Genomic DNA, 72,089 nt, shown 5'->3' on the forward strand with positions numbered 1-72,089 from the left:
GTCTTCCTGGCATTAAGTCCTTAACCCTACACTGGTTGTTTCTTATTTTTGTTAAATCCAAAGTTGGTCTACTTTTGGGAGCACTCCCGCAGATCAATCACTGAGAGATGGAGTAGTACAACTTCATGCATACAGAGCATTAATGACGAAGATGATGAAGACGACGACTACTGCTAAAATCCCTACATAATGTGTTGCACGTTTGCATCCCGGCCCCAACAATTAAAGTTTCAGTCACAGATAACTGCATACAGGCAATATGTTTTTAAATAAATGATAAAAAAAATTATGATAAATTAATGACATTTCGTATCATTGTTTTATAATTTATTTTATCTTTTTAAGGAGCTCCTAATAACTAATTACAATAGAGATGTAAAATAAATTATTAAAATAGTTGTATATTAATCCTCAGTCGGATGAAAATACCACTAAACTACTGCTGTAGTACTACTCCAATTCTTGAATGGTGTTACTAATCCCCAAAGTACCAAACTCTGAATCTATTAGCAATATGTACAAAATCATTGCTAATAGATTGAAAAGAGTGTTGCCTGAAGTAATTTTTTGAAATCAAAGTGCATTTGTATCTGAGAAGCTAATTTCTGATAACATAATCGTAATCTATGGTTGTGTTTGAATAGTAAGGAGTGTTGTGAATAGTAATGAATAGAGATTGAGTGGGTTAGTAGGTCCCATTAAGAATAGTTTGAAGTGTTTAGATGTATAAAGTATGTTGAGTTTTTTACTTTTGAATAGAAAGTTAGAAAGGTTGTGGGTCCTATCAATAATTGATTTTATTAGTAATGATGGTTAAATAATGATTTTATTTATATGTTGTAATAATAAACATAATTATTGTGAGAAATAATTTCCAACACTTTTAAAAATGAATTTTGTACATTATTTTTTTCAACAAAATTTATTTAATTTAAAATTGGTAAAATTGTAAATGGCTAACAAATATTCCTTCAATATTCTCGTACCCCTATTTTGTTCCAAACTTTAGGTATATATTATGATGACAACAGACAAGTTGAGTTATAATGAATTTCACATATTTTTCACTCAAAAATTTATTTAATTCATAATTTCTAATTTATAATAAATATTTTAAATTATAAAAACAAGTGTGCTCTTTTAAAATTCTTGAGAAACGAAACTACATATTTTCAATAGAGTTTTGCTACGTATAAGTACAGTCGCGCATTAATTTGTATACCAATACTGATTTATTCATACTTAAAATTTAAATTAATACTGTTTTCAATGAAATTTACTTTTTGACCAATTACATTATAGTAGTGTACAAATTAATATATAATTATGCTTGCAATTATATTTTTCCTTTTCAATAACAAGACATGTATTGCTAGTGTGGAGAATTAAAAATAAATAAATTTTCTCATGCTCTCCCATTATCAAGAATTGTACCGCAAACCAGAGGGAGAAAGAAGGTTGTTGGGCGGCAGTGATGGATAGGTGGGTCCCATAAATAGTTCAAATTCAAATGAGGGAATTGAGATGAGTTTATGTGAAAAGAGTCTGAGGTGTTTGGGTGTGAAAAAAGTCTTATCCGTACGAAGTCATCTGAGAACACTTGAAATGACTCAACACTCAAATCCAGCCTTACACTCAATAAAATTAAAAAAAGTTGGAAAAGAATAGAGTATGACCATCAAGTTAGATATTTCAAAAGCATATAATAGAGTAGAATGGTTATATTTGGAAAGAGTCCTACAAAAGTCGGGAAGTTGGTGACCTTAAACATATATCATGTATCTTCAGTGAGGTATTCAATGTTAGTGAATAACTAATTAAGTGAAATAATTTGTCCTACAAGCTTGAGATTCGGACAAAGAGATTTATTGTCTCCTTATCTTTTTTCTCTCATGCGTAGAGAGGTTTAGGCTTCTTGCAGGACAAATTATGTCAACTATTAAAAAGTTTAGGAATTATGTCAACTATGTAGGAAAAAAAAATTTAGTCGAGTAGATTTAAAATTATCACGAATGACCAATATTAGGATTAGTAACTTAGAATAAAATTCACAAATAGAATAAGCAATGATAATGGAATGCATGTTGAAAGCTGGTGGCCAGACACAGACAAGTTGATCCCCAATAGATTATTATGATTTTGCTTTCTTCTTTTTCAAGAAAACATCAGGCCAGAATGTATATATACATATTACTCTACTGAGATGATTTCATGAAAATTAATATTTTTTTTGATAAATACTATTTTCCATCTTAACTATCAATATCTCTAATTATATTTATTATATGTCGCATTTTAAGTAATTTCCATTTAAGTATTTGCTAAATAAAATTATTTAAAATTATGTATCGCATTAAAAAAAAATATGATTAAAATGAAAAGTATTATTAATTTTTAAGTATATATATAACTAAACTAGTTTCAGGTTTTAACAACATACGGTCATGCAGGTTCTGGTCTTGGTCTTTTGATGCAATTTTATAATTAAAAAAGATTTGGGAGTCTGTAAATAGGAAGTCAGGGTCAAAAAAGATGTGCATGCATTATTAATATTTATCCCTATATTTGATTTTGGACAAACATTAATAACAAACATGAAAAATGAGATCACGATGAAATTGACCGAGAAAGAGAGCAGCAGTACTCTTCCACTAAACCCTATATTAATGGTTGTTCTTATTTTTGTTAAATCCAAAGTTGGTTTCCTTTTGGGAGCATTCGCACAGATCAATCACTGTGAGATGGAGAAGTACAACTGCATGCATTATGCATATATGCAGAGCAGTGACAAAGATGATGAATGTTAGATTATATTACTTCAAAAGGGTTTTTAAAATAAATATACTTATTTTCTTTATATATATATCGTATCTTGCATATATGTTGATGGAGTGTCAACTCATTGAAATTGGAATTATATGAAGAAGGAAATATTAGTCCTATATTGATCAAATAAAGTGAAAACAATTAATTTATATTGAATTCTTCTCATTAATTATAGTATTGTACATCTTAAATTAAAGGAGAAGAGAGAGCTACATAAGTATTGAATCCTTCTCATTACAGTATTGTGCGTCCTGAATTGAAGGCGAAAAGAGAGCTAAAATGATATTGAATTCTTCTCATTACAATAATATTGTACGTCTTAAATTGAAGGAGAAGAGAGAGCTACATAAGCCACCTGCAACACGCGGGCAAGGGCAATGGACGGGCTTAGCATGTACGCATCATCGCAATGAGCTCTACATTTATTTTGAAAATATATATTGAGCGTCATCTACACCTATTGCATGATAGAAAACTAGCCATTTTTTAAGTAGGTTATTATTATCAGTAATAATATACAAATTACTTATAATTATCAGTATTAATGATGCAAATTATTATTAGTAATAAGTGGATTATTTGATAACCATTATGAATGATTTGTTAATACACAAAGATTTTCAATCAAAGTTGCATCACTTCCAATTGCCATCCAGAGCTTGTAAGAAAATAAGTAATGAACTTGCATATTTCTCTACATAATTAACTTTTTGTAACATATATAGCATGGTCAGTAACGATGCTAGGATTGAAATTTAGGAATGCATATAATATACTACCAATCAAATTAGTGAAATGCATAAAATAGTACGTAAAAGTAGCTACACATAGAATTTTTTTAAAAGTATTTAACTTGGCCTCCTAAATTTCAATCCTAGCACCATTACTAACCGGAATGGATGACAACCTTTTGTTCTTGAACAAAAAATTATATAATTTATGGCAACAGCTGTGAAAGTCATATATATGGACTCATTTACTGATTCAATTTTTGGAAATATATATCAAGCAAAAATGTGAAACTTTCCTGTATATATGAATTATACTTATTTTGCAGTATGCTAGAGAATTATAACAATTGTAACAGTATGCTAGAGAATCCACCATAAATGGAAAAGAACACTCTGATCTTCGAGGGATCAGGAACCTCCAAAAGAATTCTTATTAGCTTTTTCAATGAATCTGTACAAATGAAGGCTTTCAGTATTTATAGACAATCCCGTCTGTTAATGGCAGTTGAATATTAAGGGTATTATAGTAATCTTCTATGAGTAAGTGAGGATACAATAGTACATCTAACCCTTAAGTAACGCGTGACTAATACATGATCAATTTACAGTCACCAACTCCCCTGCAATACACTCGATATCCTCCTTTCCAGAATCTGCATTCATCCTTCTTCTATCTGCTGAATTCACCATAACATTAGTTTTTTTTTAGGGTTCTTTGATGGGATGAACACTTTGGAAATACTGTGCAGGAGATGCGAAGTATGCTCATTGGGGTGCATTTGAGAAGGCATCCGAAAAAGACTATTTAAGGCAGACTTGTTGGATTAGAACTGACTCGCTCCAAAACGAGTAGTATAAAGACTATCTTAAGTACAAGAGAATATCGTGTAATAATTAGAAATAAATTCTTAAATTGTCTCCTCATGAAAAGTGCTTAGAAATTAAACTCATGTAAAATGTAAAAATATTTACAATGAGAAAATAAAAATCAAAAGTGGTTGTATGTACGATAAATGAGATGAAGATTTTTAAAGTAGCGTAATACAACTAAAATGATAATATAAAAAGATATGAAAAAATGATTAAGGTTTCAAGAATCCATATAATAATTTAGAATATTATCTCCGATCAATCTACTTCAATTAGACTAGAAAGTCAATTCTGTCTAACTGGAAAATTTAACAGTTAAGACCAATAAAATTATTCACTAAAGATTACACATGAACAATTGATGGTTAGAATATTTACAATCCCATTCAAAAATCACAGAGTTTTTTAAGCATTCAATATATTCAAAAATCACAATAAATTAAGATAAATATATAGATAATCAAAGTATCTAATAATAAATTATTCAATCGATTAAGCTCATAATATAAACTCTATTGTTGATCCGAAATAATGTCTAAATCATTAGATTTCAACTCTAATCTTAGTATAATGCAAAAAAAGTAAATAGTATCAAATTAAACAAACATAAATTTAAATGCAATAAAAGTAAATGATATCAATTAAACATACAGAAATTTAAATAAAAACTTAAAATTGTAAGAAAAATAAATAACATCAAATTAAATAAAAATTGAAATTAAAATAATCTGAAAAGAAAGAATAAGGCGGAGGAGGAAGACAGGCAGCAACAGTTAGAAACCGCGCTGCCCAGCTCGCTCTCCCACCTGTGTTCTCTCCAGAACTAAAACTAATAATACTAAAATCAACACAAAAAAATATCTCTCAAAAACTGCAACAATGGCTGCCCCACCTCCAAAAGTGAGGTCTGGGTTCGATCCTCTCCCCAAATTTTTATATAAAAAAAAAACTTTAATAATAATAATAATAATAATAATAATACTCAGAGCAAAAAAAAAAAATCCTCCCACAAAGGTGTAACACCTCTCTTTTTTACAACCATTTCGTGCGTGCATCGGGTAAAAAAGCAAGAAAATAAAAACGTGGGTCCTAGAGCTCTCTAGGCGTGCTTTCCCCTGATGTGTTGTTGTCCTTTGCCTTGCTGTTCTTCCGTCTGGTGCTCTGCAGCTAGGCAACATGTTGCGCTGCCCAAATCTACAGCAAGGCGTGCTCAAAACCAAAGGATCATGCTTCGGCTACCACTTCCAGCTAGGGGTGGGCAGCGGGGCCCCGTTACCCGCTGCCCCGCCCCGCCCCCGCATAGGGCGGGGCGGGGCATCCGCACCGTCAGGGCCGGGGCGGGGCCCCCCGGCCCGTATGGTGTAACCCCAGCGGAGGCGGGGGACGGGGACGGACCCCCCCCAGTCCGTTTTTCCCCCGCCCCGTTCTTCTGGTTCTACCTCTCGATCCTCTCCTTTCTCCTTACGCCACGGACTCGTCCAGCGATGAGGACGATGATTTCTTGGGCCGGCGACCGTCGAGGAGATCAACGCTTGCAAGGTGGCTCCGTCGACGCTTTCGAGATCTTGGCTCTGCTGGAGAGGCCACGGCCAACCGGAGGCCACTGAAGGTGGCTCCGTCGACGCTTTAACGCAGCCATGAAGAACACCGGGGGGCCGGACGGATTGCCCCCCCACCCCGTACCCCGTCATGCGGGACGGGGTATCCCGCCCCCGCACACTGGGGGCGGGGGACGGAGGGGATTTTCCCCATCCGCCCCATGCGGGGGCGGGGGGCGGGGGGGGCTACCCCGCACCGTATGGTGTGGGTAGCACCCTTACTTCCAGCTTTCGCTGGAGCCATCGTTAGTGTAAAATAAGTTTTTTTTTTTTTAGATATATTTTTTTAATACTATTAAATATATTAAAAAAACTCATAATATTATTTAAAAAATACTTTTTTAATCATTAAATAAAAAAATAAAAAATATATATATATATATTTTTTGCGGCGGTGGTCCCGCTGGGAGCTGTACGCATAGCATTTTTCCAAAACATAAAAAAGAATAAAATTCCTGTGCGTGTTAACCTTCTGTCCAAAAGCAGTGCCAGTCAACCTTTACTTCACAGGTCCCAAAGCAATGGAAGGATTTTCTTTATTTCATTCTTGGTGGTCCTTGTATTTTTGTCCCTTGTGAAAAGAATTGTTTGTATCGGTTTCATGCCCATTCAATTCATTCTTTTATTTCTCTTATACTCTCGTGAGAATGATCCCATGATCCCGTCAGCTTAGGGGATGCACCTAAAAATACTCAATTACAAGCAGGAGCTCATTGAGAGATCGGCTCTTATTTAAAAGTAAGGGAAAATATAGTTATAAATATAATTATGTATTAATCTGTATATTAATATAATGTGATTGATTAAAAAATAGATTTTATTAAAAATAATATTAATTTAAATTTTAAGTATAAATAAATCAGTATTGATATACAGATTAGTGCGTGATTGTGCTTGTATGTAGCAAAACTTTAAAAATAATAAAAACAAGGAAGAAAAAAATAACATAAAAAAATAAAAAACTAAAAATAAATTAAAAAGTAAAGTTAAAAAATCAAAAACGGGTTGTGTATGAAATATTATTAAATCACAAGTATTAAAATCAAGCATAAATTATGCTATTAATTAATTCTATTAATTAATTTAAATCACAACTTAGATTTATACCTTTCAATCAATTTTTATATCTAAAATCAATAATAAAACAATTAAAAATATATTAGTTTTAAATATATAAAGTATGCAATAATGCAGCCCAATCAACGACTCTATAAATTCAGCAGTTGAAGGGTGTGTGGGAGTATTCTATGTTGCAAGTCCAGTTCCTTCATCTGTAGACACAGTACTAAACCCCGAGGCAAGAATAAGCAGTAATTGTGATTTTTTCCCTTCTAATAAATGATTTTGCATTAGTTAGTACAAAACTATTAAGAAATCATCGACCATAATAATACAATTATTACAAATAATTATATAATATTTACATATTTACGACTGTAAATATTATTTGTAAATATCATATCTTTAAGCATCAAAACAATTTTTCATCTCAAGAAAAAGAATTCCTTCTCTCACCAATTTTGAGAATAGAGAAATTAGCATCCAAAAGTCCAATTTTACTTTAGTACTCCTGATATTATGAAACATTCTAGAGAAAATTTGGACATAAGTCCAATTAAGCATTCGCACCTACCAACCTTTTCTTATTCTATCTGCAGAAGCTAGCGAAAAATAATAATTACGAGAATCACAACACACCGAACGGGACCTGCTTGATCATCATTAAAGTTTGATTTTTGTATTATGACAAGGCTAGTACTTAAGCTATACAATTAGGGCATGTTTAGAATTACGATAGGAGGTTTAAAAAGCTTAATAGAACAGTTTAAAGTGTTTAAGTGAGAAAATTTATCTTTTTAATAATTTTACATCAAAATATTTCTAAATTAAGAAAAAATAGAAAACTGCATTTCAACAAAAATAATGCTTTTTATCAAAATTACTTTAAAAAAAGTAATCTCTATTTTACCGTGCTATGTATTTTAGAAAATGACTCATTATTTTAACATAATAACAAAATGATGACCCTCAAAACTACTAAAAGTACATTTTTAATTTATTTTCAAATAAATTTAATATGTTTAAATGTATTTTAGATATACGAATATCAAACAGTAAATAACTTTATAATAATAAAACTTATTGCGTTAAACTTTAAGCTTTAAATCTTAAATTAAAAATAATATTTTCCACCACAAGTACAACTAGGCCTGTGCAAAATACCCGTTAGGCCGCTCAACCCGCACAACCCGGTTGGGTCGAACCCGCAAAAATTGGATTGGGTACATGTTGGTTTCGACAACCCTCCAATCTGACTAATATCGGGCGAATTTTGAACCCGACTGAAAGCTGATTTCGAGAAGAGCGTATGTGAGTTGTGACTGGTTTTGCTTAAACTCTTCACAATCCTCCATCTAGGTTTCTCGCATTTTAATCGATTCTTTGCTTAAGCTCTCACCGCCCTCCAAACTTCATATCCAGCTTCAACTGGGTCTTTCAAGCCTGAGCTAGTTGAATCCGTCATCAAGCCCATGCTTGATCAAACCGGCTCGTACTATGGGCGAATTGCAAACGACCTGCCCACACAATCAAAAGTGGTGCAACTTATGAAATCACAGGGCCTCACCCGGGTCAAGCTCTACGACACCAACTCGGAAGTGCTCACTGCGCTTGCTAACTCCGGAATAAGCATCACCGTTGCACTCCCCAACGAGCTCCTCTCCTCTATTGCAACAGACTAGTCCTACGCCGATAAATGGGTCCAAGCAAACATCTCTCAGTACTATCCTGCAAAAAACGAAGCCATTGCCGTGGGAAACAAGGTATTTGTTGACCCAAATAACACGACCAAGTTCCTTGTACCCACCATGAAAAACATCCATGCCTCTTTTGCCAAGTGCAACCTTGATTCTGCTATCAAAGTCTCATCCCCTGTAGCTCTCACCGCCCTCCAAACTTTATATCCAGCTTCGGCTGGGTCGTTCAAGCCCGAGCTAGTTGAATCCCTCATCAAGCCCATCCTTGATCTTCAGCGTCAAACTAGCTCGTACTGCCCATTAAGAACTGCTTGGGTTTTCTCAGATCTCAGTTGTGGGAAAGGACGCAAGTAGGTAGGATTAAGATAAGGGATTGGGTTTTGGAACTCTGCAAATGAGCGTATCGAAAGCAGAGTAAAGACGGGTTCGACCCGACCCGTAAGTTTTTTATCGGGTCAATCCGCGTTTGTGAGCCTTTTCCTGTGGGTCGGGTCAGGTCGGGCCAAAATCTGGACGGTTCGGATTGCTGTGCAGGCCTAAGTACAACCATGCGCTTAGCTAATTTCTTCCTAAACCCGACATCAAGCATGATGGAATGCATGTTGAAAGGTGGCCACACACGTACGGACACGTTGATCCCGGCCATTCATATTAATTATATATTATTCCTCCAATAATTAATGATTTTATTTTCTTCTTTTTCAAGAAAATATATGGAATGTATATACACACATATTACTCTATTGATCGGGATGATTTTATGAAAATTGATATATATTTTTATTTCCATCGTAAATTAATTTGGTATCCCTAATTATATATATATATATATATATGTATGTATGTATGTATGTATGTATGTATGTATATGTATATAACAAATTAAAGTAGTTTCAGGTAGGTTTGTTCAAACTTCAAACCCACAGAGTTTTCAGGTCCGTCCTTGACACATTATACGGTCCTAGTCGTGGTCGTTTCATGCATGCAACTTTACTTGACTTAATTAGAAAAGATTTGAGTCAGTAAATGGGAACCATAGACAAAAAGGCTGCGCGCATGCATTCATTTTTATCCTTGAATTATATGGTTGGACAAGCAATAGCAAAGCAAGAAACTAAAACGACGCGGGCCGGGGTTGAAAGAGACTCAGAAAGAAACAAGTTTTCCTTGCCTTAACCACTTAACCCTATACTGGTTGTTCTTATTTTTGTTAGTTGGTCTACTTTTGGGAGCACTCGCACAGATCAATCACTGTGAGATGGAGAAGTACAACTGCCTGCATACAGAGCAACGACGAAGATGATAAAGACGATCGAGTAATACTCCCGCTAAAATCCCAACATAATGTGTTGCACGTTCACATCCCGGCCCCAACAATAAAAGTTTCAATCACAGAGATAACTGCATGTAATTAATATGTTTTTAAATAGAAAAATTCTATACGTACATCACACCACTAGTATCTCATTTTTATTTCACTATATAAGATATGATATATTTATTACCATTAAATTACCTTTTATTAAATGATTCTTTATTATTTAATAGTGATAAATATGTCACATCTTATATAATAGGATGAAAGTGAGATGGTGATATGGTGTATATATAGCATTATTCTTTTAAATAAATAATAAAAAATAATGATTAATTAATGACATTATGTATAATTGTTTTATAATTTATTTTATCGTTTAAGGTGCTCCCAATAATTAATTACAATAGAGAAGATGTAAAATAAATTATTAAAATAGTTGAATTTTTATCCTCTATCGGATAAAAATATCACTAAACTACTACTGTACTCCAATTCTTGAATGGTGTTGCTACTTTGTCCTCCACCATTAATTCTACTTATATTGCTCTAAATTCCAAAGTACCAAACCCTAAATTTGCTAGTGAATTTAATTAGGCCTATAAGTTGTCAAAAGCTTTTGGCATGATAGGCATAATCAACAAGCCTCTAAAATAGAGGTCTTGGATTTGAAACCCCCCTCTTCAAATGTATCAGAAAAAACAATAAAATTGGCATATAAGTTTGTATGATGTTATGTATAAAATCATTGCTAAAAGATTGAAAAGAGTGATGTCCGAAATACGAAAGTGCATTTATATCTAAGAGGCTAATTTTTTATAACATTATCGTAGCCTATAAAGCTTTACACCCAATGAAATTTACAAAAGTAGGGAAAGAATGGAGTATGGCCATCAAGTTAGAAATCTCAAAAGCATATGATAGAGTATTTGAAAAGAGTCCTAATAAATTGGGGTTTAGACAGAAGTTGGTAAGCTTAACCATGTAGTGTGTATCTCGAGTGAGATATTATGTGTTAGTGAATGACCAACTAGGTGAAATAATTTGTCCTACAAGGCTGGGACTCAGACAATGAGACTTATTGTCTCCTTATCTTTTTCTCTCATGTGCAGAGGGGTTCAGTTTTCTTGTAAGACAAATTATGTCGACTATTAAATAATTTAGGAATTATGTCAACCATGTAGGAACAAAAAAATTTAGTTGAGTAGATTTAAAAATATTATCACAAATGACCATTAGGATGTGCATGAATTGTTGGGGATCACGATATTGAGCAAAAAGTTGTACATCAGCAGTACATGCGAATTGTTGTTAACTTGTTATGCAACATTAACTGAACCCAAAGATTTGTAACTTAGAATAACCTTCACAAATAGAATAAGTAAACATAATGGAATTAATGCATGTTGAAAGCTGGTGCCCACACACAGACAAGTTGATCCCCAATAGATTATTATGATTTTGTTTTCTTCTTTTTCAAGAAAACATCAGGAATGTATATATACATATTACTCTACCGAGATGATTTCATGAAAATTGATATTTTTTTCGATAAATACTATTTTCCATCGTAACTATCAATATCTCTAATTATATTTATTATATGTCCCATTTTAAGTAATATTCCATTTAAGTATTTGCTAAATAAAATTATTTAAAATTATGTATCGCATTAAAAAAAAAAAAAGATCAAGAACGACAAGATTTGCTACGTTTAGATATTGAGCTGAGCTGAAATGAGTTGAGTTCTTTATGAATAGTAGTGAGCTGAGATAGTGAAGTAATTTTTGTAAGGCCCACTCAAGATGAGTTTAGATGTGTTTGGATGTTAAGATCATAAGTTCATATTTGTTTATGAAAAATTGAAAAAGGTTATGAATCCCGTGTATAAAAATGTGTTAAGTTGAAAAAAGTTATGAGTTCCATGTATAAGAAATTTTGAATTGAAATGAGTTTAGTAATTTGAGAGTCATTTGTTTGAATGTTAGACTTAATTTATAATTAGACTGAATTGAGTTGATCTTAGTACACTTCAACAACTAAACTAATCATGTTGAAAAGTATTATTGAGTTAAATTAGTTTCTAGTTTTAACAAATATAAACAACATGAGTTTTCACACATATGGTCATGCAGGTTATGATCTTGGTCGTTTCATGCAATTTTATAATTAAAAAAGATTTGGGAGTCTGTAAATAGGAAGTCAGGGTCAAAAGAGATGTGCATGCATTATTAATATTTATCCCTATATTTGATTTTGGACAAACATTAATAACAAACATGAAAAATGAGATCACGATGAAATTGACTGAGGAAGAGAGCAGCAGTCTTCCACTATGATGAAGTTTCAAGAAATATTCACAGAGATTTCTTATTGCTATATTTGAAAACTTTCCTCACACACTTTCGATTGATTTGAATCAGAGATATATACAAGTATTTACAATCTGTTTTAGGAAAGAAGCTAAAATTGAGCCTAACATTTGTAAGGCAATTACATAGGATTTTTCCAGCTATAACAGACAGAATTTTAGCCTAGAAATCAGGTAGAATCATCTTGAGCTTGATTGGAGGAGTCTTCCCTTATATGCCCCCGCAAGATGGAGCTGCCATCGGCTAAGCCAATCTTGTTTTTGAGAATATCCAGGCGTTGGCGTGACAGGGGTTTGGTAAGTAAGTCAGCGAGCTGATCTTGAGTGTTTACGTGTTGAACTTTTAGAATACCCCTTTGGACCATGTCACGAACAAAATGTAGATCGATCTGGATATGTTTCATCTGGGAGTGCTGAACAGGGTTGAAACTAAGATGTGTTGCACCCAAGTTATCACATAACAGTTTTGGTGAACCACATAGTGTTAACCCCAATTCTTTGAAGAGAGATAATAACCACATAGATTCAGAGGCTGCATTGGCAAGGGATCGATATTCAGCTTCTGTGGAAGATCTTGCTACAGCTCGCTGTTTTTTTGAGCTCCAAGAAATGGGATTTGATCCAAGAAAACTTATATATGCTGAGGTGGAGGTACGATCATCAAAATTCCCTGCCCAATCAGCATCTGAAAATGTTGTGAGATCAAAACTGGAATTTTTTCTGATGTGAATACCATGAAAGATGGTCTGTTTCAGGTAGCGGAGTAGTCTCTTGGCAGCTGCCCAGTGAGTTACCGTCGGTTTATGCATAAACTGTGATAACTTGTTTACTGAGAAGCAAATATCAGGACGGGTGAGTGATAAGTATTGGAGACCTCCAATGACACTTCTGAATTCAGAGCTATCAAAAGATGTTGTGCCATCAAGTAACTTCAGCACCGTGCTTGTGGACAGCGGAGTAGACACCTCTTTAGCACCCAACATATTTGTTTTGGAAAGTAGATCCCAAATATATTTGTGCTGGGATAAGAAAAGTCCTGATTTAGTAGGAATTACTTCCATGCCCAAGAAGAAGTGAAGATGGCCCATATCCTTCAAGGAAAATTGAACTCCAAGTTGTTCAATTACATGATATAAGAAATCCAAGCTGCTGCCAGTGATTACCAAATCGTCCACATATACCAATAAATAACACATAACAGAGTTCGTGTGGTATATGAATAGAGAAGAGTCAGACTTGGAATTCTGGAAGCCAAGACCCATGATTGCCATCTTTAGTGCCGAGTACCAGGCACGTGGAGCCTGCTTTAGGCCATATAGATAGCCTTGTTTAAGCGGCAAACATGATCAGGTTTGGAAGAGTCTTTGAAGCCAGGAGGTTGGACCATATAGACAGTTTCTGTCAACTTGCCATGTAAGAAGGCATTGTTGACATCAAGCTGTCTTAAAGGCCAATCGTGCATCACAGCAACAGTAAGAACAGTTCTAATTGTAGCTGGCTTCACTACAGGACTAAAAGTTTCTTTATAGTCTAACCCAGGCCGTTGATTGTAGCCTTTAGCTACAAGCCGTGCTTTGTAACGATCGACCGACCCATCAGCTTTTCTTTTTACCCGAAAGACCCATTTACATCCTACTGGTTTACAAGTATTTGGAGGAGAAACCAATTCCCATGTGTTATGGCGCATAAGAGCCGTGAGTTCTTCTGACATGGCCAATCTCCAGTGTGATTCACGAAGGGCCTGTCCCACACAACTTGGTTCTATGGTGTTTGGAATGGGATGTTTAGTGGTAGAGTTCAACTGCTTGGGTTTATGGATATTGTTCATTGACCGTGTGGTCATGGAATGAGTGCGAGTAATCGGTGGTGCAGGTGGGTCGCATGGAAGATTGATAGATACCGTGTCCGAATTGGTGTCATTAGGGACGGAAATCCCATGTGAATGTGGTGTGGAGTGATTGGAATCAGGCATCAAAGAATTAGGGCTTGAAACATCAGAGAATAAATGCTGGAAATTAGAGGATGAGGGAGAAGAGGCGTTACCTGGAGGTGGTGCGAACAGGTTATCCCTTGCCGGAGTCACTGGTGGAGGTTGCGGAATGGACGAAGATGCCGTGTTGATGCGTGAAGCACTAGCCGAGGAAGAGGAGGACACGGAACTAGCAGAGGAAGCATTCTGGGTTTCGTCGAACAGGACATGCCGTGAGTGGTACAACCGGTTGGTTTGTGGATCAAGACATTTGTAGGCATTTTGGGCCGAAGAGTAGCCCAGAAAGAGGCAAGGGACAGATTTGGGCTGTAACTTATTTGTATTATAAGGCCGAGTAAGGGGGAAACATAAACAACCAAATCTCCTTAATTTTAAATAATTTGGAGGTTGTTTAAATAATGCCTCAAAAGGAGATTTATGATTTAGAAGGGAAGTTGGCTGTCGATTTATCAAATAAGCTGCCGTGGAAAATGCATGAGGCCAATATTTCAAAGATAAGGAGGCATCGTGTAAAAGAGTTAAGCCCGTTTCCACTAGATGACGGTGACGACGCTCGGAAACACCATTTTGTTGTGGTGTATGAGAAGCAGTGGTGTAATGACTTATTCCATGAATAGAGAAATATTTTTTTAAGGCCACGAATTCTCCACCATTGTCCGAATAAATGGATTTGATTTTTGATTGGAATCGAGTTTCCACAAGGTGTTTAAATTGAGGAAAAATTGTGCTAACACCGGATTTGGTTTCCATAGGATAAAACCAAATGTATTTTGTGAAATGATCAACAAAAATCAAATAATAGCGGGATCCATCAATTCCAATTGAATTGGAAGGACCCCAAACATCGGTGTAAATTAAGTCAAGTGGTGCATGACTTTGAAAACTATTTTGCCGAAATGGTTGCTTGTGAGCTTTATTGATTGAACAAGAAGAACAAAGAGACAAAACATTATTTTCTTTTATTGTTGGAAGAGAAAAAGATTTAACAAGATGATGAACAATTTTCTGAGACGGATGTCCAAGGCGTTTGTGCCACCCATCAACTGAGGTCCTTTCATGCACATTGGCAACCATTGGTGTAGAAGGCTTCACCATAGACTCCGGAAAGGTATAAACGCCATTTTCACACGCACCTTTGAGTAGAATCACCCCCGTGATTAGATCCTTAACAAGAAAGAAAGATGGATGAAATTCAACAAAAACACGATTTTGAGTGGTAAAATGGTGAACGGAGATGAGATTTTTTTTAATATTGGGAACACAAAGGGTATCATTTAAATGAAATATGCGTGTGGGTGAATGAAGAACCAATGAACCAATGTGAGAGACATGCAAACCTGAACCATCACCGATTACAACCTCGTCAGTGCCATCATATTCGGAATGGACCGATAAATTTGCCAAATCTCCAGTAATATTGTGTGATGCCGCTGAGTCAATAAGCCATTTCGTACCTTGGGTTGGTGAGGAGGAGACACAGTTGGCCGTGGCTGCAGTGAATTGAATTCTGGGACAGTATTTCGCAGTGTGGCCCATTTGTTCACACAATTGACATTTTGGGGTGTAACGGCGCTGGCCAGTGGGCTTATACTTTCTTTGATCACGTGGGCCAGTGTTATTTCGATAGTTGGCCGAGGAAGTATTTTGCTGGGCTCCATTGGTACTGTCCGAGCCTTTCGGTTTGGAGAAACCCTTAGGCTGATAATTCCCAGAGGAAAAGCCGGCGTTAGTTCGCCGATTTGAGTAGTTGGCAGAGGCAACCAGCTGCTGGGTGGTGACTTCCAAGCGTCGAAGGTAGGCATCGTGACCTACAAGGAGATCATGGAGCTCCTCAAAAGTGAGCGGACGTTCCCGTGCACGGATAGGAGCTGCAATCTCTCGAAAATCGGCACCGAGACCATTGAGGATGTAGAGAGTGAGATCATCTTCCGAAATGGGATGATCAATAAAGGAGATTTCGTCTGCAAGGTTTTTAACAGTGTGCAGGTACTCTTGAATTGTCTGGGTTCCCTTCTTTATCAGAGTCAATTCCTCCTTTAGTTGCATTGCCCTGGTTCGGGACTTGTTTGCATACATTGTGTGTAATTTATGCCAAGCTTCTTGAGAGGTTTTGGCAATGGAAATGAAGGGTGTGATGGTGGTGGTTGTGGAGGCCAGAATGGCACTAAGGATAAGTTTATCCTGTCGTATCCAGTGGGTTCGGTTAGAGCTGGGAATGGAGGGGTTATTGGAGTCGGGGCACGGTTTATTTCCATTAACATAATCAAGGAGATTGTACCCAATGAGTAGGGCTTCAAACTGGGCACGCCATTGAGGGAAAGTAGATGGGGTGAGTTTTTCATTTATCTGGGAGGTGATATTGAGAGCAATAAGAGGGATTTCTGTGGGGGATGGAGGGGTTAGGATCGGGTTGTGGGTGTGTTCTGGGGTGGGGATCGAATTCTCGGTGGAGGATGGCTCTCCTGATACCATGATGAAGTTTCAAGAAATATTCACAGAGATTTCTTATTGCTATATTTGAAAACTTTCCTCACACACTTTCGATTGATTTGAATCAGAGATATATACAAGTATTTACAATCTGTTTTAGGAAAGAAGCTAAAATTGAGCCTAACATTTGTAAGGCAATTACATAGGATTTTTCCAACTATAACAGACAGAATTTTAGCCTAGAAATCAGGTAGAATCATCTTGAGCTTGATTGGAGGAGTCTTCCCTTATACACTAAACCCTACATTAATGGTTTTTCTTATTTTTACTGAGTCCAAAGTTGGTTTCCTTTTGGGAGCACTCGCACAGATCAATCACTGTGAGATGGAGAAGTACAACTGCATGCATATATGCAGAGCAGTGACGAAGATGATGAATGTTAGATCATATTACTTCAAAAAAAAAATATGTATTGGGTTTTTAAAATAAATATACTGATTTATATAATTTGGATATGATGTGGGGTTCATTATTGCAGACTTGCAGTCCTGGTAAAGACCTTTTTGCTTCTGATGCTGCATAAATGGTAAAGATCTAGACGATATGGTATGCTCCAAAGTTTTGAAATCAGTTTCATTTAGCATTTCGGTCGATACACTAAAATGAAATATTTTAATATCGATACGTTTTGATATATTATTTTAGAATAGTTAATAAATAAATAAATTATATATATAAAAATTATATTTTAAAATAATATCAATACAAGTTTTAAAAATGTATATATTGAGAAACTTAATAATATTTTTTAATATAAATTTTTAAAATATACATATTTATTAATATATTTATTTTATTTTTAAAACTATAGTAAATCCCTGACTTGCATGCAGAATTTTTATAAACTACAATAAATTTAACTTTTATTTGAGTTGGTCGTTTGGTGAATTTAAAAACCACACACACACGTGTATATATATATATAAACTTTGACTTGACAGAAAAAGTACAAAACAACTAAAAAGTAGAAAATGATTCAAATTTTGGCAGAAGTTTGGAGTCTAGTGCACGGAAATGGGTACTTAAATTCTAAAATATAATTTTATCTATTATTTTTTAACTTATTTACAAGAGAGCTATTTCTTTAATCTGAATTTTAATTTCAGATCAAAATTATTATTCCGGCTGGAATACTAGAATCCGATTAGAATTGATCGGAATGGCCAGAATTTGACCTGAAACAAAATAGATACCTACCTTATTTTGGTCACTATTCCGGCATGAAAAATTCCGACTATTCTAATCAGAACGGAACGGTTTTTAAAACTTTAGTATGCTCCACATTATTATTTAAGGTTTGAATAAGACGTGATTACCATTTCCCAAACTTTGACGGGACCTAGAGTGAATTTTGGGATTTTAATTTCCACCTTGAAAGATTAATTGGCTGTATTTGGTGGAAACTCCAAAAGTGATGGGTTTACGAATTACTAAAATCATCCATCTTCTAAACCAAAGAAGAGAAATACTTGCCTTCAGCCGAACAAATATTACACAGAAGGAAATTGAAAAACGTTCGACCTTTTAAAATCCTAATTCCCAAAGATTACGCCCTCTAATTACATCTATCATTGTCCAACAGCCAAAAGGGGAGCGTGCGATAGAGAAATTAAATGTATTATAATAAAAAATTTCAAAAACAAGCATTTTTGCGTAATACTTACTTTTTTTTATCGTCTAAAAAAAATTCAACATGCCAACGTTACTCTCTTGAAATTACTTAAAGGGTAAATTTAGTGTCTTTTCTTATAATCAACTCTATCAACCAAGCTGTTAATATTATAGATTGTTAGATTCAATTGATGAAAATGAATATGACTGTTAGAGAATATTGAAGATTATGAAAATAAAAATAAAAAATAATTAAAGAAATATAAATAATAAAAAATATTATTATAAAAAATATAATGACTAATCTAATATAGATGAGTTTTGTTATATACAAGCAAAGTCATATACTAATCTGCGTATCAATACTGATTCATTTATATTTAAAATTTAAATAGACATAATTTTTAATAAAATTTATTTTTTAATCAATCACATAAAATTAATTTATATATTAATGTATAATTATTCTTGTAATTAAATTTTTATTTCTAATATTTGTAATTTGAAAAATACGTATTCCCTTAAAAATATATATATATTTTTACTCACTTTCAAATAGATTTTGAAAACAAACTTACAAAATTGTCAAATCTGTGTGGTCACTTCGTTGGGGGCCCTATATATATCGGTTTTGACACACGAGTAAGGGGGATGTCAGTGAGACGGAGAGTGAGAGGGTTGCTGACAATTTGGAAATGGCGGGTGAGAAAGCAAGCGTATGCGTAACAGGGGGAGGAGGCTTCGTTGCTTCATGGCTCATCAACCTTCACCTCTCTAAAAACTACTTCGTCCACGCAACCGTAAGGCGACCCGGTATTTGTCTACTTTCTCTCCGTTTGTTTATTTTTTGTCTCTATTCCATCACTCTTCTTTACAAGATTATCTGTTCCATTCATCTATCTGACTCTGGAATCACCCTTCTTTGCCTACTTTATTTTGAATTTTAAATTTTCAATTCCGGTTAATAATCTCGGTGGAGTATTGTCATTGGTTATCGATTTGTTCTTTTGGTTTCCAGGGTTGAGAATGTCGTCTTTTTTCGACCAGCGTTGTTTATTTCAATGAAATAATGGGGTCTTTGACTGTATCCCCTTGTCTAATGCTTTCTTGTGTGAGTGTGAAAACTGATGCCCTTTCAACTAGACAATAACTTATATCTCATGACTTTGGCCACTATAATCACTTGCAATTGGAATCAGGGACGAATATTAGAGAGGAAACCCCAAGAATTTGAGTTTTTTTTCTTTTTCTTTTTAAATAAAATTTGTAACGAGAAATTTGATGGAATTTTGTTAATATTGTATACAAAATTTCCCTGTAAAAAATGTTTAACTTGGCCTCCTAAATTTCAATCCTAGCATCATTCCTGACCGGAATGGATGACAACCTTTTGTTCTTGAACAAAAAATTATATAATTTATGGCAACAGCTATGAAAGTCATATATATGGACTCATTTGCGGATTCAAATTTTGGAAATATATATCAAGCGAAAATGTGAAACTTTTCTGTATATATGAATTATACTTATTTTGCATCTAAAAATTAGTTTTTTGAGGGCTCTTTGATGAGATGAACACTTAGGAAATACTGTGCAGGAGATGCAAAGTATGCTCATTTGAGTGCATTTGAGAAGGCATCTGAAAACCTGAGACTATTTAAGGCAGACTTGCTGTATTACGACTCTATACGTTCAGCAGTTGAAGGGTGTGTAGGAGTATTCCATGTTGCCAGTCCAGTTCCTTCATCCGCAGATACAGTACTAAACCCCGAGCCAAGGATAACGGAGTAACTGTGATTTTTCCCCTTCTAAATCAGTGTTTTTGCATTAGTTAGTACAAAACTATGTAGAGACAACCATAATAATACAATTATTACAAGTGAGTGTGGAATGAAACATAATATTTTTTATTTATTACCTTCTTAATATTTAAGCTATTTTCGTAATACATAAATATATCATTGTAAATGTAGAAGTGATTGAACCTGCTATGAAGGGCACACAAAATGTACTCAAAGCAAGCATTGAAGCAAAAGTTAAGCGATTTGTTTGTGTCCTCCATTTCTGCTGTGTTCATGGATCCAAGTTGGCCCAAGGATCAAGTTATGGATGAAACCTGTTGGTCTGATACGGAATACTGTAGAACCAGTAAGGTAAGTAATCTGAAAATGCAGATCTTTGTTGAGCTTGGAGTTCTATTTTATGCATTGCATGATACCAGTACGTTATCAGAAATTAGTTGCATAACAGTTCCAAAGTATAGATTGTGTTCAAATATTTCTCTACAATGCTTAATTAAGTATTTCTACCAGATCTGGTACCGTCTCTCTAATACAGAAGCAGAAAGTGAGGTGCTGGAGCTTGGGAAAGGAAGTGGGCTTGATGTTGTAAGTATATGTCCTACACGTCTTGGGGCCAATTCTGCAGTCTACTGTGAACGCAAGTAGTTTATTTCTCATTAGACTTCTGAAAGGTACTTACATGTTACATATATAGCTCTTTGGTATGAATCTGTTATTTTAATTGTGTGCATGTTATTGAGTATTTTTGGTTGTAGTAAACGTTTTGTAATTGTGTATAAAGTTTATGTGCTTCTCACCCTGTGTATGTGTTCATGAGGCTGACTAACATCTCAAGTTAAAGTTTCATGCTGTGAGAAATTCAAGAATTGAAGTCGCAGAAAATCATTTATGGGGGTCCCTGTATTGATATGGCTTAAATCAGAGTTAAATTGGGACTTATAAACCTTTTAAAACTGAAGCTTGGGTTGATTGCTCAACCTGGACTTCTCATGCTCATCTAGCAAACCACTCGATGGAACTTTGCTTGACTGTGCATCCTATGCATGTTTAGTGATGTTTCCCTTACTTGACTAAACATCTCACAAGTCTAGCCAGATTTTGGTGCAAGCCTTGATCGACTGTGTGTCTTACTAGAGTCTATCAAAGTTAACTTCAAATTTTGATCAAATTTGGAGCTCAATAGGACGAAGTTTTGTCATTAGAACATGTCACTACAATGTATTTTATATATATTAATGGATTGCAATTACTAATAATCAATGGATGGGAGACTTTAGTTGTTTTCCCCTAAACTTTGTTTTAATCAAGTCAAAATGAATGCTATACGTATTTCCGAAGTGTCTGTATTTTATCAATGTTTTCGTGAAGGAGATGAATCGGTGGAAAACAAGCTTCGGTGTATTGTAGACGTGCGTGATGTAGCTGAGGCACTAATCCTGGCTTTTGAGAAGATCGAGGCTGAAGGAAGATACATTTGCTCGGCTCACATGATCAAGACAGAGTCTGGTGGACATGCTGAAGAATAAATACCCTCATTATAACTTTCCTAAAAAGTAGGCTTCTCTTTCAACTATTTAGTTAAAAGTCAACCTAGTTGATCTGTATATAACATATTTGATCATGGTTTTGCATTCTGGTCGCGTTGGTAGCCTCACTGAAGTGCAGGAAGAACTAAGACTGAGTTCAGAAAAATGGCAAAGGTTAGGTTGGAATTATCGGCCATTGATGGACACTGTCATTGATCGTGTAGAGGGCTATCGTCTGGCTGGGCTTTTGGATTGAGAAGGGCTACCTTACCAATTTAGGGTGGGTCTCATAAAAATCAGGACAGTTATGCTTACGGCATTGGTGGAGTCGGGACCCCCTCATGTTATTTCACATGGCTGTTTAAATTGATCTGTCATATCAAATTTTGTCTTAATTTGTTTTCACAATCTTACAATTTTTTTTAATTTTCGCGTAAAATAAAATAAAAAATTTATTTTTTTAAATTTTAAAATAAAAATAATATTAAAAAAATTATAATATCTCTTATCTTATTTATAAAAACAAACGTTTAATCTTAATTCATCTCATCTCATCTTATACGTGAAAACAAACTAGATTTTACTGTCATAGTTCACTTTAGGTAATAGATGTTCGACCGTGTGGCATTCGATATCCCTAGAAAAGGATGTTAAAGTCAACTTGAAGCCTGGCTTTGCTCTTTTAGCTCCTGTTGTAGGCAACGCCCTAAGAACTCAAACAGCCAAATAGCCAGATAAATGTGTCATGAATGAGTACTCTTTGATTGGATTTTGAACTGCCATAGGAGATCCTTGCTTGAGCCAGCTACTCGTCGAAGAAACCTCCCAATTTCAATGCTTGTCTGCTCTTGTTAAAAAAACAATTGAAGTTATAACAACCTCCCATTCTACTGCATAATTCCTAAGCAAGCAATTATATTTAACTATTTAACCGTCATTAACCTCATAGGGCATTTTTACAAAAGAACAATTATACGAAACTAAATTTATAAATTGATGCTACTTGATATAGTACATCTGATTATAAAACTTTTATTTATTATAGATTAAATATGACATTTCATCATGCCACATTAATTTATAAATTTTTCTATAAGATTCTTTTATAGACGTAACATTTCTCCTTACAAAAAAAAGCATATATAGAATTTTATTTTATTTTCATTAGAAGAGAATGTATAACTACTTTCAATCCTTTTTTATTTTGCCAGAGCACACTCAGGTAATTTCAATGTTAGAAAGTCCTAAAAGTATTAATTAATGAAAAATTATACTTAGCAGCCGTATATCACACACTGAGTAAAAGAAGAATTGTTCTGCTTAGAAGGTGTGTCGTGTAAGGCTATTGAGTATAATAACTCTTAATTAATAAGTACCGTAATTCTTATTTATAATGTATACTTTCTTCCATTCTGGATTTTAATCAATTAAAAATCTTTGTAAAAATTCAATGTGAAATTTAAATATAGATCACTATATTGTAGATTCTAGTAGAAAGGTTTCATTTGGAACTTAGACTCAGTTGAAATTAATTGAGTTTAATTTAATTTTAATATGGTCAAATTTTTAAATACTCAATTTTCAAATTATTAAGCATATATTAATTCAAAATCTCTTTACATGTGAGACTCGCAATCTTTTTCAATTCAACAATTCTTTATACGTAGAACCTACAATATTTTTCAACATTTTATAAATATATCTAAATTCATATTAACATCCAAACACATATAAATTTATCTTAAGTGAGTCATATAAAACTCACCCCACCATCTCAACTCACTACTACTTATAAATAATTAAACTTAACCCAACATCAAAACTGGTAAGCTTTTCACTTTTTTTTTTTTAATTACTATTATATGCTCTCGTATTCATCATTAGAGTGAGGATTCAAGTAACGATAAAAGTACAATTATTTCTATAATTATGTTTTAGATTGAATGTATTTTTATAAAAAAGATTATTATAATAAAATATATTATAAAAATACCCAGAATTTAAAACAGGAGTGTGAAAATAGTTGAATATGTGTATCTTTTCTTCTCGTTAACTGTCTCAAAATAAATAAACTTGGTGCATAGCTTCTTTTTTTCTTTTTTTTTTTTTTTTTTAAAGTATTTTCTAAGCACTAGCTGAATATCTTAATATTATTGACTCCCCTTAATTTCAAGACAATCATTTTTAACAAGAAAAATGCTAGTATGCCACCCTAACTTACTTTTCTTGACCACTTATGTATTTAAACTTTTTAATTATTTTAATTTAATGATTAAAAAAGAGATTTTTAATGTATAGGTATATTTTTATTTTTTTTAAAATATTTAATTATGTTAAAAAATAAAAAATAAAAAAAGATAAAAAGATAAAAACAACTTTATGCTATAAGGATCACCCAGCGAACAAAGCTAGATAGCACGCCAGCACTACTCTTTTAACAAATTTGGATTGAAAAATCTGAAATCAGAACCATAGACTTCATTTACTAAATTTTATTAATATTTAGCACGTGGAGTTTCATGGTAAGTGTGGAAGTTATAAAAAAATTATATAAAAATAATTTTATAAATTAATATGATTTTATGTGATTCATTAAATATATTATATAAAATAAATAATTTTAAAATTTGAACAACTACATCAAATCATTTTTAACTTATGATGTTATTTTTATATAATCTCTTCACTCTTATTAAAATATGAGTTTTATTATGTATAAACGAATTTACGCACCGATCTGCATATTAATATTATTGTTTTCATATTTAAAATTTAAATTGATATTATTTTTATTAAAATTTAACTTTCTAATCGATTATATTAAATAGATACTCATATTGGTGTTCAAAATCGCTTATAATTAAATTACAACTGTATATTAATATGTACATTAATTTAATATGATTGATAAAAAATAAATTTTATTAAAAATAATATTAATTTAAATTTTAAATATAAAAAAATTAATATTAATATATAAATTAATATGTGAATTTATTTATCCGCAACAAAAATCTTATTAAAATATTTCTCTAATTTTATTTATGTACGCGAGTATCCTTCGGAGGGTTCCGGATTAGGAATGCTCGACATGGACAAGATAACGCCAGCTCGTACAAACAAAGTCAGATCTTTGCTTCTCCGATAATTATCCAAACTTCAGTTTCATCTTTTTGTCTTATTTATATTTTTGTGTTTCTTCAATCGAATGCATGGAATTGGATAAATAAAATTGAGCAATATTACTTATAATCTATATTTAAAGATTATAATACAGTTATAAATAATTTTATTTTTAAATTTTTTTTAAATTATTAAAATATCTTTTTCAAAATAATATTTTTTTAATAAAATATCTATACATGACGTCTTTTAAATAGAGACTACAAATAGAATTTTTCAATAAAATTTTATAATATTTCCCATCCAAAACAAAAAATATTTTATAACGTTAAAGATGATTAAAAAGAATATATGAAAAAAAAGGAAAAAAAAAAAAAATTGCAGTGGCGGGGAGATTTCTCGGAATCTCTCGGTGTAGGACTCTTTATAAAAACTGACAAATCTGTTAGGTGGTCCCCAACTCACCACCATTGAGGGTCCTAAAAAATTATAAACTGGGTTTAACAGATGAGGGAGATGTCAGTGAGAGAGAAACAGAGGCGTTGACATTTGGAAATGGCAGCGGAGAAAGGATGCGTATGCGTAACAGGGGGAGGAGGCTTCGTTGCTTCGTGGCTCATCAAGCTTCTCCTCTCTCTAAGAACTACTTCGTCCACGCAACCGTAAGGCGACCAGGTAATTTGGCTACCTTCTCTCCGTTTGTTTCTCTGTTATCTCTATTCCACATCTCTCTGTGTACAAAGATTATCTTACTCTGAATTCACCCATCTTTGCCTGCTACCATGCTGTGAATTTTGAATTTTCAATTCCACTGAATATATAATCTAGATGGATCGAGTATGCTCATTGTTTATCGATTTGTTCTCGAGTAGTGCTGCTCGAGGATCTCCCAAGAAGGCAAAAAAAAAAAAAAAGTTCTTCTATTTTTTCTGATTTGTTTTCATTTTTTTTAATTCTTAAATATTTTTTTAAAAATAATTTACAACATTAGTAAAAAATAATTTCTTAATTATTAAATAAAAAATAAAAAAATAAAAATACACATTCGAGAGAAATGCTCAGACCCATTATGAGATCTCTGTTATAAACTATCTTGAATTGTATGACCACATTTATCTAGTCGTCAAATGCATAGTGCATAGTGCTAGCATAGTGAGCTAGTATAGTCCCATTTGTATGCCTATATATATCGTTGAATTCTTTAAGAAATATATAAGTTTGATATACAGATCAATAAGAGAATCTCCTCTCATTCTCTCTTTTTCATTGAGTTCATAACACGTTATCAGCACGATTCTCAAACGAACCATCAGAATCCAACTCCTCATCGTGGTTCTCACGCAACCTCCGATTCGAAAGAGTTGGTGTGCTTCGTGCTCAATGGGTTGGAGAGAGAAAGATGGGTATAGCGGAGGCGGCAATGGCCGAAACAATCCCGTAACATTTGAGGTTAACGTTGACCTTCCGATACCGCCGTCACCATATCTTGGTGGGAGCAAACATGCGATCTGCAAGTTTGATCCAGCCGAGAGGATCAAAACCAGCTTCGTCCACTTTAAGAAAGAAAAACGGCACCGTGAAGCACCGCCGCACCAAGTCTCTCTTCTTCCTGAAAAATGAGGCCGACGATGTTCAGATCCGAACAATCTGCCATAGCTAGAAGCAGAGCAAGCTCCGCTGCTCGCATCCCGAGCGCAAGGTCTCCGTCCTCGGTGCCGCCGGCGAGATCTGGAAGCTCCTGGCTTTGTTAATGAGACCACGGCCTGAAACTACTCCGTTCGGCCGGCCAGTTCATGACCAAGATAGGGAGCTTCCTCGCCGAATTCTTTCAAAATGGCTACGTTCTGCAGATCAGCTCTAGCGCCTGGTTCCAGATCCCTTGTCGTGGTGCCGCTCGAATCCCTGCTCCAATTCCGGTACATGGTTGTTCTCAAAGCCAAACTTTCTGAGCTCTCCTCCATTTGTGGTGGTATTCTCAACAAGCTTGACTCCATCTGCGAGGATCAGATGGTGGTGATGGGAGTAGGAAATCGGGTGATGTATAAGCTGGCCTTGGCTCCTCTCGAGCTCTGTAAGGGAGTGTACAGTGAGTTTGGGGGACTTACCAGAAAGTTACGTGACTTTGAGGCTGAAACCCAGACCTTGATGTCTCAAGAAAACATGGTTGCTTTGGTTTCTCGCACCGGAAGGCATTTGCAACGGTACAGCAAGGGTCGTCGCCAAGTTGTAGATGTTGAAGAGAAGATAAGAAAATAAAAAATAAAAATTCTGGAAAACATCACTTGGGCGCTGCCGGCAGGGAATTTCAATCTATTACGGAGAAAATATGGAAATAAGTCTAAAATGGTGAAGCACCCGAACATGGTTGAGCTCCACGAGGAGATGGCAGTGGGGTCCAGCTTGGCCGACAAAACATGGAAGCTCACTAGACGTTTCCGTGCATCAGTATCTCATTTTCATGGACTTTTGCTGCTCTCCTGTAAAGCCCCCCAAGCTGGCATGCAGAAGTGAAAATGACCGCCTGTCATTATTGTCCAGACCCACCTTGGACTATTGAAACTTGGCGTGCTAGGTAAAGTCAAAAAAAAAAAAAAATGGCTTGAGGTACGTACGTTTCTTTCATCTCAGGCACTATGAAATTTGTTGAAATATTGCTATGTATTATTGTCTTTATTCCTTGTGTTCTAAAACTTTGGGAAGTTCAACACGTTACGCATGCTTTTAACACATGTGGGGGCATAAATTTGTTAGGCATCAATATTAAAATCAAGATGAGAACAACATATATATTAAAAAAAGATAAAAGTAGAAACAAAACTAAAGACTTTTGAAAGGATGACATGAGAGATGACATCATCTTCTCCTATTTGTCAGCCTAGGTGTCAGATTTTTTCACAATTTATCATATGGTGGTACTATCAACTATGTTAGCCTCTGAATATGCTTGTCCATATAGGAATGATACATCTTAGTGGCAAAACACAAGCTTCAAAGCTGTGATCAGATTCATTAGTCAAATATAGTATGATAAAATTTTATATTTATTAACATAGTTTACATATTAATTATATTTGATGAATTAAAATTTTTATAATTCACATTTTAATGTGATTAATTTTATTCATATTGTTTAGATACAAGTTTTATTTATTGATGATATGATTTATCTGAGAATGGAAATGGAGCATCCCTGAAGGATCGCCCTAAATCAATAATAGCTTTTGAGTATCTTATAGTTTAAATGATTGATACTTGTACCAAAAACTCATTATGATTTATGCACCTGAAGTTGCATAATTGAAATTGTGGAAAGAATATATATTTGAATGAACGTCTCGAATGTACTCTTGAAGTAGCAATATCGAGTATGCTCTTGAAATAGCAATACGAAATGCAAACGTTCACAATATATTCTAAATTTATATATGATCTTTTAATGACTGAGCAAAATAATGAGCTTTTGATGAAAATCATTAGTCACGTCTTACTAGATCTACATCATTCCTTAAAGTGAATGATAATGAATTTATATCATTCTATTCCCTTAAGTGAAAATAATGATGCATTTCATTCAAAGAAACTAAGAGATTGAACGTGATAATGAATATCTTTTCGAGCCAGAAGCTCGTATTGGAAAAGCTATAAACTTTCTCTTTGAGATGATATTATACAATTATTGAATCAAATATTATGATGCATCAAAAAGTGATATGATTCAAAATATTTGTATCTTTTCATGGTTATCTTGATCATCCAAAATCAATTACGATAAGTCGAATGATTTTCATATGGACCTCCATGAAAGAATCAGAAGATTCTTTTACTATAAAGTCTTACCACCAGAAGTGGAAAGAAAAATTTGCCAGAAGCAAATAAGATGAAATAATTCGACGTTATCTTGATTATCATATGTGAACCAGAAGTTCAGATGATAATTAAATTTTGGATGCAATAAGATAAAAATGTCTCATATTCTAGCTGCTAAAATCCCAGCGAGGATTGAAGTCCCTGTAGGACAATTAAGAAATTCAGCAGTCTAAAGACATGTCTAAAGGCATGTGAGACGTATTGATACAAAAGATAGAACATCTCAAAAGAGAAAGACACAAATAATTTGGTGCTCCTGAAGAGGCCATACCCACAAAACAAGCAATAAAGTCCATCCAAATTCTCTGTATAAAATTCTCCTATATAAACTCTTGAAGAGTGTCTCCTGAAGAGGTTTTTCATGAAAATGTCTTCTCTTGAAGAGGGACAGGTACCTGAAAATAACGAGATCTCGTTACATTTCATGAATAATGGAGAAATTATGGATAGAAATAAAATCGTTGTCGACAACGTATTCCCATATGAGATGGCAATTGACATTACCAGAAGTAATGGAGAAAGTGAATCAAGAACCGTCGAAGAATACCGACGTAAAATATTGGCCAATATTTGAAAGAAACAATTCCTGCAGAATTGATTCACTAGTAAAATATGATGCATCGAGACTTATAGTCCAAACACCTAAAGAGGTGATGCTTGTTGAATGTCAGTGGGTATTTATAGAAAGGAAATAAAAATGTGATATATAAATCATGAGTCAGTTTCTCAATTCCTGCAGAATTGATATCACTCAGTAAAATGTGATAAATATGGACTTGAAGTCCAAACACCTAAAGAGGTGATTTTTGTTAAATATCAGTGGATATTTATATACATGATATAAAAAAGCCTGAAACTTTTAATATGAAAATGTGATATAAAATCACAAGTTAGTTTCTCGAAGAAACAATATTGATATGATTTTAAAGTGGTTGAAATCATATTGAGATTTTTATTAGCTTGATAGTTACCGAGAGTTTGGATATGCATGATTAACTGCATATTTATATGGATCATTGGATCATGATATATATATATATATATGAAAATCCCTGAAGGATAGAAAATGTCTGAAGCTTCTAATATGAATACATCTGGAAATATGTATTCTATCAAGTTTCAGAGATCCTTATATGATCTAAAGCAATCCAAACGCAAACAAGCTATTATTGCAGTTTATATATATGATTTAAATGTCATTGAGGCTCCAGAAGAGCTCATGAAACTGCACATATTTGAAATATAAATCTGAAACCCTTGCGGCTTCAAGGGGAAGATGGATGATGTTATTAGTCATGAAATACCATCTTTTAAATACAATTAGTATTTCAGATTCATATTATAGGTTTGATAAGAAGTGTGCATTATTAAAGAAGAAATAAAATGAAGCACACAGAACATCTACCAGAAAATAGAAACACAAATATGAATATTTGTGAAATATTATTTTATTATCTTGAAGCAAGAATTACAGAAATTTAAGGCACTTTGCCTCATTCTTCAAATGCTCTTGTTCTTCAAGAATCTGCATGGCATCCCTATCTAAAGCGGTGGGCAATCGAAAAGAAGATTTAAGTAAAGATTTTAAATTTCTATTCTCTTTCTTTATTGATTCTATCTTCATGTTGGACTCCAGAAGAAGTCGCTGAAGTATAGCAATATTCTCGTGGAGATTGTCAACTCCACAAGTTCTAGATTGCAGTCGCTGAGAAAATGCAACAATGGATGATGAGTATCGGGTACCGAGACTCACAAGCTCATAGATAGCTTCATTATCTGACCTATGAGTCAGATCATTACATTGCATGATAGCACCTGTGGTAGAAGCAGGAACAGCTGATGAATGAGGTGCAGAGTACCTCATATATTGGCCATGAGAAGATCGCTGAGCCATTGCAGAGTAAAAATGTAGAGAGAGATTGCAGGATAAGAATGTAGAAAGAGATTGCAGAGTAAAAATGCAGTATGATTACAGAAAAGTGAAGAAGATGAGATGCGAATGAAGATGAGCTGAATATCTCTTTTATAGAGAAAATTATGATACAGCATCTCTCGTGAAGCAAGAGAAAAGAGACGAAATATAGCTTCATAGCTTTGCGGCGCCTGACAGCTGATGCGCCTGACAGCACGCCTGACAGCTGCAGCACCTAACAGCACGCCTAACAGCTGCAGCACCTGACAGCACGCTTGACACCTACAGAGGAGTTGAAAATCTACGGTGCTTGTCTGATCTTAAAAAGGCTGGCCACCGTTTTTATTAAAAATGAGGTTAGCAGTTTAATGTTGATGAATTCTCCACTAACTATGTTATTTACAAGAACTCCATAAGAGTACAACTCCAGAAGAGTAGTGATCAGCAGAAAGATCCAGTTGTGATTATTTTATCAACATGGATCAAGTTCACAGTTAGTTGGATGTACAAATGCGAGTTATCTTTCAGATACACACAAGAAGATCATTGCAATTCATGAGAAGAAAGTTGAAATTGATATCAAGAAGGTACGGTCAAGTAAAAATCTGGCAGATTTATTCACTAAAGCATTACCAACTGCAACATTTAAAAAGATTATGCAGAACATTGGAATGCGGAGGTTTGAAGACCTGTTATCATGCACTTTTCAGGGGAAGTAATGTCTTGAAGACTTGTGCTGATTGTACTCTTTTTCCTTCGCTAAGGTTTTATCCCACTGAATTTTCCTTTGCAAGGTTTTAATGAGGCAATCATAAAGCACTCGGCGATATATATGAATATTGTACTCTTTTTCCTTCGCCATTGGTTTTTTCCCACAGGGTTTTTCTTTGGCAAGGTTTTAACGAGGCATATTCTTTAAATATGGTCATCCAAAGGGGAAGTGTTATAAACTATCTTGAATTGTATGACCACATTTATCTAGTCGTCAAATGCATAGTGCATAGTGCTAGCATAGTGAGCTAGCATAGTCCCATTTGTACGCCTATATATATCGTTGAATTCTTTAAGAAATATATAAGTTTGATATACAGATCAATAAGAGAATCTCCTCTCATTCTCTCTTTTTCATTGAGTTCATAACAATCTCAAGCATTTTTCTTTGTTCCTTGGAATTTTTACACTATATATTATATATATATTAATTTTTTTATTAAATATGTCGTAGAAATAATAAATAGAAGAATTTAATTAATTTAATAAAAATAAAAAAAAATATAATATATAGTGTATGGAACAAAGACTGTCAAAGCTCTGACCATATCCCAGCCTTGTCTACTGCTTTATTGTGGAGTGTGAAAAGTGGACGTCCTTTTAATCAGATAAGTCCGGTTTAATTGGTAAAATTTTTTTTATCATTTTATTGTAATAATTTTTTTAAATTTATATACTAAATATAATAAATAATTTTATTTTTTAAAATAATAATAATATTTAAAAAATATTTTAATAATATTTTATTTAATTTTTAATTTTTATTTAAAACAATCACCATCTTTATCTCACTTTTCAAATCTGACCTAGGGTGTTAGATGTCATGACTCATGTCCACTATAATCATTTGCATGAGTTCGAATCAGGGACCAAATTTAGAGGGGAACCCCAAAAAGTGAGATTTTCTTTTAAATAATATTGTAACAAAAATTTTAAGGGTTTTTTTTTTTTTAATTATTGTATAAAAAATCTCTCAGTTAAAAATATATAACTCAAGAACCATCAAAACCAAGTAAGGATCTTCCACGGAAGACCTTTTATACCATAATTTTCAATTACTAATTTAATTTTTGGAAATATATATCAAGCGAAAATGTTAAAGTTCCCTATATATATATGAATTATACTTATTTTGCATCTAAAAATCAGTTCTTTGAGGGCTCTTTGATGAGATGAACACTTACGAAATACTGTGCAGGAGATGCGAAGTATGCTCATTTGAGTGCATTTGAGAAGGCATCTGAAAACTTGAGACTATTTAAGGCAGACTTGCTGGATTACGACTCTATACGTTCAGCAGTTGAAGGGTGCGTAGGAGTATTCCATGTTGCCAGTCCAGTTCCTTCATCGTCAGACACAATACTAAACCCCCAAGTGAGAATAACCGAGTAACTGTGATCGATCTTCCCCTTCTAAATCAATGTTTTTGCATTAGTTAGTACGAAACTAATAAGAAACAACTTAAATATATATTGTAAAGGTAGAAGTGATTGAACCTGCTGTGAAGGGCACACAGAATGTACTCAAAGCAAGCGTTGAAGCAAAAGTTCAGCGATTTGTTTTTGTCTCCTCCATTGCTGCTGTGATCATGAATCCAAGTTGGCCCAAGGATCAAGTTATGGATGAAACTTCTTGGTCTGATACGGAATACTGTAGAACCACCAAGGTAAGTAATCTGAAAATTTCTATTTTATGCATTGTATGATACCAGTATGTTTTCAGAAATTAGTTGCATAGCAGTTCAAAAGAATAGATTGTGTTCAAATCTTTCTCTACAATGCTTAACTAAGTATTCCTACCAGAATTGGTACTGTCTCTCTAAAACAGAAGCAGAATGTGGGACGCTGGAGCTTGCGAAAGGAAGTAAGCTTGATGTTGTTAGCATATGCCCTTCACTTGTCTTGGGGCCAGTTTTGCAGTCTACAGTGAACACAAGTAGTTTATTTCTCATGAGACTTCTGAAAGGTACTTACATGTTACATATATATACCTCTATCTATGGTATGAATCCCTTCTTTTAATCGTATGCATGTTATTGATTATTTTTGGTTAATTGCTAGATTTTTGTGGACCGTGTGTCTCGTTAGAGTCTATCGAAGTTAACTTCTATTAGTGATCAAATTTGGAGCTGATCAATTGGTTTATTTCTGAAGTATTTGTATTTTATCAATGTTTTCATGAAGGACTTGAATCGGTGGAAAACAGGCTTCTGTGGATTGTAGACGTGCGTGATTTAGCTGAGGCACTAATCCTGGCTTTTGAGAAGCCCGAGGCTGAGGGAAGATACATTTGCTCCGCACACATGATCAAGACAGAGAGTCTGGTGGACATGCTGAAGAGTAAATACCCCCATTATAACTATCCTAAGAAGTAAGCTTCTCTTCCAGCTATTTAATTAACAGTCAACCTAGTTCTGTATATAACATAGTTGGTCATGGTTTTGCATTCTGGTCGCATCGGCAGCTTCACTGAAGCGCAGCAAGAACTAAGGCTGAGTTCAGAGAAATTGCAAAGGTTAGGTTGGAGTTATCAGCCATCGAAGGACACTCTCTTTGATAGTGTACAGAGCTATCATCAAGCTGGGCTTTTGGATTGAGAAGGGCAATCATACCTTACCAAGTAGGGGTAGGTTTCATAAAGAGGACACTTATGCTTACTAGGCATTGTTGGTGTTTGGATCAAGGTTTTAAATTCTGTTTCAGTTATTATTCGGGTTTAAGTATTGGAACAAAATATTTCATTATCAGTGTATTTTAATGTACCATTTCAAGATCAGCTATATATATATAAACTGATAATTAATCAAATAAATACATTTATATATAAATGTGTATCATCTATGTATTTGTGTGTGTAAAATGATAATTAATAAAAAAAAATTACATGTACATATAAGTGTGTGTCATATATATTTGTGTGTGTGTATGGAATAATTGAATATTTCTAAAATGAATATATGTTGAAAACACTAAAATAAAGATAATATTAAAAAATTAAAAATTTGAGTTGGTACACAAAAAAATATATATAAATAAATAAAGAACCAAGAAATTATTAAAAATAAGGAGATTTAAAAAAAAAAAAAAAAGATAGAGAATGATCAGAAGACGTATTTAAAGTTACAAAAAAAAAATGATGTAAATCCTTTTTTGATTTTTAAATTACATGAATGTCATATAGATTTGAAGTTTATAAAATGTCATCTAAATACAAGAAAATTACAAAATTGCCATTAAAACAGTCTAGAATTGAATGTAGTCCAAAATTGACCTGAAGAGGCTGGAAGAGGCCAAAATTTAGAATGAAATGGAATGAGACTTTATAGTATATTAGGTTCTACACTGGAATGAAAAGTTCTAGTCAGAACATAACAAAACTTAATTCAAAACTATGGTCTGGGCCCCTTTTGTTATTGCACATATTGTTGTATAAGTTCTATCATATCACATTTTGTCTTGTCATGATTATATGTAAGTGGTAAATGTTTGGCTGCATTTGACATCCTTGGAAAAGAAAGTGAATGTTTGGCTTTGCTCTTTTATTTTCTGTTGTAGGCAATGCCATGCAGAACCCAGATTGGCAAATAGTCAAAGAAATGTGTCATGGATAAGGACTATTTAATTTGATTTTGAACTTTCTTAGTATATCCTTGGTTGAGCCTGCAGCTACTCGAACAAAGCCTCCCAAATTCAATGCTTGTCTATTCTCATTAAAAAACAATTGAAGTAACAACCATAACATTTGTGATAAATAACAAGTTGAAAGAAATTGAGAGAGTGAGACCCTATTTCAGGAGAGTGAGACCAAAGAAACAATGGAAATACAATAAATCAATGATACTAATTGATTTATACAATAAACTAAATATGATAAAAAAAAAAAAGTCATATTACCATACATATGCTATAATATTACGGATATATTCTATCATAAGTATGGTAATATTTTAACATCTCATTCAAACTCAGGTTGATGATAAAGATGTCATCTTGAGTTTGGTTCATAATCATCCTAAGTTTGGAAACAAACTCACGTTATAGCCTAGGTGGATGGGACTTGGTGAAAATGTCAACCAATTGATCAAACCAACATTAGAAAGAATTTCAAAAGCATACTTACTTGAGAAAGATAATAACCTTATGAAATAGAGGTAACTTCAAGGCCAAGAAAATAGTTGAGTTGGACCAAGTTCTTCATCTCAATGTTTTGGCTAAGAAAATGTTGAAGAGTGTGTATGCCTGCAGTATCATCACCAATGACAATCATGTCGTCCACATATATCAAAACAAGAATAGTACTGACAACAATCATGTAGACAAACAAGGCATAATCATATGTACTAGATTCAAAACCTTATTGGGAGATTACATAGCTGAATTTAACAAACCAAGCTTTAGGTGCTTGTATGAGACCGTATAAGGCATGACAAAGCCAATAGACTTTATATGGAAGGAGCTCATAACGTGAAGGAGGTTGCGTATACCCTTGATTTTATTTAAGATCACCATTAAGAAATGCATTTTTTTTTTACAGCTATATGGAATAAGGTCCAAACTACATCAATTGCAAGCAAAGATCGAACTCAGTTAAGTCTAACAACGGGAACAAAGGTCTCTTCGTAATCAATACTATATTCTTGGGTGAAGCCCTTCGCAACTAGACGACTTATATATTGTTCCATTTATCCATTTGCCTGACTCTTGGTTTTGTATATCCACTTGCATCCAACAACAGAATTATGAGGGGGCAAATCTACCATATCACAAGTATGAGTTTTTGCAAGGGCATCTAATTATTCAAACATGGATTTTTGCCAATGATGATCATTTAAGACTCACGATAAGTGTGATGTTCATGAAGAGTTGTAAGAGCAAAAATACAATAATAATCTTAGAGATAACTAAGAGTGGCTCTTATCCAATTGGAATCATGAAGATCAGCAACTGGAGGGGACTATGGGACAAGTGATGGAGCAGAAAGACCAAGAAACGCATCAACAATCTTGGAAGTAACCAAAGATGGAGTGTCTATAGAGCATGTATTACCTGCAACACTATCAAATGACTCATGATCCAAATCAATAAAATGGTTAGTGAAGACAAACAAATGGCTAGGAGAAGTAAAGCAAAAATGTGGTAGACTAGTGAAAAACTTGTTTTCCCAAAATACCACTTGACTAAAGAGCCGGAGACTTTTGGTGGTAAAATCATAATATCTATATGTGTGGGTAAATAAAAATTGGGCGGATCCTTTCACAAATGGACTCTCAAGAGATTTGGTGAATAGTATATAAGAAAACAAATATATATGGGTTTAAGATAAAACATTTTATTATCAATATCCAAACCAATAATATATAAGAAAACTAATATTTTTATAAAATAAATTTTTATATTAACAAAAAAAGTAATACTAATACTAATATCACATATTCCCATTTCCCAACAACAAAAAGACATATAAGACTAGATATTTATAAAATTTAAAAATAGAGTTCATTCGTATTATATTAGTTGATTGCATGTTGACCATAATTGACCCGTTTATTAATTGTATTAACAGCTTAAAGCCTTTTATATTAAATTTAAATTTGGTTATTTTATATTATGTTTGTATTGAGTTCACAAATTGTATCATATATTACCACCCCTATCGGCTTAACATGTCACTACAATGTTTAATATATATTTATTCTATTATAATAAGTGGCTATATAACTGCTGAACATTAACTTTTCTTATTTTGCCATTAAATCTCTTTGTATTGTAATTAATTCTTTTACTTACTATATGTCGCCCCTTCAAGCACCCATTGTATATTGCTTTGACTCAGCCACCATGTTTGCTCCACACACACGGCAACCTTCTACTTGTAGAAACACACCCCGAAGCCAAGCCAACCACAACCGCATATCTGTCGAGACCCCAACAAAAATCGCCCTAGGACATGATCCTAGACATGCATGGATATCGGAGATTGGACCACATATGGGGTCAAGCCTAACTTTGGAGGACTTCTCTAGGGGTCTAGTGCAGACTCTAGGGAGATTGCGGGAATGGCACGGGTCAATTGGAAGATGGCTCACATCTTCCCATTTGACTAAGCCATGGCTTAGCCCCAATAGCCCATTGACACTCTTGTTGGCATGCCTTGACAGCACCACCATCATGCCATGGCCCCTGCCATGGCACATGCATGACGGACCCACAGACAGGCCATGGCCCCCACCATGGCACGCACTTGACAGCATCGCTAGTATGCCATGGCCCATTACCATGGCACACTCATGTCAGCCGCACATACATGTCATAGGCATGCCATGGCTCATACCATGGCAGGCCCAGGACATCCCAGCTAGCATGCCATGGCACGTCCAGGACAGTCACATGGCTAGCTTGCTTGCATGCCTTGGCTCATGCATTGACACGCAACAAGCACCCATGGAGACTACTGGCAGTGCGCAGACCATGCATGTAGGCCTGCGCACTCCCTTGAGTAAGCACATGCGCGCATGCATGCGCGCCCCAACACCACTTAGCAAGGATAGTGGCGTGCCCTCACAGGCACACCATCCAGCGCACGGCTCCAGCTCGTGCCTTGCAGGCAAGGCTAGTGGCATGCCTATCGGGCATGCCATCCAGCGCACGGCTCCAACCCGTGCCTTGCAGCCCCAGCGCCCAGACCGTCAGCTTGGGCCATGCATGCTCATCACCCAGGCCACCAGCTTGGGCCATGCAAGACCACCGCCCAAGCCACCTGACTAGGCCTCACAGCAGCAGCTCGGCATCACCTTGTGCCCACCATCAGGCCAAGGCTTGGCACCATGCCATACCCACCATCATCAGGCCACGCACAGCGCCATGTCGTGCCCACCACAAGACCAATGCATGGCCCATGCCATGCCATGTAGTCGTGCCACACAGCAGCCCATGCGTGGCACCATGCCACGCCCAACAACAAGCCATGCAAGGCCCCAAGCCGTGCCACCCATCGAGTCATACACGGCACCATGCCGTGCACATCATGAGCCACCATGGCCCATCCATAGGCCATGGCATGCCACGGGCCACCATGGCCCGTCCATCACTATCTTATTGCTTTTAGTTTATTTCTTTAATTATTTATTTAAATTATTATGCTAGGGGCCTTTTGGGGGTTTCCAAGTTGTAAGCTCTATAAATAGGACCCTTAGGCATTTCATTTAGCATCTTGGATCATTTGGCATATTTTCCTTTGTGGAACGGTTTGGTGTGTTCTTATGAACACTTTTGGTGCTTTTGCACTTGGGTTCTTTTGGGTGCAATTCGTGAATTCCAATGAGAGATTAACACCTTGCAATTCGTGAATAGGTGTTGTCCATTTATCTATCTTTGATTCATCATCTTGCAATTTGTGAATAGATGTTGAATCTCTTTATCTATCTATCGTTGTTCTTGTTTATTTTCCATTCAATCTTCATATCATCCATTTATCCATCTTTTGCATGTTTCCATTCTCTATTCAAAAATCCAAAAATACTTTTATGTTCTTATATTTTCTAGTTGTCATATTGTTCATGTGCGTTCTTCGTGTTCTTCTATCGTGTTCATCATTTCTCTAGCTTTAATCCATTTTCCAAACACCACACGCCTACCACCTTGTTTCCCATAGTCCATATTCGGCCAACACTTTCCAAAACACCCCCCTTCCATTCTCACAAGCCCTAGCCGAACCACCAAGATCCCCACAAGATATTTCCTACATTTTAGGAATCCTCATATCATCTTCCAAATCCCATCATATCCCGACAAATCTATCTTTGGCCAACCACTTTTCCAAATTCAAACTCAAATTCCAATCCCAACATTTTAGGAAATCCAATCCCTAAACTCTCTCAATCATCTCCATCTTTTCAAAACCTACCAAATACCCTCATCCGCTTGCCATATCAAATCCCTTCATTCTAGGAACTACCCAAGACTCACTCAAACTTTAAATCCCTCACTCCACTCTTGCCTTAGCCAAACTACCCTAATCCCTAAATCATTTCCTACCTTTTAGGAACTCATCTTCCATCTTCCACTCCATCCAAATTCGAAATCCATACTTGGCCTTAGTCAAACTTCAAGTTCTAAACAACTCCCATCGATCTTATCATTTAGGATCACACCCTAGCCACCTTATCCATCATACAAACCCTATCTCCCATCTCCAAATCTCTAAACTCTAGGAACAACCCGAGACTTATTCAAACACCATCCAACTTCATCCTCTTACCATATTCAAATCCTACCTTCTTCATCTTACCTTAGTCAATCCCTAAAGTCAAGGAGCAACCCTAAACTCTTTCAAACATCTTCCAAACCTTAGCCTCCCATCCTAGACTCCAACCCTAATACACCACTTCCCAAGTTCGTAATCCCCTTTAGCCACCACCCAAAACCCTAACTACACTTCATCATACCAACCCCAAGCACCTTCCAAGTGGCGCCAACATCAAGGGCAACCATCAAGTCGTTCCACATTGCATCAAACACACAAACTCACCACTTAGATCACCCGAACTCATCATCATCATCAAATCCATCACTAAACACCATACATTCATTAACCTAGGAACCCGTCATTGCCATATCCTAGCCGAGTCCAAGCAAGACGACAAGGAACATTCGGTCATTATAAGGCGATGCGAGACCCGTGAACCCCTAATGTTTGGGGACTAGACCGAGGCCCCCAACAATATTATCCTCCTACACGTAGCAATGCCACACGCAACAGAGTAGTGTCCACCACAGAAATGCTGCCTTAACCTCATCGAAGGTCCCTGTTTTCAAGCACCCAAAACAGAATTTTGTTCCCCACCGTGAGCCACAAAGCCACCGCACGCCTCCTTCCCTCTCCACTGCCCAATAAGCCTCTGTTGTACTTGGGTAAGCTTCTCTCGGTCGCCACCAATTCTCTTCCTATATTTCGGTCAACCACCATATTGTTCCTCTCTTGGCATAACACATTTTTCCTCTCAATTTTTGTTGCCGTCGCTATTCTCCCAGTCAAAGCAATCTGCTGCTGCATACAGCCACTACCTCGCACCTTCGCTGCATGTCAATGGCAATACTTGAGAATTGTATATATATATAATAGCAATAGCAATGGCGGCTCGTGGTGTGGCTACGGCGGCAAAATGGCAATAGAGACAAGCCAGCAGGGAGAGAAAAATGGTGAGATTTATTTCTTGTGAGAGAGAATAAAAAAGAGAGAGGTGTGAGAAAGTGGGTTTGAGAGGGGTAGAGAGAGACGAAAAAGAAAAAAATCTGAGCCCAAGAGGGGGGAGAAGAACCTACGAGAAAGGAAGGGTTGGGGGGCAAGAAAAGGAAAAAGAAAACAGAAAGAATGACAAAAAAAGGATTTGACGAGAGAGATGGGTTGGTATCATCGTGATGGGTTTGACATTAAAAAAAAGTCATATTAGTGAGTGTAGAATAAATACTTATGTATAATATATCTTATTTTTATATGACGTGTAACACTTTTCTTTTATATAAATTTTATTATTTTAATAATTTTGTAAATATTATTTTATATAACATAAAAATTTGTTAAAATTCATATTTTTTCTCCTATACCATAAATTATTAATTGAAATCAATTTTTATTTTTTTATTTTATGAAATACGTATTATAGACTGCAATTACTAATAATCAATGGATGAGAGGCTTTAGTTGTTTTTGCCTAAACATTATTTTTATCAAGTTAAAATCAATGTTGTACTTATTTCTAAAGTGACTGTATTTTATCAACATTTTTATGAAGGACCTGAATCGGAGGAAAACAGGCGTCGGCATATTGTAGACGTCCGCGATGTTGCTGAGGCACTAATCCTGGCTTTTGAGAAGCCCGAGGCCGAAGGATGATACATTTGCATGGCATACATGATCAAGACAGAGTACGGTGGATATTCTAAAGAGTAAATACCCCCATTATAACTATCCTGAGAGGTAAGCTTCTCTTTCATCTATTTGATTAACAGTCAACCTAGTTCTGTATATAAAATAGTTGGTCATGGTTTTGCATTCTGGTTGCATCGGCAGCTTCACTGAAGCGCAGCTAGAACCATGGATGAGTTCAGAGAAATTGCGAAGGTCAGGTTGGACCATTGGAGTTACCGGCCATGGAAGGACACCCTCATTGATAGTGTAGAGAGCTATCGTCAGGCCGGGCTTTTGGATTGAGAAGGGCAATTATACCTTCCCAAATAAAGGTAGGTTTCATAAAGAGGACACTTGTGCTTACCAGGCATTGGTGGAGTCTCGACCCTCTTATGTTATTTCAAATGATTGTTGTGTAAGTTCGGTCATATCACATTTTGTCTTACTGTCATGGCTCTGTTTAAGTGGTAAATGTTCGACTGTGTGGCATTTGATATCATTCGAACTCAAACTGGCAAATAGCCAGAGAAATGTATCGTGGATGATGACACTTTAATTTGATTTCGAATATTTGTCAAATTATATCCTTTGGTTGAGCCAGCTACTCATCGAAGAAACCCTCCCAATGACAATGCAGCTTGTCTGTTCTCATTAAAAAACAATAGAAGTAACGACCCTAGCATTTGTATTTTACACATCTTAAGTAGTCACATTAGGTTATTGGAAGATCGTAGATTGAATATTGAAGTTTAGGAATTATGTCAACTATGTAGGAACAAAAGAATGTAGTCGAGTAGATTCAAAATTATCAAAATGACCATTAGGAAGTGTATGAATTGAAAGGTGGCCACACACAAACAAGTTGACCCCCAGTAGATTATTATGATTTTGCTTTCTTCTTTTGCAAGAAAACTTCAGGAATGTATATATACATATTACCCTACAGAGATGATCATTTCATGAAAATTGATTATTTTTTCGATAAATACTATTTATTATATGTCGCACTTTCAGTAATTTCCATTTGAGTATTTGCTAAATAATATTTTTTAAGATTATATATCACATTAAAAAAAATATGATCAAGAACGACAAGACTTAAATGAAGAGTATCATTGAGTTATATATATATATATAACTAAACTAGTTTCAGGTTTTAACAAATATAAACCACATGATCAGTTTTCAAGCTGTTTTCAAGTCCCGCGTCCTTCACACATAAGGTCATGCAGGTTTTTACTATAAGAAATATGACTTTTTGCGTTTAAAATATTTACCTCGATGCTTAAATAGATGCTAAAAAATATCATTTGCGATAAAATTAAACTCGATGCTAAATTTTGTCACAAATGGTGCCTCACGATGATTCTAATACTATATTTTTTGTTACGGCAAAATTGTAATTTTTGCGGCATTTTTTAGTTACCACAAATTTGCTATAAGAAAAATGTTTTTTTGGCTACTAACATGTTTTTAGCAATTCTAATTTGATGGCAAAAAGTTAAATTTATTGCATTCGGGTCGTTTCATTGCCGACGAATAAGGATCGGTTTGATAACGAAATTTTTTTGTCTTAAATTTAAAATTTTCATCTTATCATTACAATTTTTCTAAATTTTTATACAAAATATAATAAATAATTCAAGTTTTTCTTAATTTTTTTAAATTTTAACATAATAATAATATTAAAATATAATATTTTAATATTTTATCTTAAATTTAAAATTTTTATCCTACTCAGAACCTAAATAGCAGTCATTAAGAATATTTTTTTAAATAAGTTTATTATTTGTAGCGATATTTGACCGCCTCAAAGCGTAAATATTGCAAGAAAAAAGGGGGCGAAAAATCCTTTTTTTAAAATTTTTTAACCCCCCGTAACGTATTCCTACCCCAGCAATTCCATTACAATCTCGCTTTCCCTCCTGCGTAGCACCCCCAACTCCCCTCCCCGGGACTCCCACTCTCTCCGCACTTTGAAACTCTGTGACGTCCACTCGCTGCTGTGCCAGTCCCTCGCCGTCGTCACGCGAAGGTAAGTTCGATGCCCCTATCCACGTCGTCAGCCTCTACCTCGCCGACCAGTAAACCTCACTCCTTATTTCTGTTTCTCCCTCTCTGAGTACAATGTGGCAAACATTGTTTGAGATCGACACCAAGAACGTGCCGATCAAACCCATAAGTAGAGGGGCATATGGGGTAGTGTGCTCCTCCATCAACAGGTAAACCAACGAGAAAGTTTCCATTGATTTTAGGTTTTCGACAAGATAAACAAATAATGCAACAAACTAGCAAGATTGATTCAAGAAATCACAAACAGAAAACATAATCAGATTTATCAATGAGAAAATGGAACGAGAATATCCAGAACACGAGGATTTAACGTGGTTCGATCCATTCAGATCTACGTCCACAGGGGAAACTAGCCAGAGATCGTGTTATTCATGCTTCAAAACGCACCAGAGGTAGGTTACAAGATTCAGGCCACCAAATGACCTTAACTCCCTCACTATCCCTTTCGGATTACAAGTTTCTCTCAAACCCTAATTTCCCTCTCGAAGCCCCTTTGTATTTGTTCTTCTTACGACTCTGTTTCTCTCTATATATCTCTGTACAGTGGCCATCACATGGCCTTTTATACTACATACTCATACCACGGCCAACCCTAATGCATATGATCTAAACACGTGGTTTTGTAATAACTACTGGATTACACGGACAGAGTTAATATATATATATGTAAAATTACAAGAACGTCCTTATTTATACAAATTATTGACACAGAACACAACAATCTCCACCTTGTCATCAATTTGACTTCAAGGTTCCCCATCTCTGGCCAGATCCCGCCTCTTAATCCCTGGTCAGCTCTCCTCCATTTTGATCAAGTCTAGGCAGTGCCTGAACTTTGATCTTGGCAATGGTTTTGTCATCATGTCTGCTGGGTTTTCTTCTGTTGGCACTTTCTCTACTTTGACAGTACCACCTGCAACCACATCTCTAACAAAGTGAAGTCTAATGTCAATATGTTTTGATCTTTCATGAAAAACTTGATTTTTTGTGAGATGTATAGTGCTTTGATTATCATAGTAAACTGTGATATTACCTTCAAATAAACCTAATTCATTTGTTATACCTCTCAAACATAAAGCCTCCTTTATAGCCTCTGTCATGGCTATGTATTCAGCCTCAGTTGTTGACAAAGCTACAACTAATTGTAAATTAGATTTCCAACTCACAGCACCACCAAAGGCAGTGAATACATAGCCAGTCAGGGACTTTCTTGTATCCAAGTTTCCAGCAAAATCAGAATCTACAAATCCACAGATTTCTTGACCACTTAACACATTGCCACCAAAACTTAGCCCTACACCTGAGGAGCCTGTTAAGTATTGAAACACCCACTTTAGTGCTTGCCAGTGGGGTTTCCCAGGGTTTCCCATGAACCTACTAACTAGACTAACAGCATAGGTAAGGTCTGGTCTTGAACAGACCATTGCATACATGATACTACCTACCATACTTGCATATGGTATTTTTATCATAAATTCCCTTTCATCATCAGTTTTAGGGGACTGATTTGCAGAAAGTTTAAAATGCTGACCTATTGGGGTATTCACAGATTTTGCTAAATCCATGCTAAATCTTTTAAGTACTCTTTGTAGGTATGGTTTTTGTGATAAGTAGAGTAATTTCCTTTTCCTATCTCTAATTATCTCCATACCTAAGATTTTCCTAGCAGGTCCAAGATCTTTCATCTCAAAAACAGGTTTTAAAATTTCTTTTACATGCTCAATTTTATCCTTATTTTTACAAGCAATGAGCATATCATCCACATATAATAAAAGATAAATAGTGGCATCATCAGAAACTTTAAAGTATACACAGCTATCATAATTGCATCTTTTAAAACCATTCTCAACCATATGTGTGTCAAATCTTTTATACCACTGTCTTGGGGATTGTTTTAGTCCATACAAAGATTTTTTTAACAAACACACATGATTTTTATTAGATTCATTTATAAAACCTTCAGGGGGCTGCATGTATAGAGTTTCTTCTAATTCACCATGCAAAAAAGCAGTTTTAACATCCAACTGTTCTAAAAACAAGTCATGATAAGCAGTGTATGCTAACAACAATCTGATTGAATTGTGTTTTACTACAGGAGAGAAAATTTCATTGAAATCTATTCCTTCTCTTTGTGTAAAACCTTTTGCCACTAACCTAGCTTTGTACCTAGGTTTTTCAACCCAGTTATACCCTCCTTTTTCTTGAATATCCATTTAGACCCTATGATTTTTACTTTTTCAGGCTTTAACACCATTTCCCAAGTCTTATTCTTATAAAGAGATTCCATTTCTTCTTGCATTGCAAGAAGCCAATTATTAGATTCTTTACTATGCATTGCTTCTTTATAACACCTTGGTTCAGGATCTTTAATATCTTGTGCTACAGAGAGGGCATAGGCTGTTATATCAGCTTGTGCAAATCTCAATGGTGGTCTTATAACCCTTCTTGATCTATCTCTTACAAGGTTATATGAGTCAGTGGTTTTCCCTTGATCACTTTCCAAGTTAGATCTTGAATCATCTCCAGACTGTATGAATGTTTCTTGAGGCAGTGAGTCCACAGACTCCACCTCAATCTGGACTTTATCTGGGACAGTGGCAGGTTGAATCTCAACTGAATCCTGTTGAGATCTGGCCATTTGTGACTCATTAAAAGTCACATCCCTACTTATTATACACTTTTGTTTTCCAGGTTCCTCTATCCATAGCTTATAACCTTTTACTCCTTCAGGATACCCAACAAAAATGCATTTCACAGCCCTAGGTTCCAGTTTATCGGTTTTAGTGTGTGCATAAGCAACACAACCAAATACCCTCAGATTACTGTAGTCTGAGGGTTTACCAGTCCATAATTCTTGAGGAGTTTTACAGTTAATGACAGTGGATGGACTCCTATTTATCAAATACACAGCAGTACTAACTGCCTCTGTCCAAAAAGTTTTAGGTAATTTTGCATTGGACAACATGCATCTAACCCTCTCAAGAATTGTTCTATTCATTCTTTCAGCTAGACCATTCTGTTGAGGTGTTTCTCTCACTGTCCTATGCCTTGCAATACCCTCCTTTTGGCAATAGTTACTAAACTCATTTGATAAGTACTCAAGTCCATTGTCTGTTCTAAGTTTTTGAACCTTCCTCCCAACTTGATTTTCAACCAAAGTTTTCCATTCCTTAAACTTATTAAAGGTATCACTTTTATGTTTAAGGATATAAACCCAAACCTTTCTAGAATAATCATCAATAATGGATAGGAAATAATTTCCCCCACCATGAGAACTGACCCTAGCTGGCCCCCACAAATCAGAATGGACATAGTCCAAACTTTGTTTAGTAACATGTGTACCAAGTTTGAAACTAACTCTAGTGGACTTGCCTAGTATACAATCTTCACAAAATGGAAGATCTCCTAGGTCTTTGTCACCAAGTAACCCCTGATTTTGGAGTTCCTTTAAGCCTTTATGGCTAACATGCCCTAGTCTTCTATGCCAGAGTACAGTATTATTATCCAAAGGTTTCTGGACAGCAGAGGCATGTCCTTTAATAGTTTGACCTACCAGGGTATAGAGACCATTCTTTATCTCCCCTTTCATTACTATTAAGGATCCTTTAGCTACCTTAAGGACTCCTGACTCAGACTTAAAAGAGCAACCAGATTTATCAAGCATTCCAAGAGAAATCAGATTTCTCTTAAGGTCAGGTATGTATCTTACATCTTTTAGTATCCTTTCCACACCATCATGCAATTTTAATCTGATTGTACCAATTCCAAGAACTTTGCAAGATTCATTATTACCAAGCATAACATATCCACCATTAAAATCAGAGAAAGTTTCAAACCAAGATTTACACGGGCACATATGAAAAGAACATCCTGAATCTAAAATCCATTCATTACTAGATTCAGTCTCAGAAATACAAAGTACCTCAGCACTCACATAGCCTTCAGATGCAACAGATGCATTTCCCTCATGTTTAATCTTATCACACTCTTTCATTTTCTTTTCGGGGCAATCTTTCTTGAAATGTCCCTCTTTATGGCAAAGGAAACACTTCAATTGTTTTCCTTTTGATTTTGATCTACTTTTATACTTCTTTCCTTTATAACCAGGTTTATCAGATCTTCCCCTAGCTACTAACCCCTCACCATTCTGAGGTTTAGCTTCAGAATTATTCTGAAGTTCCCTTGCATGCAATATAGATTGCACCTCATCTAATGAAAACTCTCTCTGCCATACATAATTGTTTCTTTTAGGTTAGCATATGAACTGTCAAGGGAACTCAGTAACATTATAGCTTGATCCTCATCATCTATAGTGATGTCTATGTTAGCAAGATCTAGGATGATTTTGTTAAATTCATCCAAATGATCTTCAATAGACATTCCTGGGGTCATTTTGAAAGTATACAGCTTTGTCTTCTTGTGAAGACGATTGGCCAGGGACTTGGTCATGTAGAGAGTTTCTAACTTTAACCAGATCCCTGCAGCTGAGTCTTCACTGGCTACCTCCCGTAAGACCTTATCTCCTAAGGAAAGAATAATGGCACTATGTGCCTTTTGCAATATTTCGGGTTTAACCCTTTCTAATGTAGAGGAACTTGATTGTTCCTCTGAGGACCCTTTGGATAGCTTCTTGTCTCCAAGAAGTGGAGACCATGTTGTACTAACAGAGCCCTCATTTTAATACGCCATAAACCAAAATCATTTTTCCCTGTAAATTTCTCCACCTCAAACTTAGCAGACCCCATCTCAACCTGGCTCTGATACCACTTGTTGATTTTAGGTTTTCGACAAGATAAACAAATAATGCAACAAACTAGCAAGATTGATTCAAGAAATCACAAACAGAAAACATAATCAGATTTATCAATGAGAAAATGGAACGAGAATACCCAGAACACGAGGATTTAACGTGGTTCGATCCATTCGGATCTACGTCCACAGGGGGAACTGGCCAGAGATCGTGTTATTCATGCTTCAAAACGCACCAGAGGTAGGTTACAAGATTCAAGCCACCAAATGACCTTAACTCCCTCACCTTTCGGATTACAAGTTTCTCTCAAACCCTAATTTCCCTCTCGAAGCCCCTTTGTATTTGTTCTTCTTACGACTCTGTTTCTCTCTGTATATCTCTGTACAGTGGCCATCACATGGCCTTTTATACTACATACTCATACCACGGCCAACCGTAATGCATATGATCTAAACACGTGGCTTTGTAATAACCACTGGATTACACGGACAGAGTTAATATATATATGTAAAATTACAAGAACGTCCTTATTTATACAAATTATTGACATAGAACACAACAGTTTCCATCAAGAAAATCAACAATGTCTTTGAGAACCGCATTGATGCGCTGAGAATGCTGAGGTAATTGAAGCCGCTTTCTGGTTTACGAGCTTTTGGATACTGATCTTCATCAGATTATTAAGTCCGCACAGCTGCTTTATGGTGATCATTGCGAATATTTCTTGTTTCAGGTAAGTAAGTTCCCTCTCAGGAAATGTATGATATTTTTGTTCTAACAGCAAATTAAAGGATAAATCAACTCTGACTTCCCAATAGGTTGGTATTAATTTGATCTTTTTAATCGAATAAGTACATGATTTTGAGGGCCCAATGTTGGCGTTTGCATTCTTACATTGTAAATGGGTAGCAGTTTGCTTGAGTATATATGCTGTTGTTAATAAAATTTTAACCAATTGTAATAGCACTCTCTACTATAATTTATTTAATAGAGAAAGATTATGTTCGATTGTAATTAAATTTGGGTATCGAAGTGCTAGAAACAATGAAATTGGAATTAGCATGTAGATTAATTTTTTTTTTTTTTTAGACTAGTGAAATTGGCATGTAGATTCATATCAGTGTTAAAGCAGCAAGTACTGTTTTAGAATCGAAGTTCATGATAGCTGATGATTTTGATGCTTGTCCTTGCTCAGTTCTTATATCATTGGATTCCTGTTTTACTTTATAGGAGCTACTATAGACGGAAAAGGCTATAATATTACAATGTTGTAGGAGTGCAAGTGTAGTTCAAACAACGTTTTTTAGTCTTGGATAAGTAGTGCAGAAAAGTAGACCAAAACACAGTTCTACAATTCAGCCTTGTTTATAAAGGTGTGCTATATTTACTGTACATGCTCCTATTTTCATTGTAAAGACCAGGTTCTTTTGTGATTCACTTGTTTTTATTTTTTGGGAGACTAATTAACAAGTGCTCCTCTGCTCCTAGAGTGGCTTCCACTAGTACTAGTTCTAATGTCCAATATGATGCCAACAAGCAATACTTGAGTGGTTCCTAGTATTCCTCCTGCATTCTCCTCTATGCATCTCTCAATATGCTCTGAGGAATGTTGGTCTTGGTCTTGCATTGCTAAGATCTAATATGTCCCTCACCATAATTTCTGATTATCGATGTTCTTACTACTAATTCACTCGCATTACACATACTAGTTGCTTTTAGGGCTCAAATATTATACATCAAATTTGTTTTGGATATGTATAAATATTAGGAATATTATACATCAAGTATTAGGAATTTACCGTGGTATCTTAGCTATGTATAAATCAGATTTGTTTTGTTGACTAAATTGGGGAAGGCCTCTGTTTCCATGTTTTTGTTATTTTGCCATTGCTCTTTATTCCTGGGAAATTTTCGGAAAGGTAAACAAGCTAATGTTTTTTTTTTTTTTATGTGTGAAAAATATATAATTCGCTTGGTTCTTTGTTGGCGCAGTCCAGAAATAATGGCATTAGATTATACCATCTATTCTTTGGTCTGCAAGGCAGTGCATTGAAAAGCAATTCTTTTCTTCTTCTTTTTTTATTTTTTATTTTTTATTTTTTATTATAAATTTGGATGCATAGAAAGCAGGATGAAGCAGCAGTGGATGCTACCCTCTGCAAAAACAACAACATCAACACTTTTTGCCCTGGTCAGTGTTCCCATTAAAGGGACAAAATTTTGTGCTAGTTTTTGTGAATTTTCAATCTAAACTTGTTAGCTAGAGGGCAGGGATAAACTCTATCCTGGAATTATATTAACAAATACATAAAGGGAAGCCAAATTTCATGGTTTTCAAAATACACATTGCTACTAACTGCTTACTTTTTAGACAGCTTATGTATCAAAATAGTATCAAAATGGTTCTTACGTGTAAGATAACAATGAGTTTTGTGTAGTTATATTAACATGAGCATTTTTGGACAGGTATCGTTAATGTGATGGAACAAGTCATTTTGGAACTGCTCAGAAATGATTATCTTTCTTTTACTTTGGTTTTGGATCTTAGTTTGATTTACATTGCATTGTGAATGATAGATTTTTTAGAGATAGAGAGAGAGATATCCCGTCCAGAAAAAAAAATATTTCCTACATGCGAATGTATTATTTAATTTGCTACAAGTCATATGTGTCAGTTTTTCATTTACAATTGTAAAACACAATATCCCACCCATCCGGCTGGAAGCACCTCCCTTTATATATATTTATGGTTTGGAAAAATTAACAAGGATGATGTTATACTTATTATCTTATTATTACTCATTTACTACTCTATAATATTTAAAATTTTTATTAATTTTTAAGTATTTTTTAAGATTTTTAATCATTAAAATAAATTAAAAATATATATAATTTTACTAATAATTACTTTTTAATTATTAAGTAAATAAGATAATTATATTAAAAAAAAGAGAGAGAGAGTTTATGGAGGATATTAAACCTATCATCATTTGATAAATCTGTGTGGTGATGGTAAGCCTATCATCATTCGATTAATCTGTGTGGTCACGGGTAGGAGATATCAGAGAGAGAGAATTGCTGACAACTTGGAAATGGCAGGTAAGAAAGTAAGCGTATGCGTAACAGGGGGAGGAGGCTTCGTTGCTTCGTGGCTCATCAAGCTTCTCCTCTCTAAGAACTACTTCGTCCACGCAACCGTAAGGCGACTCGGTATTTGTCTACCTTCTCTCCGTTTGTTTACTTATTTTCTCTATTCCATCACTTTTCTGTACAAGATTATCTGTTCCATCCATCCATCTTACTCTGGAATCACCCTTCTTTGCCTACTTTATTTTGAATTTTAAATTTTCAATTCCGATGAATAATCTCGGTGGAGTATGGTCATTTTATCGAATTGTTCTTTTGGTTTCCAGGTCAAGAATGTCGTCTTTTTTCGACCACTGTTGTTTATTTCAATGAACTAATGGGGTCTTCGACTATATCCCCTTGTCTAATGCTTTCTTGTGTCTGTGAAAAACCGATGCCCTTTCAACCAGACAATAAGTCATGACTTTTGTCACTATAATCACTTGCAATTGGAATCAGGGACGAATATTAGAGAGGAAACCCCAAGAATTTTTAGTTTTTTTTTTTTCTTTTTAAACATAATTTGTAACAAAACCTTTGATGGAATTTATTTAATATTGTATAAAAAAATTTCCCCGTAAAAAATATTTAACTTGGCCACCTAGGATCGTTTGGATTAAGAAATTATTTTATCTCATTTTTATAATTTTTTCAAATTTCTGCACAAAATATAATAAACAATTCAATTTTTTCAAATTTCTATTCAATTTTTTCGAATCTCAAAACAATAATAATATTAAAAAATAATATTTTAACAATATTTTATTTAATTTTCAACTTTCATTTAAAACCATCTCATCTTATTTCACTATCCATACAACCCTTAAATTTCAATCCATTCCTGACCTGAATAGATTACAACCTTTTGTTCAAGTTTGAACAAAAAATTATAAAATTTATGGCAACCGCTATGAAAGTCATATGGACTCATTTATTGATTCAATTTTTGGTAATATATATCAAGCAAAAATGTGAAACTTTCCTCTGTATATGAATTATACTTATTTTGCATCTAAAAATTAGTTTTTTGAGGACTCTTTGATGAGATGAACACTTTGGAAATACTGTGCAGGAGATGCAAAGTATGCTCATTTGAATGCATTTGAGAAAGCATCTGAAAACCTGAGACTATTTAAGGCAGACTTGCTGGATTACGACTCTATACGTTCAGCAGTTGAAGGGTGCGTAGGAGTATTCCATGTTGCCAGTCCAGTTCCTACATCCGCAGATACAGTACTAAACCCCGAGGCAAGAATAACGGAGTAACTGTGATTTTTCCCCTTCTAAATCATTGTTTTTGCATTAGTTAGTACAAAACTATTAAGAGACAACCATAATAATACAATTACTACAAGTGAGTGTGGAATGAAACATAATATTTACCTTTCAAAAAAAAAAAAACATAATATTTTTTATTTATTACCTTCTTAAATTTAAGCTATGTTCATAATACATAAATATATCATTGTAAAGGTAGAAGTGATTGAACCTGCTGTGAAGGGCACACAAAATGTACTCAAAGCAAGCATTGAAGCAAAAGTTAGCGATTTGTTTTTGTGTCCTCCATTTCTGCTGTGTTCATGAATCCAAGTTGGCCCAAGGATCAAGTTATGGATGAAACTTGTTGGTCTGATACGGAATACTGTAGAACCACTGAGGTAAGTAATCTGAAAATGCAGATTTTTGTTGAGCTTGTAGTTCTATTTTATGCATTGTATGATACCAGTACGTTATCAGAAATTAGTTGCATAACAGTTCCAAAGTATAGATTGTGTTCAAATCTTTCTCTAGAATGCTTAATTAAGTATTCCTACCAGAACTGGTACTATCTCTCTAAAACAGAAGCAGAACGTGAGGCGCTGGAGCTTGTGAAAGGAAGTGAGCTTGATGTTGTTAGCATATGCCCTACACTTGTCTTGGGGCCAATTTTGCGGTCTACAGTGAACGCAAGTAGTTTATTTCTCTTGAGATTTCTGAAAGGTACTTACATGTTACATATATACCTCTATCTATGGTATGAATCCCTTTTTTAATCGTATGCATGTTATTGATTATTTTTGGTTAATTGCTAGATTTTTGTGGACCGTGTGTCTCATTAGAACATGTCACAACAATGTTTTTTTTTTTTATAATATATTAACTGATTGCAATTGCTAATAATCAATGGATGAGTAACTTTAGTTGTTTTCCCCTAAACATTGTTTTTATCAAGTCGAAATGAATGTTGTCTTTATTTCTGAAGTATTTGTATTTTATTGATGTTTTCATGAATTAAGAAGGACTCGAATCGGTGGAAAACTGGCTTTCGTGGATTGTAGACGTGCGTGATTTAGCTGAGGCACTAATCCTAGCTTTTGAGAAGCCTGAAGCTGAAGGAAGATACATTTGCATGTCACACATGATCAAGACAGAGAGCCTAGTGGACATGCTGAAGAGTGAATACCCCCATTATAAGTATCCTAAGAAGTAAGCTTCTCTTTCAGCCATTTAGTTAACAGTCAACCTAGTTCTGTATATAACATGTTTGGTCATGGTTTTGCATTCTGGTCGCATTGGCAGCTTCACTGAAGCGCAGGAAGAAATACGAATGAGTTCAGAGAAATTGCAAAGGTTTGGTTGGAGTTACCGGCCATTGAAGGACACTATTATTGATAGTGTAGAGAGCTATCGTCAGGCTGGGCTTTTGGATTGAGAAGGGTAATCATACCTTACCAAGTAGGAGTAACAGCCGGATTTGGATTGGGAGGTAATCTCACATCATCTCAACTCATTTCATCTTATCATTAAAATTTTTTTAAATTCTCACACAAAATATAATAAACAATTCAACTTTTTTAAATCACAATTCAACTTTTTCGAATTCTAAAACAATAATAACAGTATTTTATTTAATTTTTATCTTTCATCTAAAATCTGATCATCTCATCTCATCTTCCAATCCAAACCAAGCTATAAGGCATTGTTAGAATATGGATTAATGTTTTAAATTCCATAGAATATTTTGCCATCAGTGCATTTCAATATATCATTTCAGGATTAGTTATATATATAAACTGATAACGAATAAAATAAATACATTTATATATAAATGTGTATCATATTTTATTTTTGTGTGTAAAATCAGAATTAATAAAAGAATTACATGTACATGTTAGTGTGTATCATATATATATATATATATATATATATATATATATATTTGTGTGTGTATGGAATAATTGAATATTTCTAAAATGAATATACGTTGAAAATACTAAAACAAAGATAAAAGTATTAGTGTCGAAAGATAATGTTAAAAAAAATTACAAATTTGAGTTAGGACACAAAATAAAAAATAAAAAAATAAAGAACCAAGAAATTATTAAAAATAAGGATATTTAAAAAAAGATAGAGAATGAGAAGACATATTTAAAGTTACAAAAAAAAAAATTAAATGATATAAATCCTTGTTAGATTTTAAAATTACATGAATGTCATATAGATTTAAAATTGACAAAAATATCATCTAAATATAAGAAAATTACAAAATTGTCATTAAAATAGTCTCGAACGAAATGTAATCTGAAATTGGCCGAAAGGGGTTGGAGAAATCCTCCCAAATTCAATGCTTGTCTATTCTCATTAAAAAAACAATTGAAGTAATAACCATAACATGTGTGATAAATAACAAGTTGAAAGAAATTGAGAGAGAATAACTTATATTTGGTGTGTCAAACTATACAATAGAAGGCCTATTTGTAGGAGAATGAGACCAAAGAGACAATGGAAATGCAATAAATCAACGATAATAATTTATTTATACAATAAATTAAATATGATAAAAAAAAAAAGTCATATTACAGTACATATGCTATAATATTATAAATATATTCTATCATAAGTATGATATAACATCTTATTCAAACTCAGGATGATGGTAAATATCTCAGCTTGAGTTTGGTTCATCATCATCCCAAGTTTGGAAATAAAATCATGTTATAGCCTAGGTGGATGGGACTTGGTGAAAGTTTCAACCAATTGATCTTCCGATGAGTTAGAACGTAAAGATAAGGTGCCTTGCTAAAGATGATGTTAGATGGAAGTTGCAATCATTCTTGGAATGATTAGTGCACTCTTGGAAAAAAATCATTGGGAGGAATCTGAATAGCATTGCGATTGTCACGAAAAAGTGGGGTACATGCAGGCTAAGGAGTGGTTGTGTATGTCAAAAGTCAACGTAGCCACAAAAACACAGAAATTGTGTCAGCAAGTGCATGGTATTTTGCTTCTGTGCTAGAAATGGTGATAACAGATTGTTTCTTATTAAACCACAAAACCAAGGAAGTCCCAAGTAAAAAATAGTAGTTAGCGGTAGAGTGCCAATTAGTGAGATTCCCAACCTCATCTGCATCAGAGTAGGCACGTAATTCAAGGGATGACAAATAGGAGAAGTGAAGATCATGAAACAAGGTTCCCTTGACATAGCACGATATACAAAGAACAACAATATTGTGAGTAGAGCGAGGGGCGCTCATGAACTAGCTAACCAATTGAACGGTATAACAGATATCCGATCGTGATACAATGAAATATATAAGATTGCCAACCAACAGTCTATAGAGAGTGGGATCAGATAGAGGCCCACCATCAGTAGCAAGAAGCTTGACATTTGTCTCGAGAGTAGTAGTAGTAGTAGTAGTACTGATCTTACTGTCGATCAAACCAACCTTAGAAAGAATATTAGAAGCATACATGCTTGAGAAAGATAATAACCTTTTGAACTAAAGGTAACTTCAAGGCCAAAAAAATAGTCGAGTTGGACCAAGTTCTTCATCTCAAAGTTTTGGCTAAGAAAATGCTGAAGAGTGTGTATGCCTGCAATATCATTACTAGTGACAATCATGTCGTCCACATATATCAAAACAAGAAAGTACTGACAGCAATTGTGCGGAAAACAAGGCATAATCATATGTACTAGATACAAAACCTTATTGGGAGATCACATAGCTGAATTTAGCAAACCAAGCTTTAGGTGATTCTATGAGACCATATAAGGCATGAGACCATATGAGGCATGACAAAGCTGATAGACTTTATATGGAGGGAGCTCATAACTTGGAGGAAGTTGCGTATAAAATTCTTCTTTAAGATCACTATTAAGAAATGCATTATTTTACAACCATATGGAATAAGGTCCATTGAGAAACTGCAGCAACTACAAGCAAAGATCGAATTGAGTTAAGTCTAGCAACTGGAACAAATGTCTCTTTGTAATCAACATCATATTCTTGGGTGAAGCCCTTCACAACCAGACAACTTTTATATTGTTCCATTTATCTATTTGCCTGAGTCTTGGTTTTGTATACCCCTTTACATCCAACAACAAACTTATGAGGGGGCAAATCTACCAGAGTACAAGTATGATTTTTTGTAAGGGCATCTAATTCTTCAGACATGGCTTTTTGCCAGTGATGATCAATTTAAGACTCACGATAAGTGTGAGGTTCATGAAGAGTTGTAAGAGCAAAATAATAATAATAATCTTTGAAATGATTGGGAGGGGCTCTTATCCAACTGGAACCATGAAGATTAGCAACTGGAGGGAACTAAGGGACAAGTGATGGAGCAGAAAGACCAAGAAACACATCAACAATCTTGGAATTAAGTAGCCAGAGATGGAGCGTCAGTAGAGCTTGTATTACCTGCAACACTATCAAATGACTCATGATTTAAATCAATAAAATGGTTAGTGAAGACAAACAAATGGCTAGGAGAGGTAAAGCAAAAAAGTAGTAGACTAGTGAAAAACTTGTATTATTCCCAAAAAACCACTTGCATAGAGAGCCGAAGACTTTGGTGGTGAAATCATAACATCTATATGTGTGGTCAAATAAAAACTTGACGGATTCTTTTACAAATGGACTCTCGAGAGATTTGGTGAATGATACATTTAGTGGAATGAGTTTGAAACATTTCTTTTAAAAATCGTTTGTAATAGGAACAAAACCTTACATATTAATAAATAGTCTAATGTTTAATGAGTTATAACAAGTTACAGTTATGTGACTCGTATAATACTGAAATTTAATTTAATGTGAGAAACATTTCCAAAATGGTCAATGCTGGCTGCTATAACCAGATAAATGTGTCATGGATGATGACTCTTTAATTTGGTTTCCAACTGTCATAGCATATCCTTGCTTGAGCCAGCTACTCGTGGAAGAAACCCTCCCAACTCCAATGCTTGTCTATTCGCATTTAAAAACAATTGGAGTAACGACCATAACATTTGTATTTTACACATTTTAGTCACATTAGCTTATTGGAAGATCGTAGATTGAATATTAAAGTTTACGAATTATGTCAACTATGTAGGAATGAAAAAATGTACTCGAGTAGATTCAAAATTATCACAAATGACCATTAGGAAGTGCATGAATTGTTGGCGATCACAATGTTGAGCAAAAAGTTATACATCAGTGGTACATGTGAATTGTGGTTTGGCAACAATCAACTGATCGCAAAGATTATTAACTTGACAATAAAATTCACAAATAGAATAAGCAAGCGTAATGGAATGCGTGTTGAAAGGTGGCCACATACGGACAAGTTGATCCCCAGATAGATTATTCCTCTAGTAATGACTCTGCTCTCTTCTTTTTCAAGAAAACATCAGGAATGTATATAGAGAAATTATACTTACAGTCCTGAGTGTGTAAGCGCCATGTAATCACTTTAAAAAAATGAATAAATACGAGATTCATATTAAAAAATTAATTAATTTTTTAATTGTAGATTTTACTCTTTTTCAAAACGATTGCACGGCACTTGTCCACTCCACGACTGTATGTAGTATTACTGATATGTATATATATTACTCTACCAAGATGATTTCATGAAAATTGATATTTTTTTCTTTTGAGAAATACGATTTTCCATCTTAACTATCAGTATCTCTAATATATTTATTATATGTCACAACTTAAGTAATTTCTATTTAAGTATTTGCTAAATAAAATTAGTTAAAATTATGTATCCCATTAAAAAAATATATATGATCAAGAACGAAAACATTTAAAATGAAAATATTATTGAGTTATATAAATATATATATATATATATATATATATGACTAAACTAGTTTCAGGTTTTAACAAATATAAACCACGAGTTTTCAAGCCGTTTTCAAGTTCGTCCTTCACACATACGGTCATGGTTCTGGTCTTGGTCGTTTTTAATGCAAGTTTGCTTAACCTAACTAAAAAAGATTTGAGAGTCGGTAAATAGGAACTCAGAGACAGAAAAGATGTGCATGCATTAATACTTATCCCTATATTTGATTTTGGACAAACAATAACAAAACATGAAAAATGAGAGGATGGAAGTGACTGAGAAAGAGAGCAATCTTTCACTAAACCCTATTGGTTGTTCTTATTTTTCGTAACTCCAAAGTTGGTCTCCTTTTGGGAGCACTCGCACAGATCAATCACTATGAGATGGAGAAGTACCACTGCATGAGCAATGAGGAAGATGATGAATGAAGGATATAAAATATCACAACCCTAGATAAACCAAGTATAGCCCATCAAAAGGCCTCCACTAGAAGACAACAGAATAAGCAATGAAGAAGAGACAATGAGGGGACAAAGTTTGAAGAAAGTAGGGTGTAGAACACGGCCAGATTTTGTTTTAGGTCCTATCTGAAACCCAAAAATTCAGGTAAATCTAGGCAAGTAAAAAAAAATTGTATACACTTCGGATCCAGTTTTTAACCCAGTTTTTTGTAACTGGTTTTTTTTTTTTTCCCCTTATTTTTCCAAAAAACATTGTTTCTGTTGTAAATTTGATAATACAAGATGTTTGATCGGTACTTGTACATGAAATATTCAACAATGTTATTTATTTTGCATTGTTATGTATTAGTTTAGTTAGTTGTAATGTATTATTATTTATTTTATTTTTTATAAATTTATGTTTTGCATTGTGATATAACAATAATATTATCTATTTTGTATTTTTATTTATTTTGTTCTTTAATTTATTTTTTTATAAAATCTTTTAAAAAATGTTTAAATTATTTTTTTAAAAAAAATCTAGGCAATTTAAGCATGATATCAGTTTTTTTTTTTTTAAGTGCTATAAAAACATTTTTTTTTGTTTTAAAGTAATTTTTTTAAAGTATTAAAAACCCGGATTAAATTCGTTTATAACCCTAATATCCAAGTTTATAGTAAAAAAATGTGAAAAATCTTGATATCTAGTTACAATCTAGATATTTGGTTTAAATTCGATTATCCACCTAGATTATTTTTGAATTAGTCTGAGCATATAACCACTTGAATTTTAGCATCTGAATCCGATTGCACACTGTTAGAGGAAAGACAACGTGTCAAAAGGAAAATAGAGGATAAGACATAAATAAGAAGATATGTGACATAAAGAAATAAGCGACAGAAGATAAATGGGAGGGAACTAGATGACTTGGGAAGCGAGACTTCAACTTTCACTGGAGCTTCTTCGACCTCACGACCAGAGCACCAACAACGAAGCCACTATTAGAAGATAGACCTTTGATCCTCATTGTATAGCAAGGATGGAAGCCCATCTCCCAATGGTACCCATGGCCTAAGCAGTGCCTACCAACTAGCACTAGAACCACCGACGACCTCTGTCATTGGTGGGGCACTTCATAACCCTCAGTCAAGCAAGCAAGCAACCATCTCGTCATGCACTCGCAATAAGTACTACCTTACATGTCCCATGTGCATGAGTAAGCTTGCTCGACATCACCTCTCTCAACGACCCCATGGCTACTCGGCTTGCCAGTTCGTCGCCTCAGTTCCTCGACGAACTGGCAGGCCACAAAGTGCCTTAGCAACTCCTCGACCATGAAGATAGCAACTGCCCGACCACATGCATGCAGGCACCTGACCATCCCAGCCACCTGTTGCCCAATCATGTCTTTCTCGGCCATCATCATCTCACTACTTTCACAACAAGTCAACAAACAAAAAATGTCAGGGACCGTTCGGCCTCCCAAGTGCCCAACACCGAACTTCACACTCACTTCTTATATGGTCGAGTACATCTCCAGTCAAAGCCGAGCTCCATGCTTGCACCTTATACAATCGAGCCTAGATCTTCTGCCCAGTCTCGCGCTTGGAAATATTTATTGCTTAATGCAAGTGAAATGAAATTAGGGATCCATTTTTTAAATTTATTTTTCTACAAATTTCTCTGGACTACCTCTAGCGAATATTTTATCTTGAAGATTTCCAATATTTTCTTTTGGAGAAAATCAACCTTAAGAATTGCAGACAATTAAAGGGGATAAAATATCTCTAGCCTAGATAAACCAAGCTCAGCCCATCAAAGAGCCCTCGCTAGAAGACAACAGAATGAGATAGGAAGAATAGACAATGAGGTGACAAAGGCTGAGGAAGAATAAGGTATTAGGAAGAAAAAAAAGGATGGGACATAAAGGAGATGAAATGTAACATAAAAGAACAAGGGACAGAAGATAAAAGGGAGAGAACTAGACAACTTGGGAGAATGAGACTTCAACTTCTACTACAGCTTCTTGAACCACACGATCAGAGCAGCAACGAAAGGGTCACCATCAGAAGATATACCTCTGATTCCATTATATAGTGCGGGTGAAAGACTAAGAAAGACTATAAAACAATTATACTATAGTGGATTCTCCCACCCCAAACTCTCGTGGGAGTAGGCATTATGTCAAAACACGTAAATCTATATATCATTCTCTTTTGTTTCCTTACATTTATTTTATATTCATTGCCATAGATATACGTATGTATATCGTACAACTGACCAAGAAAAAATATATGAAAAAGGAAATATTAGTACCACATTGATCAAATAAAGTGTAGACAAGTAGTTTATATCGAATCATTTTCACTACAGTATTTGTCTTAAGTTGAAGAAGAAGAGAGAATTACATAAGACATCTGCAACACACGAGCAAGGGTAATGGGCACTATGAGGCGCACTTAGCACATACGCCTCGTGATGAGCTCTACATTTATTTTGAAAAGTGCTGTCTACGCCTATTATATAATAGAAAACTAAAACTTTTTTAGTTGTTGGAATGCATCATAATTAACATACATTTTATGTTCTAATATAAAAGATGCTACTTTAGAACAACAAATTAAAGTGGCTTCATTGTATCATTGGAATATATTTGTCAATACTATAGCACGTTGAAATTAGAAAACAAAATATGTTCTAAAGACATGATTGTCATTACAATTGAGCCTTGGAGTCAAAATTTAAATTTCTACCTTCGTGTTTCCCTTATTTTCATAATAATTTCTAAAAACGAAGACGACTCCTCCTGCTAAAATACCTACATAACGTGTTGCGCATTCATATTCATTAACCCACAATAAAAAGTGTCCCCATAGATAATTGCTTGCAATATATTTTTAAATAAATGATAAAAATAATGAAATTTCTTATAATTGTTTTAATTATTTTTATCAAGGTGCTCTCAATTAATTAGAATAGAGATGTAGAATAAATTTAATTATTCAATTATTTATTTGTATGCAATAGTTAATTGTTACAAATAAATTTGGCTAAAAACATGAAAGGAACGAACAATCATTGTTACAATCTTTCAATTCCTCAAGACTTTGTTCTCTGCTTCTTAAACGGTCCTTATTAGCTCGCTTTTTTATTTGCCTTGTTCCCTGCATTGAGTGGTATGATTTCTTCTTCCATTTTTTTATTTGCTATGGCACACATGTAAACGGTCCTTAGTAGCTCGCTTCTTAGTAGCTGACATATGAATGACAAAAATACCAGTAATTTATTCCAATATTTGAAGAAAATTTCAACGATGAATAAGAGATAACATAAAAATCTCAGGCAGGATAAAACAATCATACCGAGTAATACAAAGCGGAATAGCACACGTACATATGAGTAAAAAAACAATAGAATCTAATATACATACAAAATTCATAGATCTTAACATTTCAGTCATGTACACAAAATTTTAACGATGAATAAAAGATAACATGAAAATTTAAAAAATTAAATAGAATAAAAAAATAAAATAAAATAAAAAATTGTTTACGTTAAGAAATTACCTGTTCAGATTTATGAACATCTATGAAGTTCTCTGCAAAAAAAATATAAATGGAGAACTACACGAACAATAACAAACAAAAAAAAATAAGAGTAACTCAAATCGAAACATAAACTATAGTAGTTTTGTAGATTTAAAAGAAAAAAAAAATTCTTCATCTTAGCCAAAAAATTTGGGAAGGAGTATACGATAAATAAGGGAAAAAAAAGTGAATATCCTCAAATCTGCAAGGATGAACACTGCGATTTTTTTCTCCAGCGTGATTTTTTTTTTTTTTCACTCGCGCTGGAAAAAAAAAATGTTCATGTCTACGGAAAAAGAAAAACATGATAGAAAAATGTAACAAAAATAAAAATCAACGGAAAATTTGAAAAAAATAAAAACTACGAGAAAATAGAAGGATTTTATGATTACTGTACACGAAAAAAAAAAAGGTATTGGAAGAGTTGTACGGCCAACAACAGATTTAGTAAACATAAATGAAAGAGATAAAAAAACCTAAGAACCCAGATCTAAACATGCTTTGTTCGGCTATATGCAGATCTATTTGTATCTATATTGAAATGAAATCAACAGAGTAAAAAAATAAATATGAACCCAGACGTGTATGAAATACATAAAATGGAAGCATATACACATGAAGCAAACGAAAAATATGAAGCCAATATATGTCAAAAGCAACAGAAATAATTTCTACATAACTGAAATGTAGAACCTTAGATTTGTAAGATATAAGGAAAAAAAAATTCATCCGAGCAAATAAAATAAACAGAAATGCGTTGAATGTTGTCTATTTCTTGAAAACAATATGAGAGAAGAGAGACAATGCGAACGAGGAGTCAAGAGGAGAGAGATGGGGAAAAAAAGGTGAAAGGTAGAGGAGATGGGGTAAAAAAGGTGAAAGGTAGAGGTCTTAGTGCATGTGGAAAGCAAAAACATGAGAAGAGGAGAAAAAATGTGAGGGAATGAGAGAGAGAGAGAGAGAGAGAGAGAGAGAGAGAGAAGATCTGGAAGGGGGCGGAGTGGGGAAGTCTGAAGGTGTAGTGTAGCGATGCATAGGTTTTTAAGTGAAAACAGCACCGTCTTTTGTGTTTTCGGGTGGAGTAGTTTGGGCGTGGCTGTGTTGAAAGCGGCGCCGTTTTGATGTTTTTTGGGTTGATGGATGGGCTAGGCCTCGTGTCTGTTTCGGGCTTGGGAAAATTGGGCCGGATTTTTAGTTTTCTCTTTGGTTTTAAGTGAAAAAAAAAAAAAAAAAAACACGTTATTACTACATGTTTGTGTTCCTAGCTGCTACCACATAATTTATTTAACTTTTGCACTTAATATATGGATGGTGCATATGATTATATTAAAATTTTAAAATAAAAAATATATATTTAAAAATTTACATTGTTTGGAGAATTTTATTTATAGTGAGCTGGGCTGGGCTGGGCTGGGCTGATCTTTTTGTTGAGAACTTGGAAAGTAATCTTTGGCTTTCATTCCTTTTTCTTTTTTCTTTTTTTGTTTCCTTTCCTTTTTTCTTGATATGTGAGAAATATATGTTCTTATAAATCATTTTGAACTTATCTATTAACCTATAGTCTATTTGTTTTTTTTTTAAATTAAATATAATATTTTCTCGTAAATTTGTGATCGCAAAATAAAATGTTGCTCTTCTTTTTTTTACTGTTTTATTTGCTCTAATTTATACTATAATAATTGCTACAAAGCTGATATCAATGTTTGGAAACTTTTATAATTTATAATTGGGGCTTGAGTATAAAATTATGTAGTGAGGAATTGGACCTTGTCTCTAATCTTTTGTGTACAAGTTTAGTTCTTATGTTTATTGTTGAATTACTTAGATAGTAAGCAGTTTATCTAGAAAACTTTATTACATTCCTTGTTTAGGTTGAACATAAATTTCGTGTTCTTTTTTATAATGTATTATCATATATATTCTGCTGTTTTTATTTATTTATTATATTGTCAACAATGAATCGTCTTGCCCCTACATTGTTTAGGCTCAGATACACAAATGTATATATATTTTGAAATTTTTTTTTGTGCGTGCATTTATATAAATAAAATATATAGATTTATTCCATTTCGAAAAGAGTTTATAGAAAATTTATTAATTTTTTTAAATACAATTTGTCATTTAAAAAAATTTATCTAAAAAATTTATTTGCATTTCTTATTTAAATAAAATATAAATTCCATTTATGTTTGTATTAATATATTATTGTCTATGTCCAACGTATGATTTCTCTTTCTTTTCAAGTATGTTTTGTTATTATCCATATAAATAAATGTTATATTTATTTTGTATTATTTTATGAATTCATTTGTATATGACATTTTACAAATCAATAAGATTGTTATTATAATATTTGGTTTGATGTGAATGTTAATCATGTCCTATTATTTTATATATAATATTTCTTTATGCTTTAAAGATATGTAATTGCAAGATTGTTTTTTTTTTTTTTCCCTTATATATTTGTTTCTATGTTTTGTACGTCGGCATGTTTGACAAATCGTTATTTATTTCTTCTTAGTCTGTCAAATTCCTGCAAAATTTGTGAGTGTTATAATTCTTTTAATGTTATTATTATTCATATACTCTGTGTTTTTTTTTTTTTTTTGGTAATGCTAGAAATTTTTTTGATTATATATTCACATTTGTTTGTCTATTGACCGTGTATACAACTATTAATGATAACTTGGCGCTTGCAATTCATATGAATCTGCCAAATGAAGTGAATACGAACCATGGAAAAGCATTCATCCAAGAGTTGATTGATCAGAGGTATGAACGTATATTGTCTCGCATTGGTAAAGTTTATAAATTAATATATTATAATAATTTTATTATGATGAATTTAACCCCATTTATAATTTTAATATTCTAAAACTCTTGCGTTTAACAATATGGAATCGATGCGTACATAACGAATGTCATAGAATTTCTGATCTTATTTTGGCAAAACCTATTGTTCTTGGAATACGGATCAAAATTTCTTCTTATAATAGTACTTCCTATTAATATCAACATTCTTACATTCTTGTTAATTATACATCTTATACTTGTATATTTATTCCTTCATGTTTATAATATAGGCATGTCGTTGTTATCAGGACCAACGTGTGTTTTTACCGTTGAGCCTCTTATTTCATCTTCCGTTGCATTACGTATATGGTAAATAACTTATTTAATTTTTTTTTTCATTTCTTATTTAAGTACACTATAAATTTTATGCTCCGGCAATGGGGGGATATTTTTCTTTTTTTATAGCCAAATTTCCTATTTTAAAGAATAAAATTCATTTTTTTACTTTTTCAAATTCTTTTATTTTATTTTATTCCATGTTTTTGAGACATGAAGATTAGAGATTGGTTAGGATGCACTAGAGATGGAGGATGAGAATTTGTGAATTGTGTGATGTGGATTTAGAACTGTGCATGTGCTTAAATTTAAAATGTTGATTGTTTGTTAGGTTTAATTCATGTAATAAGGATGAATTTCGAATCCCTCTATAACTTATTATTTAGATGTTGATTAATGCACGCACGTGCTGCTTTATATATAAAAGATAAAAATTTTATGTGTAGTCATTTTTATGGACTCTTTTGTGCACTCTAATAATATGATTGGTTGTGTATTAAGAAAAATTAATCCAGTCAGTTATATCAGTAGAGTGCACAGAGAGTACGTAAAAATGACCATGTGTAACGTTATTAAAAAAAAAAAAAAACACTACCATCTCGCCCATGTCAGATTCCTCCCGTTGACTGTTGATCAATTTATTTTTTAATGATTAAAATAGTGATTTTAAATGTATAAATATATATATATATATATATATATATTTATTTTAAAAATATTTAAATATGAAAAAAAAATTAAAAATTAAAAATTTTATTTGGCCTGGCGGCACGCAACCGCTGGGCGGCACAGTAGCGGGCTCTATATATATTGGTTTTGAGGATGAGTAAGGGGGTGTCAGAGAGAGGCGTCGACAACTTGTAAATGGCGGGTGAGAAAGTAACCGTGTGCGTAACAGGGGGAGGAGGCTTCGTTGCTTCTTGGCTCATCAAGCTCCTCCTCTCTAAGAACTACTTCGTCCACGCAACCGTAAGGCGACCCGGTAATTTGGCTACCTTCTCTACGTTTGTTTCTCTGTTATCTCTGTTCCATCACTCTGTGTACAAGATTATCTTACTCTGAAATCACCCTTCTTTGCCTACTATTTTGTGAATTTTAAATTTTCAGTTCCGATGAATAATCTCGGTGAAGTATGGTCATTGGTTATCGATTTGTTCTTTTGGTTTCCAGGCTTAAGAATCTCGGTCTTTTTTCGACCACTGTTGTTTATTTCAATGAACTAATGGGGTCTTTGATTATATCCCTTTGTCTAATGCTTTCTTGTGTGTGTGAAAACTGATGCCCTTTCAACCAGACAATAAGTCATGACTTTTGTTGCTATAATCACTTGCAGTTGGAATCAGGGACGAATATTAGAGAGGAAACCCCAAGAAATTGATTTTTTTTTTTCCTTTTTAAATAAAATTTGTAACAAAAACTTTGATGGAATTTTTTTAATATTGTATAAAAATTTCCTCGTCAAAAGTAATTAACTTGGCCACCTATATTTCAATCCTAGCATCATTCGTGAACGGAATAGATTACACCCTTTTGTTCTTGAACAAAAAATTATATAATTTATGGTAACCGCTATGAAAGTCATATGGACTCATTTACTGATTCAATTTTTGGAAATATATATCAAGCAAAAATGTGAAACTTTCCTGTATATATGAATTATACTTATTTTGAATCTAAAAATTAGTTTTTTGAGGGCTCTTTGATGACGTGAACACTCTGGAAATACTGTGCAGGAGATGCAAAGTATGCTCATTTGAGTACATTTGAGAAGGCACCTGAAAACCTGAGACTATTTAAGGCAGACTTGCTGGATTACGACTCTATACGTTCAGCAGTTGATGGGTGTGTAGGAGTATTCCATGTTGCCAGTCCAGTTCCTTCATCCGCAGACACAGTACTAAACCCTGAGGCAAGAATATGCGAAGAACTGTGATTTTAAATCAATGTTTTTGCATTAGTTAGTAAAAAACTATTAAGAGACAACCATAATAATACAATTATTACAAGTGAGCGTGGAACGAAACATAATATTTTTTATTTATTACCTTCCTAATATTTAAGCTATTTTCATAATACATAAATATATCATTGTAAAGGTAGAAGTCATTGAACCTGCTGTGAAGGGCACTCAAAATGTACTCAAAGCAAGTCTTGAAGCAAAAGTTAAGCGATTTGTTTTTGTGTCCTCCGCGGCTGCTTTGTCCATGAATCCAAGTTGGCCCAAGGATCGAGTCATGGATGAAACTTGTTGGTCTGATAAGGAATACTGTAGAACCACTAAGGTTAGTAATCAAAAAATGCAATTTTTTGTTGAGCTTGTAGTTCTATTTTATGCATTGTACGATACCAGTACGTTATCGGAGATTAGTTGCATAAAAATTCCAAAGTATAGATTGTGTTCAATTCTTTCTCTAGAATGCTTAATTAAGTATTTCTACCAGAACTGGTACTGTCTCTCTAAAACAGAAGCAGAATGTGAGGTGCTGGAGGTTGCGAAAGGAAGTGGGCTTGATGTTGTAAGCATATGTCCTACACTTGTCTTGGGGCCAGTTCTGCAGTCTACTGTGAACGCAAGTAGTTTATTTCTCATTAGACTTCTGAAAGGTACTTACATGTTACATATATAGCTCTTTGGTATGAATCTGTTATTTTAATTGTATGCATGTTATTGAGTATTTTTGGTTGTAGTAAACGTTTTGTATTTGTGTATAAAGTTCATGTGCTTCTCACTCTGTGCATGTGTTCATGAGGTGGAGTAACATCTCAAGTTAAAGTTTCATGCTGTGAGAAATTCAAGAATTGAGGTCGCAGAAAATCATTTATGGGGTTCCTTGTATTGATATGGCTTAAATCAGAGTTAAACTGGGACTTATAAGCCTTTTAAAACTGAAGCTTGGGTTGATTGCTCGACCTGGACTTCTCATGCTCATCTAGCAAACCACCTGATGGAACTTCACTTGACCGTGCATCCAATGCATGTTTAGTGATGTTTCCCTTACTTGACTAAACATCTCACGAGTTGTCTAGCTAGATTTTTGTGCAAGTCTTGGTCGACTTGTGTCTATCAAAGTTAACTTCAATTCTTGATCAAATTTGGAGGTCAATATGACAAAGTTTTGTCATTAGAGCATGTCACTATAATGTTTTATATATATATATATATATATATATATATATATATATTAATGGATTGCAAATACTAATAATCAATGGATGGGAGACTTTAGTTTTTTCCCCCTAAAAATTGTTTTTCCCGAGTCGAAATGAATGCTATACTTATTTCTGAAGTGTGTATATTTTATCAATGTTTTCATGAAGGACCTGAATCGGTGGAAAACAAGCTTCGGTTTATTGTAGATGTGCGTGATGTAGCTGAGGCACTAATCCTGGCTTTTGAGAAGCCCGAGGCTGAAGGAAGATACATTTGCTTGGCACACATGATCAAGACAAAGAGTCTGGTGGACATGCTGAAGAGTAAATACCCCCATTACAACTATCCTAAGAAGTAAGATTCTCTTTCAGCTATTTAGTTAACAGTCAACCTAGTTCTGTATATAACATGTTTGGTTATGGTTTTGCATTCTGGTCGCATTGGCAGCTTCACTGAAGTGCAGGAAGAAGTGCGAATGAGTTCAGAGAAATTGCAAAGGTTAGGTTGGAGTTACCGGCCATTGAAGGACACTCTTATTGATAGTGTAGAGAGTTATCGTCAGGCTGGGCTTTTGGATTGAGAAGGGCAATTATACCTTCCCAAGTAAGGGTAGGTTTCATAAAGAGGACACTTATGCTTACCAGGCATTGGTGGAGTCTAGACCCCCTGATGTGATTCCACTGACTGTTGTATAAGTTTATTCATATCATATTATGTCATACTGTCATGGTTCTGTTTAAGTGGTAAATGTCCGACTGTGTGGCATTTGATATCCTTGGAAGTGTTGAAATTTGGCTTTGCCCTTTTAGTTCCTGCTGTAGGCAATGCCCTACAGAACTCAAACTGCAATTAGCCAAAGAAATGTGTCATGGATGAGGACTCTTTAATTTGGTTTCGAACTGTCATAGTATATATCCTTGGTTGAGCCAGCTACTCGTCGAATCCTCCGAATTTCAATGCTTGTCTATTCTCATAAAAAACAATTGAAGTAACAATTATAACATTTGTATTTTACATATCTTATTCACATTAGCTTTTTGGAAGACCGTAGACTGAATATTGAAGTTTAGGAATTGTGTCAACTATGTAGGAATGAGAATGTTTATAGATATTCCTTGCTTATTTTATTCAGTACTAGTTGATTCGGGTGAAAGGGAGATATACAACACTCATCGATGCAATGCCAGTCACAGTTTATGGGGCCAATACTTATGACCCACGATGAATGCCAGCAGCTCGTTGATTCTAAGAGCACTCTCAATGGTTTCTCTATCTTATCCTCTAAAATACATCACAAAAATTCATTTTTTTTTTATTTTACATATTGACTTTTACAGTATATCATACATTAGCTATCTATTTTTTCTTCATAGTATTTAAATATTATACTTTTTATTCATTTCAAATATTTTTAAAAATGTTTACACATGAGGAGGAAATGGAAGATCACATGAGGAGAAAAGAGAAAGTAATTAAAAATGTTTACATTTGATAAATAGGATTCTCTACATGTAGAGGGATCACTGTAGCAAAATGTATAATGTTTTCAAAATACAAAATCCAATAGAGTAGTATTTTAAGAACATTTTTTTATATTTTAAAGGAAAATGTATTTTACAAAAGTCAACCTACAATAAAGGTAGGTGGGGTATTGTATATTACATTATTTGAAAATGAAATGTTCTAACTTTTTACTATTTATAATAGTTTTAATATAATTTCAATCATATCATTAACTAGTTCTTTAGAAATATAAATTAAAATATAATTTGTCCCTCCCCTTGGAGTCTTACACTAATAGTTACGAAAGGACGTAACCATATTAAACAGTTCAAGTTGGTTATTTACAGTTCAAATTGATCAAAAAACCTGACAAAAGTAGTGACACGAGGGGCTGTGATTTGAAGGAAACTGGGGTAGAAAAATCTACCAAAATTGGGCTTGGAGATTGTTTGGCACGCTTAGACCTCAGTGTCTGCCACCCCCCCCCCCCCCCCCCCCCCCCCCCCCCCTTCCTTTTTTTTTGATTTTAACGATGCACTACTTTTGAGCGTAGCTGGGTATCATGTACAGAAGTTCAAGATTTGATTCCTTATTAGAGAAAATGCATTGCTAGATATCGTGCAATTACATGCATATTTTTTACCTGAATTTTCACAGTTATGTTCATGACTTTCCTACTCAAATATTTTCATAGAAATAGCACTCTATCAAATGGGAGCTTGGATATGTTGGGAATTTTGCATAATTAGCAAGAAACATCCAATTAACATAGATCTAAACAGAGTTAAAACTCAAAACAGCATACTCTACACGTACATGTTTTTTGAACTGAACGTATTTTTCCCGAACAGGAATTTAAGAATCTTAGGAATGTTAAATCGTGTTAACGGATTGTATTCGTATCGTATTAAAGTATGTATATTATATCATATAGCTTAATTCTAATCTGATCCGTTAAACTTATCATGTCAAAATTTTAAACCTTAACACAATCAATTAACATAACGGGTTGTGTCGTGTCAACCCATTAGTGAATATTAAAAAATAGATAAATACAACACAGTATGATCCATTTCAAACTGTTTATGTAAATGAGTTAAATAGGTCTGAAATTAACCCGTTTGACTTGATTAAATTTAGAATAATTTTATATAAATTTTAAAATTACAATATTTATAAAAATTATAAAACTAACCACAAATTCAAAATTACAATCCAATTTAGGTATAATGACATAATTGAAACTTTAATTTTTTTAACGTGTTATAATGGGTTGATCTATTGTCAATTTGTTAAGCAATTATATTTTAATAAGTCAATTTATTTTGATCAAAATCTGTTAAAATTAAACTCTAACTCATTATTATCGTTTCTTGTTTTTAAAAGATGTTTTGGAAAACAACGTTTGTACGAGTTATTGAGGAAAATGACTGTCCAAAAGATATGGAAACATCCTAGCTTGCCTCTCTGCCAAGTTGTTTTTGTTTCTGTATGAATGGTTCCAACATTCTAACTAGACTTGCGGTGTCCGTAGCAATTAACCACTATTATTTATCTCCAAACTGCCCTGACCACAAAAAAAAAAAAAAAAAGAATAAAAATTAAACGATGCGCAGAAATTGGGGTCCCTTCGAATACAGTACTGCAGCAGTGAAAGTGTGGGCCATGACAGGTGTATATGGCCCCTCCCAGATCTCAAATCCTAGCCACTGGCTTTAACGTGTCTCAATTGCAGTACCCATTAACCAGGAAATGATATTTGCATTCCAGAT

At 34.3% G+C, this 72,089-nt stretch overlaps 1 protein-coding gene, 2 long non-coding RNA genes and 3 pseudogenes across 3 annotated transcripts; 4 read left to right on the plus strand and 2 right to left on the minus strand.

Moving 5' to 3' along the window:
* The first annotated feature begins 19,210 nt into the window (after nt 1-19,210).
* On the plus strand, nt 19,211-22,351 carry LOC122317568 (annotated as a pseudogene).
* A 3,116-nt stretch (nt 22,352-25,467) lies between these two features.
* LOC122317567 lies at nt 25,468-34,386 on the plus strand (annotated as a pseudogene).
* On the minus strand, nt 26,195-27,609 carry LOC122317569. The gene is made up of 2 exons (XR_006244502.1): nt 27,115-27,609; nt 26,195-27,003 (listed from the first exon to the last, which is right to left on the minus strand). It is a non-coding gene; the product is annotated as an uncharacterized LOC122317569 (long non-coding RNA).
* A 16,902-nt stretch (nt 34,387-51,288) lies between the features above and the next one.
* Nucleotides 51,289-56,905, plus strand: LOC122315669 (annotated as a pseudogene).
* Nucleotides 56,906-61,913: 5,008 nt separating this feature from the next.
* Nucleotides 61,914-63,559, minus strand: LOC122315670. Its single transcript, XR_006244083.1, has 2 exons — nt 62,514-63,559; nt 61,914-62,199 (listed from the first exon to the last, which is right to left on the minus strand). It is a non-coding gene; the product is annotated as an uncharacterized LOC122315670 (long non-coding RNA).
* Nucleotides 63,560-66,475: 2,916 nt separating this feature from the next.
* Nucleotides 66,476-69,747, plus strand: LOC122315671 (cinnamoyl-CoA reductase 1-like). Its single transcript, XM_043131735.1, has 6 exons — nt 66,476-66,645; nt 67,397-67,572; nt 67,760-67,945; nt 68,105-68,267; nt 68,982-69,168; nt 69,262-69,747. The coding sequence occupies exons 1-6, from the start codon at nt 66,528-66,530 to the stop codon at nt 69,392-69,394; spliced, it is 963 nt and encodes a 320-aa protein (XP_042987669.1). The 5' UTR covers nt 66,476-66,527; the 3' UTR covers nt 69,395-69,747.
* The last annotated feature ends 2,342 nt before the right edge of the window (nt 69,748-72,089 follow it).

The sequence above is a fragment of the Carya illinoinensis genome, chromosome 7 (assembly GCF_018687715.1).
Source record: "Carya illinoinensis cultivar Pawnee chromosome 7, C.illinoinensisPawnee_v1, whole genome shotgun sequence".
NCBI classification, from domain to species: Eukaryota; Viridiplantae; Streptophyta; class Magnoliopsida; order Fagales; family Juglandaceae; genus Carya; species Carya illinoinensis.

Excerpts from the sequence above, each read along its gene's own strand:
- LOC122315671 (XM_043131735.1), top strand. The coding sequence starts at position 66,528 with ATGGCGGGTGAGAAAGTAACCGTGTGCGTAACAGGGGGAGGAGGCTTC. Across the intron at positions 66,646-67,396 it reads CGCAACCGTAAGGCGACCCG|GAGATGCAAAGTATGCTCAT; the intron begins GTAATTTGGCTA and ends AATACTGTGCAG. Across the intron at positions 67,946-68,104 it reads AATACTGTAGAACCACTAAG|AACTGGTACTGTCTCTCTAA; the intron begins GTTAGTAATCAA and ends TATTTCTACCAG.